This window comes from Barbus barbus (assembly GCF_936440315.1).
Source record: "Barbus barbus genome assembly, chromosome: 7".
Taxonomy (NCBI): Eukaryota; Metazoa; Chordata; class Actinopteri; order Cypriniformes; family Cyprinidae; genus Barbus; species Barbus barbus.
The window spans coordinates 37,210,391-37,272,630 of NC_136735.1; the positions used below are offsets into that span (position 1 = coordinate 37,210,391).

The window sequence follows — 62,240 nt, forward strand, 5'->3', positions numbered from 1 at the left end:
AGTTATGATTATAGTCCACAAAATCTTCGTGTGCCTACACAATCTTTCTGGACAATGTATGTGCAAAACGAAACTAAACTACACTTTAGGCAATCTACCAGAATGCATGGAGTATTTTATGGACTAGTTATTTGTTAAAGACAATGTATGCATATTTTACTTTCTTTAATGTGTTACTGTGGAAAAACAAACATGAGACAGTAGAGACTTTACATTTGTCGGGTGTTTCGCTGGTTCCGCTTATTTGCGTCATCACGCAACGCGCTGACGCAATGCCGCTACGCGCGAAATTTTGAGCGCTGCGGTCCAAACAAAACAGAGCAGTTCCCGTTTCACTCAAGAATAATCGACCGGGACGCTCAGAATGGCGGAGTTGAGCTGCTACTCTCCCAGCTTTAAAAAACCGTCCGATGTCCTGCGGATGAGACGGAAGCGCGTGCGGAGGACGGTGGACGGGGTTCGTCGGTTCTCACCGGGGCCGCTTCTGAACGCACCGGACCGAGCGAGCGGCGGCGGGAAGCGCAGGAATCCGTTCGCCAGCATCGAGAACACGGTCAACAGCCCCAAGAAGAGACCGCCATCACACAGCGGTGCCCTGGACGAGAAACTCCCGAACACCGGAACATTACTGAGAGAGGAACTGATCAACACCGAGCTACAGAAACAACACGAGAGAACGGTACATTACACTCAACTGTACTCCGTGTGTGTGTGTCTGTGTGTGTGTGTGTGTGTGTGTGTGTGTGTGTGTGTGTGTGTGTGTATCGTGTGTGTGACTGAGTGTGTATCGTGTGTGTGTGTGTGTGTGTGTGTGTGTGTGAGTGAGTGTGTGTATGTGTATGTGACTGACTGTGTTTGTATCGTGTGTGTGTGTGTGTGTGTGTGTGTGTGTATATATGTATACACACTATATTGCCAAAAGTATTGGGTCACCCCCTTCTAATGAACATGTTTGACTACTTCAGTAATTTCTGATTCTATGAGAACAAATCTTAATGTTTAAGCATATAATGATATTTACTCATAATAATAATAATAATAATAATAATGTTATCTTTAACTTAGTTTGGCATGTTTACAGGACGGATGTACATGTGGTAATTGTGTTGTGATCTGTCTGCAGACGCCTGCTTGTCTCCCTGAAGATGCTGGTTTGTTTGAGGAGGACCTGTTTGAGCCGGAGAGATCCGCTCCAGTGCTGAAGGTGTCTGTCACAGTTCCTCATGACTTCTGTTGTGGTTGATCTGTGTTGATGAGGTTCACTGACGTGTGTTTGTCTCTAGAGTCCAGAGGCGGTTTGTGACGCGGCTCCAGCTGAAGTGTGTCTGGAGTTCCCGGCCGATTGGTCTCTGAAAACACGTCTGTTGTTCACGTCTCCTCAGTCGTTCTCGTGGGCTGAGCATCTGAAGGCGCAGGAGGAGGCGCAGGGCTTGAGCTCTCACTGCAGGGCCGAGTTCTCCAGCTTACCTGCTCAAATACAGGTCAGGACACGGTTATAGGGAAGGATATGTTCTGTAGACTATCTCAAACTAGTAGTAGAAGTCAGCCTACTGATAAATGATTTACACTTCTATTTTTATTTTACATTTAAAAACATTGTATTTAGTTTTTATGATTTTTATATAACTTTTATTTATAAAACAAGGTCTATACTAGGGATTCAACAATACAGTTAGTCCACCGTTCAATACGTGCCACGGTTTACAGTTTTGTTCTGATCGCTTGGCACATCAGTGTTTTTTGCAACAAATTAACAACAAAAAACTCTGCATACTGGAAAAAGCATGGATTATTATATGTCTGATTAATATTTCTTTTGAGAGAGGTATTATTTTTTCTGATTTGTTCCCAAAATAGGATGGATTGGCCATTATTGAGCGCTATAAACACATGTAATGTGTTTCATTCATACCGTACGCCAGAGGGCGCCGTCGCGCAGAAAATCCACATATGTGTCACAGAAGTAATAGAACTGATGACGTTCCAGGAAATCCCTAATATGAATAAAAACATCGCTGTAACTGAGTAAAAAGAAAATATAACATTAAACGTTTTGAATGATGAAATGTAAGGACAATAAACACTCGCCTGCGAAAATACATGGTTGCTTTCTCAAATATAAGCAGGTAGGCGTCCTCATCTCAGCACGTGAACTTATGGACACACACACACACACAGAGTTTTATAGTTTTAGTGTGTAGTTTTTGTTGTTTGAGCATTTGCATTTTATTTTATATTATTAAATAAATAAAATATACTATTTTATCTCTAATATTGTTTTATTATCTTATTATTAATGATATTTTCATTATTTTAATACATAATGTAAGATATTTTTAAATACTTTCTATGAGTGCTTTCCTATGGCTTTAGTATTTGTATTTTTTTTATAATTATTGTAATATTTTAAATACAATTTTTATATAAATTAGCTAAATTGTTGATAGTTGTTTTTATATGTAATATAAAAATGTGTATTTTTGTTTTAAATTATTTTGTGTACAGTTTTATATAGTTTTAAGGTGACTATCTTTTTAGTATTTATTTGTTTAAAGCTTTATTTTTTTTAAATGTACATGTAACGTGTCCACGTTACATGTACTTGCTTTTATAATAACAATAAATTATGCATAATTGCATGCAAGTAACCTTAAACCAAACCCTAACCATGTACATGTAGTTAATTCATATTACTCAGTACTTAAATGTATAATTACACTGTACACCTTAAAATAAAGTGTAACCATATTTCATTATATAATTTTTAGAGCTTTTCCAGAAGTACATAGTTAATACATTCCAATAGGATGAGATCAGTCTGATGTATAAAGTGTGTGTTTAAGTAGTTGTGGTGTGTGTTTCAGGAGCCGCGGGGCTGTACGGAGCTGCGCTGGGAGTTTCATCAGTGTCTTCAGTACTGGCAGCACCCGTCGCTGCCCTGGCTCTCGCTCTTCCCGCGGATCGGTGCAGAACGCAAGTTCTCTGGCAAGTGCATACCGTGGGCGCAGGACTCAGCGCTGCAGCAGAGTCTGATGAGCGACTGGTACGAGAGAGGAATGAGTTTGTGTAGTTTCTGGCACATGCATGTAGGGATGGGTGATATTTTATCGATGCATAATATCTTAGGGATGCACAATATTATCGGACCGATATCTGAATCGGCCGCTAATGGCGTGAAATGTAAATATCGGCACTGGCCCGATATGAAAAATTTTGCCGATAAGAGGATTAACTCACATGTGCTCAGGGTGTGCTAGCGATTAGATCACGACGTCATCAATGTAAAATAAAATCATTAGTATGTTTTGATTTAAAGGTCAGAAGCTATAGCATGAATAAAATAAAAAAAATGCATGAAAAACATGACACTTGTAAATTAAATTTTATACAGATTTATTCATTAATGTGTAATTTATTTTAATTTTTTAATTCCCAGAAGGTTTTCAGAATTTTTACAACTCTTTTGCCTCATCTACAAATGTTAAATCTTAAAATAATATTTTAAGGTTACCACTGCATCATATATATATATATATATATATATATATATATATATATATATATATATATATATATATATATATATATATTAGTTGATTTATAATTATTTTCAAAGCTTTCAATGTACTGTCATCCTAAAATAACTTAGTTATTGTTTGTTTAATTCTAACAAAGTTTAAACTATCCAAAATTAAAAAATTTGTTTATAATTTCCACACAGGAGAGACTTAGTGTTGTTTCTAAACAAAAGGAAATATATCGGTATTGGCTATCGCCCAAAATTAGTTGAAAAATATTGGTATATCAGATATCGGCAAAATCCAATAGCGTGCATCCCTAGTTTGCGATATATCGGTAAAATTATCTCGAGATAATAACGATAAAACCTAGTTGTTGTCATATTTTTGTGTGCGACTGGAGAGACATTGCGGAAGGCGGACATGAATTGAGGAGGAGTTTATCGCTAAACGAGGTGCTCCTCCTACAGTCTGGAACTGATTTGCGTTGTACAGCGCGACAAAAAATCGGTCTGAGCCTTGAATAAATGTACTACAGTAGCACAGTTTTGCATGTGTATGAGCCTGTTGTCCAACAAAGATATAATTTATTGACATGCTTCTCCAAATTAAATTCATAAAATCGGTCAAGCGTTTGAAATAACTTTTTGTGATGAGACGTGGTTTCATATCACCGAATGAGGCAGAAATCATACTATTTTATAGTATTAAATACAGTGATAAAGGCTATGTTGATTAGCATTGCATTATAAATATACTTTATCCTTATAAAAATAACCAAGATTGCTTTAAGAACACAGATAAACCCTATATTGTCACAATCGAATGTTGTCTTAAAATTTCTCTATCTGCATTTTATTCAGCTATAACTGGATACCTTTGTCCATATTAGGGATTTCCTGGAGCAAGGGCGCCTTCCCGCTTCCAGTATGAATTAAACAGTCATTACATTACGTGTGTACTCAGTAATGCTCACAACACCAGAGTAAAAATAGTCAAATACTTTTCTCTAAAGAAACAGGATTTTTTTTTTGTCTCTTAGTGGATGCTTAAGATTCCCTGAATTATTGTCATTGATATCGTTATCAATAAATCGTTATCAATAATAACAATAAATACCAGAAACTATCGTCATATATTTTTAAGCCCATATCGTCTATCCCTACATGCATGAATGTTAAAAGGTTAGTTCACCTAAAAATGAAAATTCTGTCATTAATTACACACCATCATGTCGTTCCAAACCCGTAAGACCTTCGTTCGTCTTTGGAAAACAAATTAAGATGTTTTTGATGAATTCTAAGAGCTCTCTGACCCTTCATAGACAGCAACACTACTGAAATGTTCCCAGGTTCAGAAACATAGTAAGGACATCGGTAAAATAATCAGCGGTTTTACGATAATTTTACCGTAATTTTACGATGCTACGAGAATACTTTTTGTGTGCAAAGAAAACAATAACATAATTTATTCAACAATTCGTGTTTAATTTGTGTGAAATATCCCTTTAATGCTGGTCTGTGTGTTTTTGTTTCTGACTGAGGTTTTGTGTGTGTTGTAGGTCTGTGAGTCTGACGTCTCTCTACAATCTGCTGAAGGCTCGACTCTGTCCGTATTTCTATCTGTGCTCGTATCAGTTCACGGTGCTGTTCAGAGCGGCCGGTCTGAGCGGCGCCAAAGGCATCAGCGCACTGCTGTCCCCCACCACTAGAGGGCTGCGCGAGGCCATGAAAGCGGAAGGTAAGAGCTAGGGTTGGGTACCATTCACATTTTAACCGCTACAGTACCGGTATCTGTACCTGAAATTTGGTGCAGTTACCCAACGCTAACTTTTTTCGGTACTTTACTCTGTGTAATAACAAAAATTCTTTCAGTGGGGGAAAAAACGATGTTTCAACATTTTGAACTTTGTATACTGTGAAATACTGTATATATATTAGTGCTGTGAAATTATTAATCACATCCAAAATAAAAGTTTTGTTTACATAATATGTGTGTACTGTGTATATTTATGATGTGAATATATAGACACACACATACCGCATATATTTAGAAAATATCTAAATGTATTTACATGTGTATATTTATATTCATATAAATTATATCATATATAAATGTAATATTTTTCTTAAATATACATGCATGTTTATTTATATATACATAGTAAATATACACAGTACACGCACGTATATTATGTAAACAAACATTTTTGGATGTGATTAATCGTTTGACAGCACTAATATAAAATATTTTTATAATATTAATAATATATTATTTTTAAAGTAGGCTTATGCATAGTTATAATTTGAAGCAGAAATATTTAAAAACCTGAACCTTATTTGAAAATGTTTGATTGCACCCTTGGTTTTAATAAAACATGAATTAGTTTTTGAGTGATTTTAGCACAGTTAACAGTGTCCTTGTTAAGAAGAGTCAGTCACTGTAATGCACATCCTGGAGTGTTGTTATTGCTTTCTGAAGTCTTGAGCGGCTGTGGATCGGTGTGTTTGTGTTCAGGGATAGAGTTCTCTCTCCCTCTGCTGGCGGAGAAGAGGAAGAGCAGAGAGCGGAGTGAGAGCGGTCAGACTGAAGACGAGTCGTCAGCCAGCGGCGCGGGGTGAGTACAGGACCGCTCTCCGCTGATGGGATGCTGATCTGCTTTCAGTGCTCATCAATGCATTCATCATCTTTGATTTGACAGACTAAGCGAGCGCAGTGAAAACGAGGAGGATGATGAAGATGATGATGATGACGGTGGATTTTCCTGGCTGAAGGAGATGGGCGTCCAAGACAAGATCAAGAAACCAGATGCCATTTCTATCAAACTGTATCCTTTACAATCATGTGTTTATGCAGTGGTTTCTTTAATTACGAAATCTGATTATGTAATTGTTTTTTTAATGAAATATTTTCTTAATTTAATTAAAACAATTTTAGTTACAGATAATCATTTTTGTTGTTCTTTTTATTTGTTTTTATTTTTTTAAATGTGTATTTTTTTTTTATTAATTTCTATTTATTAATTTCATTTTCGTTTGATATTTTAGTACTTCGTTAAGTTGAACAAAATTTAGAAATTTGAATTCAAATAAGTTAGTTTAAATTATTTTAGTTAACATTTATATTTTATTGGATTGTACTGTTTTTAATTTAATAGACAAATGTTTTATTCAGAGGTGTGTTTAACTGATTTGTTTAAAAATGTATCACCTGAATGTATTTTAGAATTTTTGTCTAGTATAGATCTGAAACTGCCATAATATAATTTTAATTGTATACCTTGTGTAATTTATTCTGAGATCGCCATGAAAATAGCCTTGATTCTGGCATGGCGTTAAAAAGTGCATAAATAAAAAAAAATTGTAATGGTGTTAGTTTTAGTGAAGTATTATAACCCTACATGGCATCATGTGTTATATGTGAAACACCCTGTAGTTTATTAGCCCTGAAAGCTCAGTTCACCTGATCTCGTTCCTTAAGTCGCGCCGCAGTCGTAAGGAGCACAGAGAGGTGTGTTTGGACCACAGACCGGAGTCCGTGGTGTTGGTGGAGGGTTCGAACACCTTCACGCTGCTTAACTTCCTCATTAACTGTAAGAGTTTGGTGGCAGGAGCCGGTTCTCAGGCGGGGCTTCCTCCAACTCTACTGGCCCCTACAGCCTTCAGAGGGGCCACACTGCACACGCTCAAGGTACGAGGCCCCGTCTTTCACCCTCTAGATTTGTGTTGTCATATTCTTAGCATTCAAACGGGTTTATTTTTGCTTTTATCACTGAGGTAGACTGATGTTTTCGCACATTTAATTGCTGTTTTTATTATATTAAATTTTTTTTATTTTGATTTATTGTATTTTATACTTTGTTTTAGACTTTTGTGTTTTATTACATTTAATTTTTCCTTATTTTTAATTTGTTTATTGTTTTATATTTTGAAATTTACTTTATATTTTCTTGCATTGTATTTTTTCGTTTTAATTTTGTTTATTTTACTTTTATATTGTATTGTTTTCATTTTAAATTTTATTGCATTTTAGTTTTATATTTATTGCATTTTATTTTCCTTTTTGTTTTTAAATTTTATTTATTGCATTTTACTTTTATATTGTATTTTTATTTTAAAAATTATTGCATTTGATTTTCCTTTTTGCATTTTAATTTTATTTATTGTATTTAACTTTTGCATTTTATTGTATTCTACATTTATTTATATTTATTGCATTTTATTATTTTTTTAACACTTAATTTTATTTTATTATGATGTTGTTGTATTTATATTTAGTGTGTATATATATATATATTTTTTTTTTTTTTTTTTTTTTACCAGCATCAGTTTTTGTTATTGAGGCTATAACTGGACCCAGGTTACATCATGTTTTTTTTTTCTAATGAAAGCGATTCGTCTGTGTCTTCAGGCCCGGACTGTGAATGTGAAGACTCGGGTGAGAGCGGGCTATCAGGACGTGTGCAGTCTGGAGGTGACAGGACCCATCATGCCCCACACGCTCCACGCGCTGACACAGCTCCTCAAACCCGCTCAGAAAGGAGAGTTTTCTGTGGGTCTGTACACTCACGAGCCCACGGCCATCCTGAACGTGCCCCTCAGCCAGACCTCTGACCCTCAGCAGCTGGTGCGTTCAAACTCATGCACTGTTTTAGCTCTGTGAGCACGTGGAATTAGTTACATTTACACTGGAGAAAAAGTTGTAGGATTTACTTAAAACAATTTTTACTCAGAATTTGATTATGTAATTACAAAGAAAACGGTAAGTCACATATTAAATTAAATATGGAATTTTGAAGTAGAGAAACTGAATGTAATGCATGTAAAACATACACCAATGTTTGTTTTTTTTCCTCAAATAATTTTTTTCAGTGTGCAAATGCATTCAAATTCTAGTCCAGGAATTCCCAAACTTTTATTGTCAGGCATACCTCTTATTTTCTTGAAATACCCCTCAAATTTTAAGATATTTCAATTAAGCAACACATTTGCAAATTCACGCTTCTCTGATGTTGGCTATCAGTCACATGACGCACTAGTAAACAGATAAAATATTCATGGTTTTATTATGCGTGTTTTTATTATAAGTGGTTTTATAAATATAAGTGGATTTATTTATTATTCTTTAGGGCTGCATGACTGCCAAAAAATTAAATGGATTATTTTGCTACATTTTGAGTTGAACCGTTATTTTTATTATTTTAGTAGTAGTAGTTTTTTAAATTTAAAATTGTTTTAAAAATGCTGTGTTTAAAGAACATAATTTAACATTGTAAAAGAAAAAAGGTATTGTTTTCTATAGTTTTCATAATTTATAGTTTACTAAATAAATTATAATTTTAAATTAATACATTATATAAATACATATTTTAGTTTATATAATATTTTATAAATAATTGTATTAATATTGCTAGTTATAACTAATTATGAAAAATATTGAAATGTATTTTTGTTATAAATTAAAATGTACTGTATATGAAAATTAAGTTATAAGTTATAATAATAGTAATATTTCTGTCATTAATTATTCACTTTCAAGCCCTAAACACACAGCTTTTATTTTGGCGGAATACCGGTGAAATGCTGTAAACATCTGTCCACAAAACTGTTGGAAATAATGCAGATGTGTAAATAAAGTAAACCTAGTGCCCATTGCATTCCCAAACACCGGTTAAGCAGTTCATCTCGTCAGTATTGCATGTTATTTTGTTTTGTGTCTCATGTCTGTGTGGTCAGAAGCGCTCATGCTCTGATTTGGTCTTTGGTTTCCAGGAGTCTGTGGTACAGGATCTGGGCAGGTGTGGCCTCCAGCAGAGCTCCATTCAGCAGCTGGCCACGCCGAGCATGCTGGGAAAGAGTGCGCTCAGACAGCTGCACATGAGAGACTATTCGTACAGCTGGAAGTCCTGAGATCCAGCTCTGGGAAAACATTAATAGAGACTGAAATGGGGAATTTGTAATTAGTTTTATATAAACCTCTTGAACCTTTGAATATGATGCTATTCATTTCTATAGCTGTAAATGGTGCTGTTCATTTTTCTGTATGTTCTTAAAGTATTTTGTTGTACCTGATCATTAAAGCGTAAGGCATAATAGGGCTCAGTAAAAGCAAAGCCTGTGTAGATCTACTAATGTGGAGTAACCTCTTTAAGATACAAGTGATATCAAATTCTTTGAGGTTTTCTTTTTGTTTTTTGACAGAAAATGAAGTTTGATTACAAGAATAGATCTGATAATTGGCTCAAAAATCAAGGAAACACTAATTTTCATTCCTCATCGACATTTTCTCCTGTTTTAAGCATAAACTCAATTTTGTTTCATTTTTCAAGATGTTACTTTACATTTGCATCGCAAGTGAATTATCTTTAAGAATATTTATATATTTATATTAGAAAACAAAAACAGAGGACGATTGTAATTTTTGCAGCACATGCAACATGTAATGCCATTACTTATATTCATAAAGTCTTTCTGCTCTAATTTAAGGCCTTAATTTGTGGATGGGTGAATTAAGACCCCCACAAATCCTGATTATAAACTACATCATTGCTAAAATTGAAAATTAAGAATACACAGTATTTTTAGTTTTTTTTTGCAGTTTGTATGAATTTAACACTGAAACTGATGACCTAAATCAAGCTTTACATATTTTGTACAAAGCTACTCAACCTTCTTGTAAAGCGAACGTAAATGACCTTGTAACTGATGTCATTTTTCTAAACCGTACATATGAAGCTGACCGGACACAATAAAGAGCATCATTTTCCAGTGACAAGATTTTCCATTTATTCTGTTTCATCACAAAAACATGTTCTCTGCCAGCAACAGAACACAAGCCTTCAGAAATAAAAGATGATGTAACAGACTGGGGCTGGAAAATAAAAAACATTTATAAAGATAAAAATTTTACAGCATGCATGAAACATTTACAAGAGCAGACGCAAGTTTCAAACGATAATGCCGTTCAGTCAAATGCATCAAACACATACCTTCACGGTTCAAACCTAGTCAAATACGAAGATTAGTGTACATGCTTTCATTTCACTGTCGTGCAGACGCCATCGCTTTACCAAATCAAGGGCGACATGGTTGAAGAAAATGAACTAAAATTACAAAAGCACTACTAGATATGCATTATGGAGATGATATTGCTTTAACGGAAACACGAGAAGTGAAATGAATGGAGCGTGTCATGTGCTGGTGGCCGCAGTGAAGACGGGGCCCGTGTGAACGCCGTCTCCAGCCACCTCTCCCATCGCCTGCAGAGCCACCGTCGCTGCCATCGCCTTCGCATGTTTCTTATTCGGACTGGCCGTCTGAGGCTGATAATCACATCCGTTCACCATCACCTGATAAACACACACACACACACACACACACACACACACACACACACATCTTCAAAAACATTCTTCAGCATCTTCCCAAACCTGTGATAGGAAGCGTTTATAAAGCAGCTGTAGTCAATAAAAGATAAGCTTTAGGTGCTCCCGGTGGTTTTTCGCCAAAATAATTTATATTTGGTAAACATTATTGTAATATATAGTTATACTTTAAAAGGAAATTATAGTATTTTGTTTTATTTTACAATGCAATAGTATTACAGTAGTAATATATGACCCTGCAGCACAAAAGCAGTCATGAGTAACACAGGTATATCTGTAGCAATAGCCAACAATACATTGTATGGATCAAAATGATACATTTCCCTTTTATGACAAAAATCATTAGGATATTAAGATCATGTTCCATGAAGATAGTTTGTATTTTTTTAAAACTTCATTTTTGATTAGTAATATGCATTGCTAAGAACTTCATTTGAACAACTTTAAAAGGAGATTTTCCCAATATTTAGATTTTTTTGCTCCCTCAGATTCCAGATTTTCTAATAGTTGTATCTCAGACAAATATTGTCCTATCCTAACAAACCATACATCAATGGAGAGATTATTTATTCAGCTTCAGATGATGTAGAAATCTCAATTTCAAAAAATTGACCCTTATGACTGCTTTTGTGCTCCAGGGGGCGTATTACAGAAAGATCCTAACTTTAAAATCGTATCTTATCTGCTTAATAATTTCAGTTAGGACCACATTTAGGACAAAAGCTATTACAGAACAGCATTTCCTAAGTGTGTTACCTTATCTTAACTACAGATAGGAAAGCGTTATTACAGAAACCTCCTAACTTGACAAAAACCCCTAAAAACTGTCTTAACTTCAGGACAACCCCACAGCTGTCCTAACTTCAAAATTATTTGAAAGCTAACGGGAAAAAACGCTTACAACCATGCTGTCCGACAATGGTATTACATTTATTAATAGCTGAAAATGAAAAACGAGGATGTTTAATGGTAGAAAGTCTCTTGGAGGACCCTGAAGATGTTATATTCTGGTAATTACAGCCTGCCGCACAACATATTAGAGTTAGCACAGGAACTGCAACCAGCATCATAGAGACCAGCAAGAGTCACGGAGCATTACTGGCTGTAGTGCAAGTGAATAATGCCTTATGTTATTTAGCAAAAGGAGATTTTCAAAGTGAAGTAGCTTTAGTTTCCCTCATCAGCAGAAGTGTTGGTTGCTTGGTAACAGACCTGAGTGGATTGTCCAGCTTGATGATGCCATTTAAGATTTCCTAACTAGAGATCAGATACTATTTTGTAAGATATGATGAGAATCCCAAATCAAGTTAAGATTTGCTTCTGTAATAGGAATTTGTGAAAAATCCTAATTTAACATCATATCTTAAATTAAGACCTAAGATAAGAAACTTTCTGTAATACGCCCCCAGGGTCACATCTTATTTTAAGATTTTTATGTATTATTTCACTTCACAACAAATATTAAAAATTTAATACGATGATGACAGAGATTAACCCAAATATTTAACATATTAGTATTTTTATTACTTTAATAATAGTCATTTTATTTATTTAAAAAATATCGAATAATTATTTTATTTCATATAAAATGCATAGAATAATAATACATAGTTTAATAAAATTATTTTAATGATACATTTAACAATACAAATATTGAAATACGGGATTATTAAACACAATGGAAATGTCACCTGATTTCTCAGAGATTTTCAACTCATTTTATTGTTACTGAAAGTAGTTTGAGCTGGTAATCGTAAAGAGTAAACCAAGTGTGAACACTCAAATTAAACTAAACAGTTTAGCCCTGAAAGGATGAGCCACACTCAAAAAAGTCTTGAGAGTGAAAAGCTATTTTGCAGTTATTTTCTATGTAAATGCACTCCCTACAAAATCACCATAACCACTCTAGAATGATTAAATATTTCCAAAGTCATACAGTGGACATTGTAGTTTTTCCATATGGCAGAAAAACTAAATATCAGTGTCAGTTTTTTCCCAAATATTGTGCAGCTGTAGTTTCAATGATAATATTCCAATTCATTTAAAACTACTGGTTTTACATCATTTATAATGCAAAACACTATGAAATATTTAAAATAATGACTAACCTTGAAGAGGAAGTTCTTGCGGTGGTCTGGTCCGCTGTGGTGCACCATCACAAACTCAGGCTGTGGCCACTTCTTCTTATTGCACATCTCCATCAGAGCAGACACCGGATGCTTCCCTGCACAATAAACATCAGATCCAAATCCCCATAAACCCGCTGGAGTGTAGACTTGGGTAGGGTTAGGATTGTGAACTCAACATTTTTTTTTAATGGAACAGTTTATTGAACCTTTAGGCAAAATGTGAAAGTCTAAAGAAACAAGTTTTATGCTTGTTTTTGTTTGATCCATCAGGCTTTTATGGCTCGTATATTCTGATACAGTGAGAATATGGAGGAAAAACAGCTCAATTTTATTCTGAGACAAAAATATGAAATTTGGTGCAGATGCTGATATTTCTATGATGAAATTCTGATGCTTGTAATGCAAATCAATGATATCTTTCTAACAGTGCAGCAGATGTTGACATAAAATGATCTAAATATCACTCTATATCTCCAATAATACGTCTTAGTAAGATGAGATTGAAATGATCCAAACATATAATGCAATGCAATGCTGATTGAGAGATGAAGAAATAAAGATGTGAGATGTTTTGGAGGCTTGTGAAGATCATTCCTCCGCTGAGGAACAGAGAAAGTAAAGCTTCTGGAAACAAACGCTCCTCAAAAGATCCTGATGATCAGATTTGAGACGCACTGATTTTACTAGAAAACGATTGATGGAGAATCAAGTAAAGCTGAGCTGCTTCAGTCCAGTAAGAGTTCATCTGGAGATATGACCTTTACTTGATCAAAATCATAAAAATCAGTCAAGATTTGACAGAAAAAAGACACGAAGCTGAAGCTGGATGTTTCTACAATTACACTAAAAGAGCTTTTACTGGATTAAAAAGCTCTAAACTATCAATCAGACGACAGAGGACATGGAGGAGATCGTGTGAAACCGGTTTTAGAGCAAAGTTTTGATTATTTTGATCATTGATAGGCCGTGTGTATCAAATAAATTCATACTGTAGATTTTAATGTAAAGGTCCCAAAACAACAGATTTGGATCATCTAGTAACATTGTTCATCCAGAAACACACGTCTTGTGATCAAACACTCACCGAGAAGATCCTTCATCACAACAATGTTGCCAGATTTCTGGGTTTTTTCTCCTTCTGCTACAAGGCCTGTGTGGACAGACACATCAGCATCGTGATCTCAGTGATGATAATATGATTTGATGATTCCTGCAGGTCTTTTCGTACCCTTGCGGTCGGTTTTGAAGTCGATAACGATGGGCTCCACCGTTCCTTCCCTGTGCTTCCCCAAACCCTCCCCTGACCTCCATCCCATCTTCCTCATCAGTAGCTCCCCCATCCCGCCCGAGACCGGTGCCGCCCGCAGGAACTGGTCCTGAGTGGAACGGGACAGATCCAGACAGAGAGAAAGAGAGGCAAACCAAGAGAAACGGGAAGCAGTGAGAGAATGGCTCATTCGGTGAAGTCAGGTCACGTCACTTCAACTGGAGCTGTTTAAATTAATATTAGATATTAGATACAAAAGCCTTGTGAATTTCTGTTTGAACTATTTTAAGAATATGCTAAATGTTTAAATGCAGAGTTCTTTATTTCTCACCTGCTGCAGGTCTAAATGACTAAATTACAAATATAAATAAATATATATACACATACACTACCGGCCAAAAGTTTGGAATAATTAAGATTTGTCATGTTTTTAAACGAAGTCACTTCTGCTCACCAAGGCTTCATTTATTTGATCAAAAATGCACTAAAACGGCAATATATGTGGTATTGCAATTTAAAATCGCCGGTTTCTATCATCATATAGCATCATTACTCCAGTCTTCAGTGTCACATGATCTTCAGAAATTATTCTAATATACTGATTTACTGATCAACAAACATTTCTGATTATCATTGATAAAGTTTTTGCTGCTTACTATTTATGTGGAAACACATTTTTAGTATATGTAAGATTTTATTTTATTTTTTCATTACTTTTATTCAGCATGGATGCATTAAACTGATCAAAAGTGACATTAAAAGACATTTATAATGTTACAAAAGATTTCCATTTCATATAAATGCTGTTCATTTAAACTTTCCGTTCCTCAAAAAACCCTAAAAAAATAAAGTGCATCACGATTTCCACAAAAATATTTGTTTTTCAACATTGCTAATAATCAGAAATGTTTCTTGAGCAGCTAATCAGTATATTAGAATGATTTCTGAAGAATCATGTGACACTGAAGACTGGAGAAATGATGCTGGAAATACAAACAAGAATCCAAACATTTTAACAGATACTCACATAGGAAACAGGTTTTAAACAGTAATAATATTTCACAATTTTCCCCATATTTTCAATCAAATAAACAGCCTTGATGAGCAGAAGAGACTTCATTCAAAAACATCCAACATAATTCTGATCTTTTGAGTGGTAGTGTATATTCTCCGTCACTCAAGAGTAATAAGGTGCAAGCCTTCAGCAGGCGAAGCATGAACACCGTCCTGAACAGATCTCAGGCTCTGAGTCGGTTCAGTGCAAACAAACAGGAGGACAAGGCAGAAATGCATCAGTTCACACACAAATCCACATGAATAGAAGGAAGGGTGCTGGAGGACGTACGTACCTAGGCCCCCATCATCGGCCGAGCATCTGACGTGAATAGAAGGGGCCTGACTGTGACCATGGCAAAGAGGCAGCTACAAGGACTGACCCTGCAACAAGTTTCCATACAGAGGGGTGAGAGTTCACAGGTCAAACTGTGAGCCCCCACCCCTCGTCCATCCGTGTCCCCAACCCACCAACCCGAGCAATGAGCTTGAACCTCGCACCCACTGGATGCCAAATCCCACACATTCTTATGACTGCAGTTAGTGCATGACCAGGCCCTTTTGACACGCCGATCACATTTAGACTAAAAACCGGGAATCAAATGCATCTGAAAAGTTTGGATCCCGCTCTCAAGTCAAGAGTGAGCTCCAAACATATCCCAGGATTCGCTGAGACTGTCGTATCTAGGCAAACTTGGCCATTTCCGTAACACTCCCTGAGCTGTATTTGGTTTGGTGTCTCTGTATAGAGACCATGGTATCTTGCTAGTGTTTATTTAGCCTCCCGAGTCTAAATAAAAACTGGGATTATCGTGTCTTAATGTAAAGGTCTGCGTTATACAGCGGTCAGCATCTCAAGCCTTCCGGACAATACGTCTCTCTCTGCTAAATTAAAATGGGTTGTGTACATTTAACATGTTTAACACATTAAGGCAGTGATTTTCCTACGGTTAAGGGTTTTTAGAAGATGTTTCTAAAAACTCTGAGAATAACTATAACATACAACTTCAAGTGATTTATTGCTTTAATAATAATGACAGGAACATCTATATGATAAAACACTCATTTTCAATGAATAACTACACTGCTGTTCAATATCTGGGGTCAGTAACTATTACTTTTAATTAGCAAGAATGCGTGAAATTGATCAAAATTGACAGCAAAGACAAATATTTTCTATTTTTTATTTAAAGTTTTAGTAATTTTATGATGTGCTTTTGACATTTTTATTATTTATTTTCTATATTTCAATATAGTTTTATTTTCAGTTTAAGTATCTTTAGTATGTCAACACTTTAGTTCGTTTAATATTCATTTTACATTATTTAAATACTATTATACTATTTATGAATATTTTGAATGATTCTTTATTTTTATATATTTAGTCAAGTTTTAGTATCTGTTTTTGTCATTTTTAAATATTTCTACATATCTTTATTCAAATTTAGCTGTCAAGGCAATATTTCTATTGTAAATTATTTAAATCCTATTATAGTATTTATGAATATTTAGAATAACCTTTTTTTTTATTTTGTGTTTTCATGTTAATTTGTTAAATTTGAGTAATTTTGCTATCTGCTTCTGTAATTTTTTTTCATTTTTTAATACATCTAAATAACTTTTTTTATTTCAATTTGAGAAATTTTACAAACAAACTTAAATATATGCTGCTCTTTTCAACTTTCTATTCATCAAAAAATAAAATGTAAAAAATAAATAAAATGCATCACAAAAGTTGACAAGTACAAAAACTTTTCAACATTAATAATATTCAGAAATGTTTCTTGAGCAGTAAATCAGTATATTATTATGATTTCTGAAGATCATGTGACACTGAAGACTGGATAATGATGCTGAAAATACAGATTTGATCCCAGAAATCAATTACATTTTACAATATATTCACATAAAAAACAGCTATTTGAAATTGAAAATTTAATTTTTACTGTATTTTTGATCAAATAAATAGCCTTGGTGAGCAGAAGTGAAAACATAAAAAAAAAGAAAAAATCTTACTGACCCCATATTTTTAAACAATAGTGTACATTAATACAGATCATTAATCTAACTGTAGGCTGTAAACGTGTGGTCACAGGTGTGCAAACACTGGCTCATCCAATCAGATTTCGGATCCTGATGTGTACGTCTCTCCTCATTGGTCAATCAGAGGAGGGGGCGGAGAGACATCCTCTTCCTTCCTCCCCTCTCTCAAAAGACACTTTTAGAGGAGTACAGTGAGTTGCGCTGCCCATCCATCATTGCATCTGCCACGACAGAATTTCAGATATAAAACATCTGCATGACCGTGCACAAGTGGTGTACCTGTTCAACCACAACCTCGCCCAGAGAGACTAAAAAGATCAAATATTTGTAGTTTTATTTGCCGTTTCTTTCTTTCAGCTGACGTCAGTAAACACAGCTCTGAGCTGTCTTTTGGCAAGACCGTTTCCAAGGATACACTGACATCATCTTCAGTGCAAAATCAATGCTTATTACATGAAAAGCGGACTTTCTTTGTGTGACTGACTGGACTGCGCTCTGATCAACGACTCGGATGGGTACACCAATTGGCAAAGCAATAACAGATGACAATCTTATGTATATGTCTTTATAAGAGAGGATGATGGGTATTTTGAGCGTTTCAGGAACTATTTTACCCTCCATGTGTGACGTGAGCGTATGTCAGAAGAGTGTAAATTTAATTTAAGCACAAGAAGTCAAAAGGGTCTGACTGTGCTATGCCAACTTGCATGATTCTTGGGAATTTAACACACAAATATGATGCAAAACACAAACTGTCAAGCACAATATATGTCCAACATCATAGTACGAGTGGTGCCGTCGACTCATGGCTGTACCTTCTTAATCCAGGCCTGCGGGCCGCTGTTAGAGAGCTCATCGGATGAGAGCACTTGAGCGCCGGTGGAGCCTGTGAAGAGGCCGGGGATCGTGTTGGACTGGGCCCATGCATCAACCTGTGAACGACAATTAATAAATATAAAATCACTAAATATGGAAACAAAGTCTCAAACCTTCACATTTTCTGCTCTGATTGTGACGGAAATCTTTGAAAATGTGCCAAAACATATTTAATGGTGCTGAGGGCACTGCACTCCAGTGTTATTAATTTATTTCTATAGTATTTATTAATACTTTTTAAATGAGGTTTTATTTTTATATTTTCCATTTTCAATTCAGGTTTTAGTAATTCTGTTATGTGCTTTTGCTATTTTTTTTTTTTTTTTCAAAAGTGGGGTTTTGGACAATATTGGAATGAATCCTTTTTAATTTGTGATAATTTTGCACTGATAAGAGACAACACAAACTACGAAAACATTTTATTACATAAACAGTTTATACATAGAAAAAACATACATTTTCGATTCAGCAAAATATCCACCATTAGCAGCTATTACAGCTCTGCATAATCTGGGCGTCCGAGCGGTCAGTTTATTCAAACACTGACTCTATTGTTGAAGCTGCAGTATTAAGGTGTGCTGACCCAAACATCTTTTAAAAACCTGGGCCGAGCTTAAACCAGTAACCAGGCATCACAGCTGGCAAAGGGGCATGTCTGAGTTTGACATTTGAAAATTATTATTGGTGGTCTTCAATAATAATGTTAAGTTACTTTAATGTATTTGCACCAAGGATTTATGCTGATATCGTCCAAAACCACACTTTGCCAGGGGTGTTTCCAAACTTTTGGAGGGCAGTGTATTTCTATATAGCTTTATTTTATTCCATTTTTAGTCATTTTAGTACGTCAGCAATTACGTCATCTAATATTTGGTTAATATTATTTAAACTCTATTATGATATTCATTAATATTTTTGAATGCCTTTATTTTTTAATTTTCAGTTTTCATTTTAATTTCAGGTTAAGTTTTAATCATTTTATGTGCTTTTGTCATTTTTTTTTATAATTGTTTTTAAAATTTCTATATATTTTTATACAGATTTCAGTTTTAGTCATTTTTATAAGCCGCTTTAGATTAGTGTAAGTAGTACTTCAACAATCATATTTAGTAATATTTAATATAAGGTTTTCATCTAATAATTAAATTTTATACGATTTAAATATATTTATGAATATTTTGAAAAAGCCTTTATTTTTATTTGTCTGCCCAGCAGTAGCAAAATATGTAAAATTCAACATATAAGCTTCTTAAACCCAATGTCCTAGAGACGAAACGTACTTGCTCCTGAGCCCGATTCAGCATACACATGGCATCGATGTCGAAAGGGTTTTCCGCCAGTTTCTTCTGGGCGACCGCTCTCTCACTGACGGCCAAAGTGATGTCCACAGGCTAGAAACACAAGACAAGAGCTCAGACAAGCTGAACAAAATGCTTATTTGAGACCAATCTGATGCATTTTAGAAGCTGAACACTTACCTGAGAAGGTGCTTCAGGAAAGACACTTTCATTGTCCTTGCTGGTTTCCTCAGTCCCAGAAGTCGTCGATACAGATGGCTTTTCCATTTTCTTTTCGACTGGCACCCATTCTCCATACGCACCATCAGCCTCCTTCTTCCTGTGCTGGGAGCCGGAGGACACCGGGAACTCCTTAGCAAAGACCGCTTCGGTTCGGACGCCCGGCTTTATGGAGGTGTTCTGAAGGAAAAGAGCCCATATGAGACCCAAGTAGGGACACAGCAATATTAAAATTCTGGCCAATATCACAATTCCGTACTATATTGTCTAAATAAGTATAAAATAAGCATATTTTAATAAACTTAAAATATTAGATTAACTTAGATGAGCAAAGATATTATATAAAAAAACAAACAAAACAAAAACATGCACAATCAAATTGACATTTATAGATAAAACGTTTTGAAAACAAAAACTAAATCACTAAAACGGAATTTAGGCATCACAGCATTATAATATACAGTTTGCAAAAATATTAATTTTATAATCAGCTGGTGTTATTACAGTTTTTAAAGATTTACTTTAAATGAGCATCAGATTATGGCAAAAGTAATCAAAACATAAAATTATTGGTAAGCACAATTAAATATCCAATATTGACCAATAACACTAAATTTTTTAAAATCTGAGATAAAATTTATGTTTAATGTGAACCATAATTTTTTTTATATCATTCTGTCTAAATAAATAAAAATTCAAACACAAATTACCAACTAAAATAATAATAATAATAAAAAAAAATCAAATAAGATATAAATGCTATTTTTGGGGGGCGTTCTTGACTTAAGAGAGAGATGGAGAGAGGAGGACAGGATTGGGAAAGGTCCGCAAGCCGACAAATGCTAATAAATGTAAATAAAATTAAAATAAAAATACCTTACAAAAGTAAGAGTCCACCCCAAAAGGCTGCATAATTTGACAAAATTCATGTTCAAAGAAATATATTACAAATCTATACTATTTTGTCTAAACAAATAAAAGATAAAACAAACAAAGTACAATGTTTTTGTGTGTGAAATTTGTGAAATTAAATTGTTTTAAATGCTACAAGTTAATTTAGGCATCACAGCATACACTGTTTAATATGCAGAATAAAAAAAAAGTATAATTTGATATAAAAAATGGCAAAAGTGATCTAAATTTAAAGAGCATGTACAGTTAAAGACGCAGAATTGAAGCTTAGAAAAGTAAAACGCCACCTCAGCAAGCTGCATATTTATAACATAAACAGCGTATGCCGAGATGAATATGTTCTGAATTGTATTATGATTGAAGCACACACCTAAACTCAAGTCTTAAAAAACAGATACTCTTACACCAAGACTGAATGCAATTCCCTTATTCTCCTTAAGGGAAGCTCCAAATTGTCTTTCATCCTCTTCATCGTCTGACACGTGTGGTTTTGCGATGGCCATCTCTTCCTTACTCTCGGTGATCTTCTTGCATCTCTGAAGGATTAAATAAAGTGTCGATTCAATGCGGGTCAAGAAACACCAAAGTGCAAGAACCTGCACAACGCTTACCTCTGTTAGCTCTTTAATGCTGAAGCTGTTCGCCTGTTTCGTGACTTTCTTTTTGGCTTCTTCAATATTGGCGAGATTGGTTGCGGCTGAAGATGGCGGCTTGTTGATGATTGTCGGTAAAGGGGCCAGTTGTGGGAAGGAAGCCAAGACACCCATACTGGACAAAGCAGCGGTCATGGTGGCGGCAGTCATACTAGCCATAGCAGCGTTCATAGTCATGCTTGACATCACTGGCAATGGTAAAGACAAGGATGTGGGGTTTTGGGTTGACAAGGCCAGCTGAAGAATAGATCTGGGCCTGAGACTCTCTGGGATCGGCACGCCGGCCTTGGCACACATAGCCGCAGCATTAGCCTTAGCTATTTCCAGCAACTGCTCCTTATCTGGGAAAAGACAAAGAAAAAACAAGATTAAGAGAAGACCAATGCAATATACAGTACTGTGCAAAAGATGGAATAATTACGAGTTTTTTATGTTTCTGAAAGATGTTTCTTCTGCTCACCAAAGCTGCTTTGATCAAAAATGCAGTAAAATTTTTTTAATTTTTTTTACAATTTAAATAAACTGTTTTCCATGTGAATATATAGTAAAATGAAAATATTCAGCAGCACAACTGTTTTCAACATTGATAATCAGAAATGTTTTTGAGCAGCAAATCAGCATATTAGAATGATTTCTGAAGGATCATGTGACACTGAAGACTGCATAATAGGAATAAATTATAAATGACAAAATATTCACATCGAAAACAGTTATTTTAAACTGTAATATTTCACAAGTTTATTTATGATGCTTTTACTGATTTAATAAATGCAGTCTTGGTGAGCAGGAGAGACATCTTTCTAAAAACATTAAAAAAACAATCATAATTAGTGTAAAAGAAAAGAATATCGAAGTTTCTTCATACCAAGTTCTGTAAGACGTGGAGGCGTCTTGCTGGTGCTACGGCGAGTTCTGGATGCCGATCTTTTCTTACGGAGAATGAGGACCGGAGATCGACTGGGTTCTCTTTTCCATCGGTCCCGCTGATTTAGCGTCCGGCTTCCGAAACCTCTTCCCCAGCGCGAGCCGGATCGGGATCTCCTCGAACGAGAGCGTGATCTTTTTCTCGATTTCGACCGTCTGCTTCTGTCCGGACTTCGAGATTTCCTCCGACGGCCTTGCGATCGAGATCTCGACCTTTTCTTTTTAGGCGACTTTGATTTCGAGCGTTTGCTCCTCGTTCTAGACTTGCGCGATTTCCTTTCAGAGGGCGATCGAGACTTCGACAGGGATTTTCTCTTTTTCGATGGAGACTTTGATCTGGATCGCGCAGCAGCTTTGGATCTTGAGGATATTTTGTGACTGGGAGATTTGGATGGTGATGTTGAGTTCGTCTCGACTGAAGTTAAAGTTGGAGTTGCGTTGGTTTCTTTCTTCTCAGGGTTGGCAGCACACTCTGAATCTTTTGGAGTGGCGGTTGACAACGTTGAAGGTTCTTCAGATACATTGGTCACTTCCAAAGGCACCTCAGGTATAATGCACTTTTGGGAAGACTTGGTCTCAGATGGCACTGCCAAGAAGGGAACTGGTCGCCAAGATCCTGTGTTGAAACCAGGATTCGAGATGTTGGATGCCGTTTCTGATGGCTTGGTGTCAGAGTTCACAGCCACTGTTGGACTTTTTCCATTCTCAGTTGTGTCTTGAGGCACATTTGTTTGCATTTCAGAACTTTCACTTTTGTCCTCTGGATCTGTATCATTCTTAACAGATTCAGTTTCTGGTTTCAAATCAGACCTTGACTTCGAAACAGACCTTGACTTCGAAACAGACCTTGACTTCGAAGGTTTCGTTCTGCTTTGAGACTTACTCCTAGACCGGCGTTCACGCAGTGGTGAGCGAGACTTAGATTTTGATGTAGACATTCTGTTCCTCCTTAAGATTACAACAGACCTTGATCTAGCTCGCCTGGAGTGTGACCTGGATCTTGAACGTTTGCCTCTTCTCACAGAATGAGACCTGGACCGACTGTTGCGTATCTTAGACCTCGATCTACTTCTCTCTCTCCGTTGATGAGACTTCTTTTTGGAGCTATTTCTAGAGCGGGAGGTTGACTTTGATCGCCGTTGTCGTTTTGGGGATCTTGATCTGGTTCGTCTTCCTCTGGAGCTCTTCTTACCTTTAGATGTCCTGCTAGAACTTCTTTTCTTCTCCTTGGGCCTTTCATTTTCTGTGCTTTTCTCCATCTTGGGAATAATGTCAGGCAACTCCTGAGGCTTACCAACACCACATGAGTCTTTGAGCTCGGACTTTGAAGTCTGAGCTGCTGAAGAGGACTTTGTATTTTCACTTGAAGGTTTCGATTCGGACTCAGATTCAGAACCTGATGCTGAAGAGTTTTCGGATCGAGAGCCAGATCTTTTCACTTTGTCTGCATCTTTGCTTTTTTTCTTTTTCTTTCTCTTCTTTTTCTTTCCACTTTAACACAGGGGGAAAAACAGCAAATTAGAAAGAAAGACATTGTAACCAACCACAGAGTCCAAATAAAATTAAATTCTGACCCATTGAGATTAATCACTTTCATTTTTTATTCATTTGAAAGACCCTATTTTTTCCCCCCAACCATTCGACAGGTGCCTGATCCGATGGTATAAATAATCAAAAGTTAAGAATAAACACTTTTATCCAATAAATTGACACAAATTTTAACCCTACCTTCTAAAACACAAAGTAACGTCAATTCAAGGTGATTATACTAACATTATTAATAGTTTTTATCACACCTTTCTTGAGTCTCTTTGTCAGACTCTGTGTCTGAGCTGCTGTCTTTTCCTTCTTTGCGCTTCTTTTTCTTCTTTTTGCTTTTGTGTTTTTTGTGCTTTTTACTCTTCCTGTGTTTAGTGCTGGTGTCCTCTTTATCATGGTTATCTTGGAGGTCAGTATGCATGACTTTATCTGCCATGAAGACAAAGTTATTAACAACAGAATACATGTCAGAAAACACCCAGACGTAGATGTACTGACAACTAACCTGTTGGTGTGTTTATTTTTTCTTCCTTAGGTCCATATTCTATCATCTCCGTCACAGGTTCAGACTGTGGCTCATCTGTCACACTGAATGAAAACACTCATTCAAAACATGATTTTATGATTCATATAATGTGTTTGTAATAAATGTACAAATCAACAGAATTCAAAGGAATCTCTTACTCTCAGGAATATTAATAAACCACAACACTTAATTACTTAAAAGCATTTCCTAGTGATCTTTGACCTTTAAAAAATAAATAAATAAATAAAAACAATTCACATAATTCTTAGTTGTTCTTTATATTGATTATTTTGTGTCCAGCCGGTAACCATAATACCAACCAAATCAAGTCATTATTTATTTATATAAACCTATAGAAATTATTCACAGTATCCACTGAATTCAATGGTGTGTTTTCTCTACTATGGAAGTCAATGGCTACCGTCAACTGCTTGGTTATCAACATTCTTTAAAATATAATTGTGTGTTCAGCAGAAGAAAGAAACTTATACAGGTTGAGTAAATGATTGCTTTCTTCAATTTTGGGTGAACTATTCCTTTAAATCAGATTCACGTGTCAACAATTGTGCTTTCATACATAAAGAATAAACCATTTTAATCCACGTGTTATCTTTCTGAATTGTCACTAACCCATATGAAATGATTCTGGTGAAACCTGAGTTTACTATGGTAACCTTTAATACTATGTTTGGAAATGTTTCCTTCTAGTACATTCTATACCAACTGCGTTAACTAACAAAACTGCACCATGGTAATACAGCCACAACCATTCAGACACAACAATATCGGGAAATGTTTAAACAGCGTGTTCCAGAGCGGTGCAACTGAGCTTGTAAACATCGATCATTAGCGCTAATGTTTGCTAGCCGGCTAACAGATACTGATACAACGCGATCTTCTTCTTCTTTTGTTTAAACGCCGGGCAGGTGTCTATAACGCGATGTCGTAAGGCACAAGTAAAAGAGTAGACATTTTACCTGATTTCTTGAGTTTCATCTTCGATTTCTTTAATCTTATTCACTACAAAATCCCTGAAAATCTGCTCGATGTCTGTCGCCATCGCAGTAGAAGTGTTGTTGGGTCCGCCAGTATCCCAGAATGCCTCAGTAGCAGCTTCTTCTTCCGGTCGCCATGACAGCGACAAATTCAAAATGCAAAAATTATATTGACGACTAATAACAAATATAACTTTTATCCGCTTTGTGTTTTTTGTTTCCTCTCGCCTATCAAACATAATACCGAGCGACATCACGCGATTAACGTAAGAATAATGATGAAAAACTGTGTTATTATTTCTACTGTAAATTAATGTGGAATATATTTTCATCTTATTTTTATGAAATGGTACATAAGTTACCTAAGTTTTGATGTAAGATTTGAGAATTCACGTAAATCATAATCAGGTAAATATAACTTGCTTCAGTCCAGTAATATTACTAACAACGGAACAATTAATCTTATGTTTAATTTATGAAAATCAGTAAAGATTGGACATCAAGAAGACACGTGAAGCACGTGCATAAGGTGAATATTTGTATTATACTAAAATACTTTTTACTTGCTGAAGTCTAAACGACGACAGAAGGCATGAAGTAGATCAGAATGAGCTTAATTATGAATCACAACTGATTGAGTGCAACGGGGTTTTCAGTAACGTTTTGATCATTTAGAGGCCTTAGAAACTCCTATAGCACAAGGCTTTATAGGGTCAAACGTCTCTTGATTGCAGTGCATTGACAGCTTTCTGATTATAATGAGATTGTTTATCACGTCATGAAGATAAGTTGTTGATCGAGATTACGTCTGCTGTAAATTATCATATAATACAACTAAACAGATTGAATCTTATCTGCAGGCTGCATAGCAACAGTTGTGTCTTCTCCAAACAACACATAAATAACACGGGATATGTCTCGTAGGTCACTATTGATAAAAACATCAATTTAACAAGATTTTATTTTGCAGATATAATTGCATGACACTTTTATTGCATGAAACCTCATGGACAGTTACATATATGATGGCATCAGCTTAAGTAAAACACAAAGATCTTGAGATGGTCTTCATGTAGTCATTGGGTACGAACACAGCCAAACGTTGTCCACCAGCTCTCATCTGGAAAAATGGCCAAAAAAATCACTGTGCTTTCAGTATTTCCTGCATGGTGCAAGCATTTTTTTATATTTTAGAAGCATTACACAACTTAATAATAGCACAAAGTTCAACCATGTTCTAAATGATGATGACAATGAATAGTTATGTAACTTAATGACGTCTTATTAGCCAGTAAAGATAATGTTCACTGATAACGAAAAGCTCACCAATTCTGAACACGCCGGTGACTTTCATACACGTTTTAAGCTGTTGGGTCTCACAATGTTATGCATCCTGAGCTCCTGCAGGGTGTGCGGATGGTACTCAGTGCCTTGTCTGAACTCATCCACTGTAAAACACAGTATTTTAAAGATAGTTAATGAGATTTCTTCAATGCTTGAATTGAAACTTTGTGTTGCGCAGAAGAAAAAAAAAAAGATAATATTTAAAATGCACTCCTAAAAATAAGGTGGCATTGTTGGGTTCTTGAAGAACATCCATTGAATCTTTCCATTGCACAAAATGGTTCTTAAGATTTAGGAACTACAAATTCAAAATGGCTCTTCATTGCTGCAAAAACCTCTTTTATTTTTAAAAGTGTAGTAAGAAATAATTTCAATTTTGAGAAAAAGTCACAATGTTCCGAAGTGCAAAATTGCAACCCCTCTGATTCTATTTGCCTTCTTTGCACCAAGCGGGATTCGGACCAGTGTTTCCTGCATGGGAGGTGGGCGAGCTAACATAGACGCTAAAGACCAGTCTCTTGTGTCATTTGGTATTATGCCTCTTGAGATCAGGGGGGTGAGGGTTACCCACACAGCTCTTATCAGCTGACCTCTGTTACATAATAACTTTCAAGTCTTAAGTCATGGTTGATATCATGTTTTGAAGCACTCACATGGCGCTGTGTTCCTCTGCAGCTCTGTTAGATACGGCAGCATTTGTCCAGTTCTGGGATCCACCAGAGTGGCGTGGGAATTCTGGGTTCCCTTCCTCATCTCATAAACTGGAGGATTGTAATCTGTGGAGAAAAAAAAAAAACTAGTTAAATATGCCCAAAATCTACTAGGTGCATTGATATTTAAAAATGACTTGCAGACATACAGCCAGAAACTCTTCTGTTCATTTCGCCAACTTCTTGCTTGAGCATCCCAGTGTCCATGTCCATCAGGAAGCGCCTGGAAGGTTCTGTTCCTTGCCTCTTCTCAATAGGTGCTGGATTGTAGACTGTGGAGAAAATAACACACAATTGAAGGTACCCAGAATCTACTCTATTTAATTTGATTGTTATACTAGTGTTTGTTCATGCAGTTTTATTTTCAAGTTGATCTTATTTACAAAGAGGTTTTGAAAAAGCAAAGCAGCACTAAAATCTATAATGCAAATTATTTTGCAGACTTACAGCCAGAAACTCTTCTGTTCATTTCGCTGAGTTCCTCCTTGGGCATCCCAGTGTTTGTGTCAATCAGGATGCGTCTGGAAGGTTCTGTTCCTTGCCTACGGATCTCAACAGGAACTGCTTTGTGGTTCTCCTCATGTTTAGAAGAGTCCATCTTATTTTGGTGCTCTTTGAGTGGACCAACATTCACATTCATCAGGAGGTTTCTGGAAGGTTCAGTGTCTTGTTTGTGCAGCACACTCAATCTGAGCTCCTGTAGGATGTACGGCTGGTACTCAGTGCCTTGTCTGAACTCATCCACTGTCAATGAAAAAAACACAGAAAGCAGAAAAAAACAACTTTGTAAAATTTAAGATGGTAAGAAGAAACGATGTGTCAATTCATATTTTTGAGGAATCTTTATAATATCCCAAAAAACAAGTAGTGTAATAACTTTCAAGTCTTAAGTCATGGTTGATATCATGTTTTGAAGCACTCACATGGCGCTGTGCTCCTCTGCAGCTCTGATAGATACGGCAGCAGTTGTCCAGATCTGGGATCCACCAGAGTGGCGTGGGAATTCTGGGTTCCCTTCCTCATCTCATAAGCTGGAGGATTGTAGACTGTGGAGGAAACAAAAACTGATTAAGTATAGGCTGAAAATCTACTAGGTGCATTGACATTTTAAAAGTGACTTTGGAGACATACATCCAGAAACTCTTCTGTTCATTTCGCCAACTTCGTGCTTGGGCATCCCAGTGTCCATGTCCATCAGGAAACGTCTGGAAGGTTCTGTACCCTGCCTCTTCTCAATAGGTGCTGGATTGTAAACTGTGGAGAAAATACTAGTGTCAGAATATTCTCTGTGCATTGTAGTTGTTAAAATCCACTTTTTTTGCAGACTTACAGCCAGAAACTCTTCTGTTCATTTCACTGAGTTCCTCCTTGGGCATCCCAGTGTTCATGTCTATCAGGATGCGTCTGGAAGGTTCTGTTCCCTGCCTGCGGATCTCAACAGGAACTGCTTTGTGGTTCTCCTTATGTTCAGAAGAGTCTTGGCTTCTTATGTCCTCATGCTCAGAAACCACTGCCCATTTGGCTGCTAATGAAGGTGTAAGAAAACATTAGTCCAGACTGGTAAAGGACTGCTGGGAACGCTATATTCCCTGGTAAAAAGACCAGTTTAATTAAGTTTTTTTTTTTGGTGTTTTATGTTGGTTAGTGCTGGTTTGTCATTTCTGTAGCTTAACAATCAATGAACAATCTCCATTATAAATTGAGACTTACAGCCCCCTACTCTCCTGTCCATCTCATTCCTGTGTTCTTTGAGTAGACCGGCATTCATGTTCATCAAGTGGTTTCTGGAAGGTTCAGTGTCTTGTTTGTGCAGTACACTCAATCTGAGCTCCTGTAGGATATACGGCTGGTACTCAGTGCCTTGTCTGAACTCACCCACTGTAGAAGGAAAAAAAACAAAACAGGGAAAAACATAGTATTTAAAAGGATAGTTTACTCAAACAGTTAAGGTTCTCCAGTGCTTGAAAATTCAGCTGAATAGCTATTTTGTTGAACACAAGAAACAAAACCCTTTTGGAAAGTTTAAGATGGTAAGAATTTATGACAGAATTTAAATTTTTGAGGAATCCCTATCCCTAAGTGCTAGTAGTGCAGATATTTTTAATAACTTTCAAGTCTTAAGTCATGGTTGATATCATGTTTTGAAGCACTCACATGGCGCTGTGCTCCTCTGCAGCTCTGTTAGATACGGCAGCAGTTGTCCAGATCTGGGATCCACCAGAGTGGCGTGGGAATTCTGGGTTCCCTTCCTCATCTCATAAGCTGGAGGATTGTAATCTGTGGAGAAAAAAAAAAAAAAAAAGTTAAATATGCCCAAAATCTACTAGGTGCATTGATATTTAAAAAAATGACTTGCAGACATACAGCCAGAAACTCTTCTGTTCATTTCGCCAACTTCTTGCTTGAGCATCCCAGTGTCCATGTCCATCAGGAAGCGCCTGGAAGGTTCTGTTCCTTGCCTCTTCTCAATAGGTGCTGGATTGTAGACTGTGGAGAAAATAACACACAATTGAAGGTACCCAGAATCTACTCTATTTAATTTGATTGTTATACTAGTGTTTGTTCATGCAGTTTTATTTTCAAGTTGATCTTATTTACAAAGAGGTTTTGAAAAAGCAAAGCAGCACTAAAATCTATAATGCAAATTATTTTGCAGACTTACAGCCAGAAACTCTTCTGTTCATTTCGCTGAGTTCCTCCTTGGGCATCCCAGTGTTTGTGTCAATCAGGATGCGCCTGGAAGGTTCTGTTCCTTGCCTACGGATCTCAACAGGAACTGCTTTGTGGTTCTCCTCATGTTTAGAAGAGTCCATCTTATTTTGGTGCTCTTTGAGTGGACCAACATTCACATTCATCAGGAGGTTTCTGGAAGGTTCAGTGTCTTTTTTGTGCAGCATACTCAATCTGAGCTCCTGTAGGATGTACGGCTGGTACTCAGTGCCTTGTCTGAACTCATCCACTGTAAATGAAAAAAACACAGAAAGCAGAAAAAAACAACTTTGTAAAATTTAAGATGGTAAGAAGAAACGATGTGTCAATTCATATTTTTGAGGAATCTTTATAATATCCCAAAAAACAAGTAGTGTAATAACTTTCAAGTCTTAAGTCATGGTTGATATCATGTTTTGAAGCACTCACATGGCGCTGTGCTCCTCTGCAGCTCTGTTAGATACGGCAGCAGTTGTCCAGATCTGGGATCCACCAGAGTGGCGTGGGAATTCTGGGTTCCCTTCCTCATCTCATAAGCTGGAGGATTGTAGACTGTGGAGGAAACAAAAACTGATTAAGTATAGGCTGAAAATCTATTATGTGCATTGACATTTTAAAAGTGACTTTGGAGACATACAGCCAGAAACTCTTCTGTTCATTTCGCCAACTTCGTGCTTGGGCATCCCAGTGTCCATGTCCATCAGGAAGCGTCTGGAAGGTTCTGTTCCCTGCCTACGGATCTCAACAGGAACTGCTTTGTGGTTCTCCTTATGTTCAGAAGAGTCTTGGCTTCTTATGTCCTCATGCTCAGAAACCACTGCCCATTTGGCTGCTAATGGAGGTGTAAGAAAACATTAGTCCAGACTGGTAAAGGATTGCTGAGAAAGCCAAATTCCCTGGTAAATAGACCAGTTTGGCTGGTTTATGTTGATTAGCGCTGGTTTATTGCTACTCTAACTGATAGACCAATGGACAATCTCCACAAAAAGATGAGACATACACTTTGCTTTTACTGAGAAAAAGAGACTAATCTCATGTTTTTCTTCTAGATTCTCAAAAAAGTTTCAAACTGTGCTCAGATTCACCAAAATACCAAAGTTTGCAATCAAAGCCAGAGAACTCAATATGAACTCAAACATTTTTTCTTCAAAGTCCTAATGAACTATGCAATCCACTAATTTATAACTCCATACTCTTATTGTAGGCCAATTGCATCAGTTAGTGTTAGGTATTATTCTGCTTTTGAAAGGCTATGAAAAAACATAACTTGTATTATAAAAAGGGATGAAGTTTCACTTTTTCTAATGCAACTTGATGGAGACCGTTAGATGGGTTTGCAACAAACCCCTTAAGTTTAAAAACCCTTAGAAGACTCTATGATTACAACTAAGCTTAAGGTGTTTGTTGCAAGGTGTTTTGGTTTAAAATCTATAATGTGCAATGATATTTAGGAAATAACTTAGCAGACATACATCCTGAAACTCTTGTGTTCATTTCAGCAACTCCATGCTTGAGCTTCCCAGTGTTCAGGTCCAACAGGAAACGTCTGGAAGGTTCTGTTCCCTGCCTGCAGAACTCAGCGGGAAGTGGTAATTGCTTCTTGGGTTTCACATCAGTGTCCGTGTGCTTCAGAACTGAGTTATCCCTGTGTTCATCTAGGACCATTTGTGGCCCAATTTGGTTTAATTTACCATTTGAGAATCGTTGCAGTGGTCTTGCATGGAGACCTGCAAACACATCATGAACATCAAACCTGCAGCTAATTTCTTCTACATTAAACATGCCAAATGTCCTTTCATATAATCTCAATTAACCCAATAGCACACCTGTACTTAACAAGCCATAAAAACTGATTTATGACTTATCTCTATCTCAGTTGCTGAGCAGGTAATCACATATTTTATCAAGCAGATAAAATGTGTTAATGTGGTAAAGTTCAGAAGAACATTTGTTCCCAAACCTTTTCACTAAACAGTTTCCACAAAATGCCATACTACATCTACCCTATTGTTACTATAATACAATTGTGGTAAATTTAAAGAAGCTATTATAATGTGATTTAAAAAATATATATTTTTGAAACCTTCTTAGACTGTTTGAAAGTGATTCCATATTAATTCAGAATGCTGTTTTTCCGTTTAACGTCACTATATCAATTTTAATTATATGCTGGAATTGCTTTTAGAAAGCAGACAGATAATTCAAACATATTATTAGAATGTCAGTAAATAAGATAAAAATACGGAAATATATTCTGAAACTTTCTAAAACTGCAAGTGATTTCAAACCCATATTAAGTTATGATTTTAAAAGAGTAACAAAAAGTATTATTATTTTGACCAAAAAGATGACCATGGAAAGATTTAATATGTAAGGACACATTTGTTAACATCACCTTACCAGTTTTTTATTTTTATTTTAAATAGTTACATGCTAGAATCGTGTTAGAATATTAAAAAAAATGTGATTAATGTCAGTAAGATGATAAATTTAGATAAATCTCACCAGCCACGGCCAACAGGAGCAGCAATACCCTGAACATCCTGTGAAAAATATGGAAAGATGTTAAATGCTATATCACTTCTGTTCTGAGAAAAATAGATCAATAGTTTCTTCAGCGCTGTGAGAATGACTTATGCTGTCTGTTTGACTCACCTCACACAACAAGGATCGTATGCACTCTGGAGTCGACTTTAATAACCCGGAGACTCTATAATAACCTGGTTCAGAGGTTGACATACACCTTTAATCCTCTCTCTTTATCTTTTCATCTGCCTTTGTCTCTTAGACACTGATAAAACATCTGCTCTTTGATCCTGATATTCTGACACACGACCCAGTTCAGCAGATATTAGCGTCGGTACATTCATGACCTGAATCACTTTATTGCACAGAGATGTTGATATCATTTACCAGAGGAAAAAAGCATTGCTCAGAAGTTTCACTAAATGAAGTTCTCGTGTATTGATTTAATGTTTTTCTTACAGTTCCTCGGGAGACAGTCATTAGTTGTCATCCAGTAAATGTTTAGAGTTGGAAAATGAATGTGGAGCAGAAGAGAAATGGTTGAGTTCAAGTTGAGGTCTCTGACTTTGTTGGCAAATCTGAGTACAGTTTGAGACATTATTGAGATCTGAAATTCTAGAGGAGTCACATGCAAGTCTTTTTCTCAGGAAAAACATCTGTGAATTAGGAGACTTAAGCAAAAGTCAAAATTTGCTCTCCTACACGGAGTAAAAAAAATAAAGAAAAACTTGGTGTAGAGACAACTTCCACTCAGTAAATGTGGGTTCATCCTAAAATGATTTTTAAAATTTTTGTTCCAAATCTGTATGACTTTCTTTCTTCTGATGAACACAAAAGAAGATGCTTTGAAGAATGTTGGTAACCAAACAGATGCTGGTAGCTATTGACTTCCATAGTACGAACATTTTGTGTGAAATTGTAATATTGTAATATTTTCTTGTAAACATACTCCAGTAATCTGTTTTATTAACGTTGAAAAATATTTTTTACATAATTCAGTTTATTTTTATTTATTTTTTAATTTCTAGGACAAAAAAATCAAGATGTTAAAGTGATCTTGTGTGGATATTTATGGATTGTCTGTTAATAATTATCATGCGTTTCAAAGTCTTTGCCAGAAGTGCAAATTGTCTTCACAGTTCCTTGTATAGTTTTGAAGGAAGTCAAGCCTATTCTGAGACTTGAGAAAACATTTAATTGGGTTTGCTTTCTAATAGATTCAGGCAGAGATAAAGAGATAATATGTGATTTGTGTTTTCCTGTTCAGAAGTTACCTGTCATGTTGTTTTTTAGGGTTTTTCTTACTATGAAGAGTCCACCATCAAGTATCTTATATTCTGGTCTTTGTATATATGGTTTTGAACACAAAGAATATCTAAATGAACAGTTTAGTATTGTTTGACAATTTTTTAAAGCATCATTTTTAAAATACAGTTAGTCAGTAAATGTTTCCCCACATCTACAAATGTTTTAGATGATAAAAGGAGGCATAAACACACTGATAAGAAATGTTTGACGTGCAGGAACAGATGTTGATGGAGGATGAAAGTATGAGTTCTCAGTGATGTATTACATCGTAAGTCCTTTCTTGTGCACACACTTCCACCCGCACAAGCAGACAAACACAGAGAGACAGACGTGCTTGAATAATGTGAACAACAGACTTTGACACGAGTTGTGATGTACTGAGAGAGAAAGAGCACATGTTTGCCTTTGACACACACACAGAGTCACATAGTTGTTTTACTATTTCTTCAGTGATTGCTGCACTGCAAATCTCATTTTTCCATTACGTATCTTTACCCTTTAAGTTGTAATAATACACAATTGCCAAATTATGAGGGTGAATCTCACAAAGTCTGTCATTAATATGCATTGGTCATATTTCAGCCCAGAATCAAAAGAACGAAAATGAAGCCTATATTCTACGTATTTCCGTAATAATGAAGAAACTATGAAAAACAAACAAACAAAAACTAATTATTTATTTATGATATATTACTAAATTATATTGACTTAATTTTCTTTAAGCAATGTTGACTCTGATTTTATCGAATACGTTTGTTTTAAATTATATTTCCATTTTTAAAACATTTTTAAATATATAATTATAATTTTAAATAATTTTATATATTAATATGGAATTATATTTTAAATATGGAAGATATTTTTAAATATTTAAAAATATATTCCATATTTAAAATATAATTTCATATTAATATATACAATTATTTTTAGAGTTTGATTTCTCATTTCTAGGAGAAACAATCAAGATATTAAAGTGATCCTCAGTGAATTCTTATGGATTGTCTTGCATTATTGTTGACGGTTAATGATTCTCATGTGCTTGAATGTCTTTTCCAGAAGTGAAAATTGTCTTTATAGTTCCTTGTATTGTTTTTAAGGACGAAAAGTCTATTCTAAGACTTGAGAAAATATTTCATCAGGTTTGTTTTCTAATATATATATACACACATGACCTTGACTTTGATTTTATGCAATAACTTTATTTTACATCGTATTGTATGTTCTTTGTGACATGTATTAACACATGTAACACATTAACACAACGTAAGAATCGTTGTTAAATGTAAGTGTATTTTACACTGATCTCTAATTGTTTACTCTTGACAGTGTTTTAAACAGCTGTTGTTTACAGTGTGCATACTTTGACTCGTGAGGATTGAATGTAGAAAACACTTAAACTCCTTTACTGGAATAAACTGAACTGGAGCGTGTCTATATTTTCTCTCTTTTGAGGCGACGGCCCACACACAAACTGCCTTCACTGGCCTAAATCTACACTGCCTACCCTTCTGTCACACAGCGAGAATAAGACGACTCGTCAGGAGCGCTACGACTGTGTGTGTGTGTGTGTGTGTGAGTGTGTAGAGATTTGTAATACAGCTGATTCAGCCTCAGAGCATCCATCATTTCATGACAGATTGTGGCAGCGCATCTCAACAGGCTTGTGTGTGACCTTGTGCTGTTTTCACCAGCAGAGGGAAGTCTTAGCATTTGGTTTCACATTAATGGCCAGAAATGAGTTGGGTTGCTTGTGATGACTGAAAGTGATCCATATTTACTCCACATATTATAAAGAATGATGCCACCAAATTTATTTCTAAATGTATTCATAGTAAAACTCGCACATTTGCATTTGAGGCCCAAATGAGGCTCATTGAAAGTGTTTACTCCCTGTTGAAATAACAGAAGGTGGCAAAGACCACAAATGTCCCAAAAGCGTCTAAAACCATCAAAACAGACCAGACGTCACAGCTTGGCCTTGACCAGCTAACCACCTCAGGCTGTTCTTTCAGCAGGGCTGGCATGATATCAGCAGATTTCAGCCTTTTTAATGGGGTTTGCAATCAGTTTGTCACTCAATATGATCTTAAAGCTTTCTAATTCAACAAAATGTTCAGAATCACACAAAATGAGATCGGGTTGGATTTTCGCTATAGTTGTGGTGTGGACTTATTTTAACATTTGAAACATTGTCATGATCTCTTCTGAAGCTTTAGAAGAGACGTGAGTCTTTTTCTCTCAAGAAACCATTTCAAGAATGGTTCAAGATGACCAGTTCAGGTTTTAGCGATTTTGTACAATCTTATATGTTTTCTTACAAAAATCTGCTTACGCCGCACTACGTCGGGGACCTTCGTGTGTATGTTTTTTCTTAAAATTGCATGTTTCTGTTCTAATCAGACTTTGCAAATTCCTACGAGATCACCGCTTTGTAAAATAGTTACGTTTACTCATGAGATCAAGTTAGACTGTTTTCTTTTTGCGGTTTGAGACATTGTCCAGATCTCTTCTGAAGCTTTAGTAAAGACGCAGCTCTTTTTCTCGCAAGAAACAAAAGAAAAGGCGATTTTGTACGACCTTCTTTGTACATTTTCGTACAAAAATCTGAAGTTCAGTGGTGGATCTTCATGCTTATGTTTTTTCATCACGTTTCCATTCAAATCACACTATACGAATTTATACGATATCGCCACCTTGTAAAATAGGCCTACGTTTTTATCCACCTATTTTATGCGCATGTCAGAATAAATTCCTCAATGCACATCAAAAAAGTCATGTGACTTTGTGCACTGGATCAGCATAACAGCATACCGTTCTCAGTGCACAGGATCTGAAATATTGTTTTGGTCATATTTTTTTGTTCAGTCATCAAAGTGATTCGGTATAATTACGTCCCAGAGCTCTTACACGACTGTGCTCCCAAACAGCAGCCATCCCCCTTAAAAGCAAGATAACATGACCACGTTTTATTTCGTCTACACGCTCTGAGGTGCAAGTCATTTATTACAGATGAACACAGTGGCTTCTCCTACTGCAGAAAATTACCTTTTTCTAAGTGTTATTTGTCTGCAGTTTATCAGGAAGTGACGACTTTGTTATTTCATTTCGCTGGATGGAAACAGTGCATCATTTGTTAATGTTTTATGCGATATTCCAATTCTGTGCATGAGTTAAATTCGCAGCTTTGGATGGAAGCATAGCTATGGCACATGGTATCTAAAAACCGAGGTAATTTTTTGAAGGGGCCAATTTATCAACATGGAAAGTACAAGGCATGTAAAGGGTAAATCTGTTTCCTCAATCTATTCTCAGTCGTGGAATAAGATAACAGACATTTGACCTTCCTTACACTCTCCCAACATTCCCCACAAGACGCACACAAACGCTGGCCTACAATTCATTCAGTCATTTCTATTATCTCTATGCAGTGCCGGTCGGGTCATATCAGTCTACGAGGCGAGGGCTTCAGGGAAAACGAGAGAGAGATTTGCCCATCTAGTGGGAATTCGGTCGGCTGACTCAGTCAGCTCAGACTCTCTCCAAACTGAACCCGCAAGGCCTCGGTTCAGATTGTATCCCGAGTCGTGATGATAAAGGTCGTAGGTCTTTGAAAGCTCCCCGCTGTGAGACAGCAGGTCCTCAAAACACAGATGGATGAACTGAGGATCGGCTCGTTGGCATCGGCGTGGATGTTTCCCACCTCGGGGAAACGGAGGAAGGGTCTGCGTGTGCTTTGGGTCGATTCACAAGCGCTTCAGGATGAGATACAGCGCTGAGAGGCTGGCCATCTGAAAAGAGCTGGAGAAAGAGTAGACTAGTGGAGCAAATAGTCAGATAAGTGAAAAGTAGCTAAGGAAAAAGAAAGCTAATGAACAAAATGGATCGCTTGATTTAATCAATTTAAAGTATTTTTGTGAGCGATTCTTCATAATCTCTCTACAAAAATAAAATAGAAATGCAGTTTCTAAACAAATTTCCTTTTCCACTGACATCATCAGTTCCTCTTATTTATCCAACCGCCGTCATACAGACAATTTTAATCATCCAATCAAATCATTGATTAAAAAAAGTCCTGACCCATATTATTTCATTATTTTTTTAAATAAGAAGTGACAGAAGTGAAATGGTGAATGCAGACATGTCATGAAATATTACAAATACTATTACATTTATATGCTTGAAATTTGAGTTGTTCAAATGTAATTTTGTTTCTCTTTGTGATTTATTTTATTTTGTTTAGATTTGTATAATTAAAGTTAATTTAAAGTCAAAATTAAGTAAAAAATGGGTTGTGAAATGTTCATATTTTGGTTTTGGGCGTCCCCAACAACAGGTGGACATGCATGCAAGATCAAAAAACATTGTCTTATAATATGCATTTATTTTTACCTCATTTGCTCAACGACTCCCAAGCGATTCGCTCAACGTTTTATTTTTGCAGGCCCCTCCTTTGCGTGACGCTAATCTGCGGCGATTGATCGATTTCATTTAAAGCAGTGTTTGTCAGCTTTTAACGCCCCAAAAGCGACACCTAGTGGCAAAGAATGAATTCGCATTTTCATTCAGACCAACGCGAAAATCAAGTTTCCCAGGTCTGCGTGTGCAACAAGTGGGCGGGCAATATGCTGATGTTTCATGTTGACTTCAAGTCAGTATTACACACTGCATGAAAGATCATTTTCAAAAATCCATAATAGAGGCACTTTAATGTAAATCTGTCTTTAGATGCAGTTACTGAAACCTCCTTCATCCAGTTAATTTATAATGAATAAAATAAAAGTCCCATCCTCCTTTTTTCGTTGAATATCATTTTTTAATCAGAAATATGATGGAAGTGGAACGGTTTGTGAATGCAGTGTCATGTTAACTTTACTATACTTTAACATGAAATATACTGTTAATATTATTAAATATCTAGACTTGATGTTTAAGTGGTTCAAATGTCATTTTGTTTCTCTTTGCTGTTAATTTAATACATTTTGTTAATATTTGTATAATTAAAATCAATTTAAAGTCAACAAGAATTCATATTCCTGGTCTTATCTCTCTTTAAAATGAAATAAAATCCAGTTACTGAAACAATTTTCATTTTCTGCTGATGTCATCAATCCCTGATACATCAAATACCTTTATATAGACATTTTTAAACATATGATTAATTAATCATGGATAAAATTAAGTTCAAGTAAACTATACTTTAACATGTTATATTTAGAATATAAATATGATTACATTTAAAAACTGTTTAATATAGATTTATACACTGAAAAAAAATGATACTAATTCTTTTAAGGTAAGTGGTCATAAACAATTTATTTTAGCTATACATTTAATTTAAAAAAAATATGTTGAAAGTTAGTCAACTAAATTTGTTTATTTAATTGTAGCTAAAATAAATTGATTGCAACGATTTACCTTTAAAATGAGTAAATTCAATTAATAATTTTTTTCAGTGTATATATTATTTAAAATCAATTTAAAGTCAACATAAAGTCAAACATTTTTTTAATTCCATTTTAATTCACCATGGATAAAATCCTTTCCTACACTTGGTTGAATATCCTGTTATTAAACAAACAAACAAAAAACAACAATAAAATAAAAACCAGAATTGATTTGTTAATGCAGTTTAATGTTCACTATATACTGTATTCACACTGTAACATGCCATATTTAAAAATACTATTAATATCATTACATGTACAGGCTTTTGTTTCTCTTTGCTGTTTATTTTAAATATTTTACTTTGTATATTTTGTGAGTTTTTGATGCTTTTTTAGTAGTTGGTGAACGAGTTTGTTTTTATTGTCCACAAGTGGAAATTTGTCGTATGCCATAAACGAAACATCTATACAACAACAAAATAGAATAACTCAACCTGAAGAACTGAAAATCATCACAGATCAGTGTATATTCATCACCATCACAACATTATTTCATAGCATTGAAGCTGTATGTCATGCATTAACAGCAGTGCATAATTACAGTTATTATTACATGTTTTCCAGACAGTTCTCTGACCTTGACCCAGGTCTGTCTCTTGACGGATATTGGCAGATGTTATCGGATTTCTTCTGTAAAGATTTATTTCATGGCTCTGTTCCTATGGCACCGACACATGCACAATATTCCCGCCAAGAAGTGGATGCTTTCATGGGTAAACCAGCCACACCTGAGATGCTGAAGAAAATATGAGTGGTGTTTGCATACTCAATACCATCATGCAACAGAGTTTTGGGTGGTTGTGAAGGTGACGTTCTTGGTGGTTGGTAGATGAATTATTAGGCATTGGTAAATGAGTCCATGAATGTCTAAAGACATCATTACAAGAGCTCTGAGAACAGGAGACGTAAGTGATTTGAGCAGCTTCTCCTGTCTGATTTACATTCTAAACACGCTCAGGGTCGAGCTGCCGGTGCATTGATCTCAGTTTGTTTCTTATGCTATATGACAGAAACAAACACACACACACACACACACACACACTCCAGCTCATTTCCATTATTACTGACATCCGTCATTGACTCCACTGAGCAAACGCCATTATTAACATTTTGGAAATGTGTTTGAAAGCTTGTGAATTCTGGCTATAAACTTCTCCATCTGTGCAGTGAGCTGGCATATGCTCTTTCTTTCTCTTTCTCTTTCTCTTTCTCTTTCTTTTACTTTTTTTTTTTTTGAAGAAGAAAATATAAGTGGTACTTGCAAATGCAACTGTCATTTTCCAAGGTGTTTGAGTAGTTTTAACACATTGCTAGAGAGTTGCTAGGGTGTTGTAGGTGGTTGCTAGGTGGTTGCTAGGGTGTTCTGATTTTATTCTGGCCTGTTTTATGGTTCAGCAAGTCAAAATGTCACATTTGATCACTTGTAATTTTCATTTTAATTTCAGTTTAAGTTTTACTAAGTTTGTTATGTGCTTTTGCCAGTTTTATAACTTTTCACTTTTTATATAAAATGGATAATATTATATTCATTTCATAAATTACAATTTAGGGTTAGTGTTCATTTAATTTTAGGAGTGCGGGGTCACAAAGTAAAGTGAATTTTTTAATATTTCCACACATGCTAGCATAACCAAATTTACAATATTTACTAGTTACCATATCAACATTATATAGAGAAAAAAAGTGTGCCAAAATTCAAAAAAAATTTGAAGATACCGCTGAACATTTATTTTACCTCAAAACTCAATTATATTTCTGGCTTAAGTAAAATTTCATCAGTTTTTATTACTAATTTAAAACAAGACAAATCTGGTATTATTTTAATCTCCAGTCTGTTATTTATCAGTTTAGAAACGATGAGAAACAGGTGAATAAAGACTGACAATCAATGTTTAATGATCAGAAATTATTATGGGCCGTCCCAGGCATGGTTGCAATATGTTCATTGTCAAACACAAAAATCAGATTAATTTTAATTCTTAAAAAACGCCATTATGTTATTTAAAATAAATAATTATTTTATCCACAAAATATTTTAGTTTGTCTTGTATATTTTTTTCATAAGATCAGATAATATTTTAAGCTGTCAAATGGTCATGTTACAATGTACCCCACCTACGGGGCATGTTGTCACATTTCACTTCCAATTTTTGAGGGTAAATAAAGAAAAAGGTCTACACTGTAATTATGAAACAAAGCGTCATATTTGTACTAGACAAGTGTGAAATTACTGTGGATAAAAAATGATACTCTGAACCCCATGTGAATTTACACAATTTGAGAAAGTCTAAAAGTGTTACTTTGTACCCCACTCTCCCCTAATTTTAGTAACTTATCTTTTGATAATATGATTTTATCAATTTCAGTTAGTTGTCAAGGCAACATTTCTAGTTTATATTTCATATAGTTTTGTATTCAAATATTTATATTTTATTTGAGCTTGTCACAATCTTTAATAATTCTAGTCTTTTATATTCTGGCTATAGTGTTTTTGTTTGTTTGTTTGTTTTTGAGTAATTTTAGTACCTCAGCTTAAACTGGTTTTTCTCATACTTGCCAAAACATTATTCCTAATATTCATTTATTTTATTATTATTATTATTATATATTTTTTTATTTTAAGGGTTTTTAATCTAATGTAATATTTATATTATATTTCAGCTTTATTTGAATTAACAAAAGCGAATTTTACTAGCTTTAGTTTTAATATTTCCAGGTTCACCCTTACTATAATATTTACAAGTTTCAGCCAAAATACGATAGTGACTAAAGTCGTTACAATAAAACTACTGTACCTTTGTATAAGCAAGACAAAAGAAATCAAACTAAATCACAGACATATTCCAGAAGCTGCTTTCTCTGATCCACCAAATTAATACTTGATGATTTTACATAAAATAACTGCAACATTTAGTTGGAAACAACGGTTACCATGGTAATTTTTCTAAGGGCAATGGTAAATCAGTCGGACATATTAATTGTGTGCTAACTGTCATCACCATGTCATTCTGTCCCCATCACGGCCTTGTGACCGGCGCTTCACCCCGAGACATTCGAGAGATGTCTTCCTCTCATTAGCCAAGCATAAGCCGCTTTGAATAAAAAAAAAGTCTGCAGAATACTAATTAACCGCAACATTTCACACATTATTTATTAGTGCATTTGACCTCAGAGCTACAAATTGTGCTGGAAATGTATAAACTAACGCAAAGCCAGCAGAAAGATTTATTCTGTGTGTGCAGTGCCAGTGAAAGCACGCGACCCCTTTTTCATATTTCATTGCTGTATGGAAGCATAATGTTTTTGCTTCATATCAACAGAAAATACTCTGTGAAGTCAAAAGCAAAGTGGCATTTACCTCCAGAGTTAATGCATTTGAAAGTGTTTTTGTTCCGCTCGCAGGCAAAACTGCCGAAGTTTCATCAAGCTCCATTATGAATAGTAATATCTGTCATTGCACAGCTGCTTGAGTGGATTAGGCTTTGACTAACTCAATTTACCATATTAAACTTTTGGTTTTTACAAACCCAGGTTCCAGAATTAACTGCCAGTGGCGGAAATATAGCCATACATATTTATTACTCACCTAGAAACTGTATTTTTTTCATTTAAAAATCAATATGTTTTTATTTAGTTGTTTATCCTATGCGTAATCACGACAAACTGTGTCTGTGAAACCGGTAGCATCATAACAAAATTGTGTTCCTTCTTTATTTGCATGGCCTTAGCACACCATTTGCATCTTTTTGATTTGATTCACTTACGTCAGACATTTGTGAGCATTTATTGTATTTCTAAAAATGCTTTCCTCCTGCTGGTTTTATTTACTCATCACAGCAGTTTTTACTCGCATTTGGCGCTGACCGAGTTAATTTAGGATCCTGCCCACACTTGTGCAGCTTCTGCGGAGCGTTTTACGTCACGGGTTTGTTTGAAGCCAAGCTGAATGTTCTTGAGGACTGAATCTCATATTCCTGAATCTTTTTTGTGCTTTAGCTCTATATTTCCACTTGTTTTGAGTTTTCTTTGACCTACCAAATCATGACAACTATCATGCTTCAGTTACATTTCTATTAGATTTAGCCCTAATTATTGAGGAAATGATTAAAGTTTTAATCCGATTCAACTATAAAAGCTTTTCAACAAATAGTTTTTCTTCTCCTGCCAATTCTGTATTAGCCACACTTATAAACACTGTATAAAGTGAATATGGAGGTTGCTATTTTAAGGAGATGTGATATTACTCATTCATCAAGGGTGCATTAAATTGATTTCAATTGATCATTTCAATTTTTTTTTTTAGATTATATGACTCAATGTTATACAGTGTAGTGTGCATACCATAGCTGCCTTAACTCTCCATTGCCTGAAATATTAACCAGTATTTCTGAAGAATCTTGTCTGAGTTCTGCTCAGAATGATTGTTGGTCACTAGACCTCATGAATTTCTTGTCATCTGAGTCCAGTCACCCTACAAGACGTGTCACACCCCATCAGACTCACTCAGTTTGTCACTTGGCCGGTCACCACATCCTCCCAGTGCTGAAGCTAATGAGCCGAACACTGTACTCAGTGCATGGAGTTTGTCAACTGCGAGCGTAATGTACCAGCTCCTCCTGATTTAGGATCTGCTCTCCCATCCCAAAGTTTTCCCTAAGCCATTATACCAGAAACTTTAAAACTGTCCTCAGATCAGAGATAAGCACTGACTAATGTACCAGCATGGCAGCCGGTTTCCTCTGCGCTGCCAGGAAAGTGGCACAGGCTCCATGCTATGACCATCATCTGTGGGAAACCTGGAAAATGGGACATCGTTTCATGGTCTGGCAGTTTTACTGTTATTTTTCCATTCGGTAAAATGTATGAAAAAACACGAGGATATCACCGAATGGAAACTTTAATAATCTGTTGACTGTGAAATTGGTGGAGCATTTTTGCCTATGTTTGCATGCTTGCGTAAAGTGTATTTCTGGCCTGAATATTAAAGTTCAGTGTGTACAACATGTTCCAGACATGAAGGATTCCTCCAATCACGTGTCTTGCTGCTGTATGGCAATGCCTTAGCTACCAACGAAAACACCACAGCAACCAGCTGAAACACTCCAGAAACTACATAGCAACGCCCTATCAACTGCCCAGAAAAAACAAGAAATTGCTTAGCAATGCCCTAACAAAAATCCAAAACACCCAGAGACTGCATAGTAACACATTAGCAACCATCCAAAACTACGGTGGCCGAGAGAGCTCAACGAGCTGCAACTTCAGAAAACACATGCAAATAGAAAAAGCATCAGCAAATCAAGAAAACATCTTCATCAGTTTGACAGCAGGTGGTGCAAATGCTCACAACACAACCAAATAAAGAAACACATTGCAAATTCTCACAACACAACCAGATAAATTTTATTTGCAGTGCGTTATCAACTGTATAGCAATCTCCTAAAAGCATCTCATTGCACTAGCAACCACTCAAAACACCCTAGCAACTGCATAGCAATGCTCCAGCAGCCATGTAAAACACCTCAGCAGCCGCATAGAAGCAAACATACAGAATGTTATGGAGATTCATAGAGTGGTGGCGACGTGGCGTCTTTTGAACTGGAGCAATAAGAAGCAACCTAACAAACTACTTAGCAACCATGCTGTCTAGTTGTCTCTGTATTCACATGATATTGAATTAATTAATTAGTACTTATAAATACGCTTCCAGAGTTTTCATTTATGCTTCTAAAGTTTTCATTTACGATTCTGAAGTTACAAAAATTACATTCATTTTAATTAGCACAAAGTTAATCCCATAGAAGCATATTCAGGCTTAGAGGGCACAGCTAAAACAATTAAAATAAAATAAAATAAAAAACTTTCAGATGTGCAGCCATTCTGGATTACTTGGAAAAAAAAAAGTAATCTGATTACGTAACTTGCATTACTTGTAATATTAATTTAAATTATATTTTTTTACACACACATCAAAACATAAAGTAATCCAAAGGTTTTCTGGCTTTAGCTGCTCAGTTCTGTGTAGATTTGCACAAGAAGCTTCTTGACCAGTCAGAGCTCTTTTTTGGTGTCAGTCTCTGGACATTTAACGTGGGAATAAGTCTATTCAGAGGTTAGTGAAATGCCAGTCAGTGTTCAGTCTCTGGGCTCGGACTCTCCGTACCCTTCAGATGTGAATCGGCGAGTCCCGCGTCTCTCTATGAAGCAGTGACATTGGCTGGTCAACGTTTCAGCTCTGAAGAGAAAAAGAGCAAGACTGGAATCTCACCTTCAAGGACCCAGAGGAAAATTACATTTAAATTTGAGATTGGTGACCCTCTTCTACTTCGGAGCATTGTGGAAATGAAATTAATGGCCCATGGGTACGACTCCAGGGTCTGAGGAGAGAGAACGAGAGAGATGAATCAAAAAAAGAAGAGGAAAGAAATGAAGACTTTTTTTGCTGTGAAGCAAACGTATAGGTGACTTTCCGGGAATGGAGAGGTATGAAGGCCTAGAACGTTCAAAAACACAGTAAAGGGAAGTAATTGAGATGGAAAGGAAGTCAGAGATAGAGCGAGCGACAGAAGGAAATGTAGGCTGGCTGGATATTTGCTCTTTTTCCCCTCTAGCTGTAATTAACACTGGCTGGCTCACTCCATAAATCAACACCTGTCCGGCTTTCACAACAGGTTCACCGCGGCTTCCCTCCAGAGGGCCATCAGAACGCCACCTCCACCTGAGTGTGAATGCACTCCTGTAGAGTTTTATACTCAGCTTTTATACTTTTAGGTTGCTTTGGTGAGATAAAAATATAGCACATATTTAAGTGAAAATAAGGCCCCAAAATGTCATGTAGCTATAGACTACCATAAGCCATAAGCCTGGTCCATAAACCTGGTCCAGATTGCCGATAAGAACTGCCGACTTGGAAGTTGCGTTGTGCCAACCAATCAGTTTGAACCTAGTGAATTAAACTAATGGATGGCCAGTGAGACTGTTGGTGGTTTGTGTGTGTGCACATGATATTGAATTAATTGAACAAAAGTACAGACATGTGGGCAATGAATGCAAATCAAAAATGAGGTACAGAAAAAATAAGCTTTTTCAGCTTAGAAGAACAACATAGCAATGCCCTAACAAGCACGCAAATCACCCTAGCATTCCATCTAAAGCCCTCCAGCAATATTTTAGCAACACCTTAGCAACCACCCAACATATAGTGACAAACAAAACATCTCAAAACAAACAAACAAACAAAAACCTTGCAACTGCAATGGCCCAAACCACTCCAGTAATGACATACCAATGCCCTAACAACCACCCAAAACACCCTAGCAAATACATAACAACGCCTTAGCAACCACCCACAACATCATAGTGGCTGTTTAGCAATGCCCGAACAAGCACTCAAAAAAACAACAACTAGCAACTATGTAGCAACCGACCAAAAAAAACAAACAAACACTCCAGCAATGACGTAACAACACCCTAGCAGTCACCCAAAACACCCTAGCAAATGCATAGCAATGCCCTAGCAACCACCCATACTACCATTGTGATTGCTTGGACTCAAAACAAAACAAAAAACTGGCAACTACAACTGACCAAAAAAATAAAAAAACACTCCAGCAATGACATAACAATGCCCTAGCAACCAGCCATAACACCCTAGCAGATGCATAGCAACCACCCAAAATGTTAGTGATTGCATAGCAAAGGCACTCAAAAAAAACCCCTATCAACTGTATAGCAATCTCCTAAAAGCATCTCATTGCACTAGCAACCACTCAAAACACCCTAGCAACTGCATAGCAATGCTCCAGCAGCCATGTAAAACACCTCAGCAGCCGCATAGAAGCAAACATACAGAATGTTATGGAGATTCATAGAGTGGTGGCGACGTGGCGTCTTTTGAACTGGAGCAATAAGAAGCAACAAACTACTTAGCAACCATGCTGTCTAGTTGTCTCTGTATTCACATGATATTGAATTAATTAAACAAAATAACAGGTGTGTAATCATTGCATGCAAAATGAATGCAATGTTAGGAGTACAAACATGTCCTTTTTTTTCTTTTTGGCAGTCCAGCAGCTCTTTTGCTGCTGTGAATTTAATAATTATCACTAGTAAGATGTCTGCCCTGCATGATATCACACACCAAAACATGAGGGAGGCGCTCATGTATGTGTGTGTGTGTGTGTGTGTGTGTGAATATCTGATGTATGAGATTGAGAAGTGTGCTGAGCTGTTGAGGTTAGCAGCTCTGATCAGATCACAGATGTGTGAAGCATGACTGCATTTTGTTGTCGGAGTCCCACTCAGATTACAAACCCTTTGTCTCAGATGTGTGATTAAGTTACTGATCTTTAATAGAGTTGAGATATGATTGATTGATTAACACTTTCTTGGTTTTTGAAAGCAATTACACAGTTTGCACAGAGTGGAACTCTGGCAACCCAGATTGCCCAATGAAATTAGATAGGAAGAAAGACCTTACCCAGGAAGCACACAGCATCATAAGACATTGATATTTGGTTAAATTATATTTTATATTTAGTTGTGTATAAAAAAGTTGTTGTATTTTGATGTGTAAAAAACATGAGTACCTCATGAGTAATATGTGGCTTCTTCATCATCGTGCTAGATGACCTCATTTAAATTATGGTGAGCTTTCCATAGACTGGACTGAAAACAGATTTCAGTCTTTTGCATGTAATGCAAAAATCACTGATCTCTCCAGTGCAGCGTGTTTCTTCAATGGGATCAAAGTTCTTGTTAGAAAGGACTGAGGCAGTAAGCTAGCTGTTATTATGGCTGTTAGAAAATACATTTAGAGAGGTTCATGCTTACAACAAACAGAAAAAAATCTGCCGATGTAGGACTTACCCTCAAAATGATTCCTATTAGTGCCTTACTGTTTATTAGTTTAAAGTTAACAGCATTAAATTACAGCTTTAAAGGGACAGTTCACCCAAAAATGAAATCTATCTATTGATTCGTCCATCCGTCTGTCCGTCTATCCGTCTATCTATCGATTCGTCCGTCTGTCTATCCGTCTATCGATCCATCTGCTATCTGTCTGTCTGTCCATTTATCCATCCATCCATCTGTCTGTCTGTCTATCTATCTGTCTGTCTTTCTGTCTATCTATCTATCTATCTATCTATCTATCTATCTATCTATCTATCTATCTATCTATCTATCTATCTATCTATCTATCTATCTATCTATCTGTCTGTCTGTCTGTCTGTCTGTCTGTCTGTCTGTCTGTCTGTCTGTCTGTCTTTCTGTCTGTCTGTCTGTCTGTCCATCCGTCTGTCTGTCTTTCTGTCTGTCTGTCTGTCCATCCGTCTGTCTTTCTATCTGTCTACCCATCTGTGTATATAATTCTATCTGTCTGTCTGTCTGTCCATCCATGCTTCCATCCATCCTATCTGTCCTATCCGACTATAAACATTATGTTCCCCTGATCATGCAGAATATATAATCCATTAAGGTTGTTAAGAAATAATAGATGAAAAAGTGAACATAAACATTCATGTGATGCACATGGTGGCATCAGGATTCAGATCAGGGTCAGTGTTTGCTGCATAAACACATGAAAGGTGCCGGCGTTCTGCGCTGTGGTCAGTGACTGTTGCTTCCAGAGATTATGATGGAGCTCCTGCCCCGTGTCCAGATAAGCTTTAAATACCCTCAATCAAAACCTACTTTAAACCATATTTTGGCTGTCGCTCAAGCAGAATCGATCGCACTCACACTCCAAAGCCTTCCTTCCCGCGGCTGCTCTCACACGCCGGCGTTTGGTACATGATGGGACTTGACAGGCCTCTCTTTCGCTCACGTTCTTCCGCTCAGAAGCATTGATTAGTGAAGATCGCTCTCATGCTCGGTGTCAGTCTCACACTCTCACGGCATGGAAATCTGACGGGGACGGCTGCCAATCTCAGGAGGATGTGGAGAAACAGGTTGGCTCTTGAGAGGAAATGAGGGTGAAAGTAATTCTTCACGGGCTGAAACACTACAGCCTCCTCATTCTAGGAACACCTTTCTCTTCTAAACACTTGTTTTCCCCACAATAATGAACTCTTGTGTTGGGCTAAATTCTGTGAAATGGTAGCTGACCAAGCTACTCATAATTTAGAAACCCTATGAGATAGTTCACCCAGTGCATTTTCTTTTCTGTGTTGACATGTTGCCTTTTAAAAAAGAGAAATGTGCTGAGACATATAGATCTCCTGAAACACATACAGCAAACATTTTAGTTTTTTTCTGGCCAAAATATATGGAAAATATAAGTTGTAAACAGTGACGCTCAATGAAACATATTTTTAAAACTGAAATTATATTTAGTTTCAACCTTCACATGCCAAAATGTATTTCAGGGACAAGAAAATACATTTCCAGTCTAACAGTAGTCTAAATTTAGGCTAAATGTAGATGGAATAGCCGAGATCAGAACTTCAAAACTAGATTTAAAATGATTTAATAATGTTTAATAATAGTTTATTAAAATAGTATATAGTCTTTTTTTTCCGTTGTTAATTTCCTTGCTGAATTTTTCAAATGTTCGCATGTGGTTAAGACAAGAAGAAAAATAAGTTATTTTTCAAATGTGACTTATGTGTATGTATTTTCTTGGATTGAAATATATGAAGGGCAAAATGTATTTCAGAAAAGTATTTTTCAAAAGTTTTCAAAACTATAAACTGAAAACTTTTGAAATCCACTAATTACACTGAAACAATGAGGAGCCAATATGTTTTAAAATAAATAATCAGATTTTTTACAACAATTCCGGTCCTCAGATTTCACTGACTGCGCACTGATATTAACAATCCAACAGCACTGGACCATTTCACTGTTTTTATCACTCTGCTTGTCTGTGCTTGTTCCAGACAAACTGTCAATCTGTGAAATGAATGGTGAGGATTTTTCAAGTTACTCTAGAAGGTGGCAACAAGTGACCTTTATGAGTCATTCATTCAACCCATTTGTTCAAAGCACTACTTCATTCTGGAATAACTCATGAGTGAGTCGTTGAATCATTCATTCAACTGATTCGTTCAACCATGCCGGTTCAGGGATGAAACATCATTATGCATCGCTCACAACTGTTTATTTAATTTGCCCTTGTAACAAAAAAATTACTATATTAAACTATTATTTAAATATTATTATACAACTAGTATTCAATATACACGATATTGATATTGTTTTTATACACAATTTAAAAAGTTAATATTGAGTGTGGCTAACATTGCAAATGAACTATCCTGTGAGCATATTTCAGAACTGGGTTACCAATTTAATGCAAATAATGCACCTTAAGTTCGCTTCGTGTGTTTGTTTTCAGGTACCTGCGGAGAAGAAGTAATTTTGGAAAAATGCAGTAAATAGTAGGCTAGAGAACTGTAAGTACCATTATAACTGTACTGACTGACAAAATGAGTTTCAGCAGATGTGTGTTTGGTGTCGTTGTGTTATTGTTGCACATGCGCAGTAGCGCGCTGGAGTCCGTGTGGAGCCGCAGAACCAGGCTATAAATCATCTGTCAGCGGATGACAGTTCTAAACGAGCACTCTCATTGGACGAGACAAGTACATCACTTTGTGTGTTAGTTACTTGAGGCTCTGCCACGCCATCTGCGCACATTAAACTCAGCAGAAGTTGATGTGTGTGCATGTTTGTGCATTCATAATGGAGAAAAAGACTGTGAATTTATGCCATTAAGAGAGAAATGAATTGCTCATTATCTATGGCTGATAAACTCCTGACTGCTTGTTGTTACAGCCTTCCTCTTCATTCACTTTCTCTCACTTTTATAGTTTCCTTAAAACCAGTGTGTCGGCTGTGTTCAGACTGGAGGCAGAGAATATACTGGACACTGACTACTGTTTCTGAAAAATAGTATGTGGAAAAGTCTGCATTAAACAATTTAGGCTACTTTTCACATTTCACCCCAAAAATAGTAATAATAAAAAAAATTATAGTTTGCATAAAGAAAATGAAGCCATATTTAAAATGTTTTCCATTTTATATGATTATCAGGTATACGATTTTTTTCATTTTACATTTCCTCTTTATTCAGTTTTTTTTTTTAATCAAAAGCATAAATTAAATGCAGTATAATAAAAGGATGATAACCAAGATGTAAACAATATATAAAAAAAATCACATTGCAATTATTATTATTATTATTATTATTTTCTCTCTATTTTATTTATTAATTAATTTATTTAGCATTTTTTACAGTAATAAAGAATTTTACCTTATTGTTTGTCACAAAAATAATGTCACATTGCAAGAAAAACAGGCTTACTGGTGCAAAATAATTTTTTTATATATTTATTACATAAATATTTTATATTTTCTTTATGCAAAATATTATTTCTTATTCCAGTCTTTGAAATTTTGCGTTGAAATATGACCTGGACTTGTTCTTGAAAAGTGAAATACTGTACACATTTTAGCAAATATAGCAGGTCATTCAAATATTCAATGCATATATGCACAGCAGGAATAATAATAATTATAATATATAATGAATATTAATAAATTTAAAGCTGCAAGAATAAAATAAGTTTTGCCCCCTCCTTGTGTGTGTGTGTGTGTGTGTGTGTGTGTGTGTGTGTGTCAGTGACGTCAGTCAGTCCTGAAGACTCTTCAGAATCACGTTTAGTCTGTCTGTGGGAGATGGATTCATATATTTTTATGCTCGGGCAGGTTTTCACTTCAAACGGAGGTTGGCAGAGGTGAGAGCAGCAGGTTTGGGTTTATATACAGACCTGTGTCACAAAGATTTTCTCACATAAGAGTGCGGTTGCCAGGGTGTTGCTATCCAGTTTCTAATGAGTTCTGTTCATAGACTGGTTGCTGTCAGGGTGTTCCTAACTGGCCCACATTAAAAGTCTATGATATATTCTGAGTCAATGAAGGTTTTTTCACCTGTTTATTCTGGCATATGTGAATATGAGGTGAATTGCATTAGAATTGTTAAAATAGCCTTGAGTCGTGCCAGGATTCTGCATGCTGCCTTTAGAGGGCACTAAAAATACAACAGAGCAGTGAATCTCAAACGCTTCTGCTTCAGATTTGGCATTCACATCCAGCAACACTGTACTGATGATTTTAGATATATTTATATATATATCATATATTTTTCTGAATCTCAGAAGCTTATAATCACTATATGCACAATTATATGGTTAGCTAAATTTTATTATTTACACAATAAAAGTGTATTTTGCATAATAAAGTAAGACTGTATTGTATTTTAAAAAATAAATAAAATTATGTTATTTACACCAGAGTTATTTTAGTATCATTGATATACTATTACAGTTTTTTGTGCAATATTTAACTTTTTTTTTCACTTAATTTTAGTTACATTTTTACAAATTTTGTTGTGTAGTTTTGACATTTGTATTAGTTTCACTTTTTTATGTTGTCTACACTGTTTGTATTTGATAAAATGTGAATGAGAAATGTTGGCTTTAATAAGTTGAATTAGATATATATATATAATTTTAGTTTAGTTATTGTTTAAGTAATTTAGTTTTAGTGTAGTTTTTCCCCAGGGTCTGTGATCCAATTTCAGGTCATAACTCAGCAGAAGTGAGAGTTGTAGAGGGTCATATAAGAGTCACAGTCTGATTCTAGATGCTGTGGATCCTGCTGTACTTTGCTCTTGTGACCTTGAACAGCGAGCATAACGTCTGTCTGCTCCATCGTGTCTGTTTCTCTGTTCATATAAGAATCTGCTCTCAGAATGGAGTTAAACAAAACAGAATTCTTTGTATCAAATGTTCACAAAAAGCCATGAAAGAAGGTTTTCTCTTCCTCTCCAGAAGATCCGTTTCCATTACAGCGCGACAGTAAGTGAACATGACACTCCAACAGCTCAAGGTTACAGTAATGACTTTGAAAGATCTGTAACTGAACTCACAAAGACTTACACTCTTCTTTTGATATAGAATTATCAAACGAGGTTGTAGAAAAGCCTCCTTCTTCCTTTTACACAATTCTTTTTTTGCAGAATCAAATAAATCCATCTGATATTTCATTATAAGTATGTCCCTCTGAAAGTGTAATTATGACCTTCTTAACATTTGTTTTCTACACAGAAAATGCATGCTGTTGCATTGTTCTACACATCCACGTCAAATGATGTTAATAACGGGCAGTAAATGATAATGGCCATATGAACAGCTGCATGCATAAAGTGCATGTTTTTAATGTATTGATTATGCTGAAAGACTCAGAAATACATATAGCAGTGTCTTTGAAGTCTGTTGTATGTAGTAAATACCATGTAATAAATTGTCCTGAATACCACAGTGCAGTCTAAGAAATAAAGACCTTCCCATCTAATATGTGTAAAATATTATTTGGAAAATATTTAATTTTTATTCTGCTCATTATAGTACTTTTAAAAGTTAAAGTTAGATTTTTTTTCCCAATTTTTTTAATTATTAATTTATTTGAATCTGTTTTTATTTATTTTAATAGTTAAGTAGTAAATAGCTATTTTTATTTATTTATTTTTGCATTGGTCCCCAGTCCCCAATTTGAAAACCTTGACTTTAGACTATTTATGATCGCCAAGCAACTTGACATATTAATATAGAATAATTTGTGTGTTTTTTGTGATTATTTAACTGTTTATTAATACATTTATATTAATCTAATTTTTATTGATTTTTTCATCAAATTCTATTATTTCTATTATGTACTGAGTACCACACTGCAGTCTTAGAAACTAAAGAGTACATATAGTCATCAATATATTATTACTGCAGAAATCAGCACAACATGTATTTTCCCCTGCAGTTCATATTCACATCAGCTTCATAGTTTCCATCCTGACTGTCATGAAAGCTCATAAGTGACTGCTCTTCTACACAAATGGTGCTCTGGATGAGAAGACGCATTTAACTGGATTAACATGTTACTATGTAAATAAACTTGAGACAATAAAAAAAAAAGAATATGCTAAAAAACAAAATAGTAAAAAATATTTTGATTTTTAAATATTTTTATTTATCCTACCTTGTCTGCCTTCGTAGATTAGTTTTTCATTGAGCTAGTTGCAATGCATCATGGGATTACATTCATATCTCTGTCAAGGCCTTATGAGAAAATCAAAAGTTAGGAGAAAGCTCCTTTATTTATGATAAATATCTGAGCATCCTTGAAAAAAGTAAAGCGTTTAATTTTTAGTTTACAGAGTTTAATTTTCTTACCCTGCTCTACCAAATAGGTTTTTTTTTCTTAAGAGCAAGAAAAAATAAGGGGAAGAAGATAAATAAGCAAGTCTTATGACCTTGACACTTCATAACATTCTGTGAACAAAAACTCGCTCATCATTAATGTGAGGATGCTTAGTTTGAGTTAACCTAAGAGCTTTTTCTTAAAGTTTTGTAACTCATTTAGGGTCACGGACATGCCTCTGATGTGTCTATGTTATTATACACAAACATTATATTATGATTATGAAAGCACACTCATAAAAACTGTTTTTCCACATTTGTTTTGTTTAAAATGTAGAAAGTTAAGTAGTTACAATACTGTTTATAATAATTAGGTGAAAACATTTTTTTTTAAATAGTTATGTACAGTTATAAAAACAATTTGTTCTCTTATTTAAATATATCAAATATATGTATTTTTGCATTGATGTTAAAAGCTTACTTTAGGTTGGTTTTTTATTTTATTTTAGATTTTTAGTAAGTTGTATTGAATCCAATTGGGGTCAATATTACTTCATGAAAATCCCAGAATTTGAATCTGATACAAGGGTTAATTAAATATTTTACAATCCATATCTCAAGCACAAAATTTATATTATGATTGTGATTATGAAAGCACACTGAAATATTTGCTTTTCCCCACTTCTTTTGTGTGTAACAAAAACAAAAAAACAAAAACACCTACTAATTAAACAATATTAATTCATTTATTTGAGAAGTATTCATGTTAAAACTTTACTTTAGCTTTTGTTTTTCACTGTGTGATTGAATCCAATTAGGGTCCATTTGACCTCATAAAATGTCCAGAATTTGAATCTAATACAAGGGTTAATGAAATGTGACCCTGGACCACAAAACCAGTCTTAAGTGTCAATTTTTCCAAAATTTAGATGTATACGTCATCTGAAAGCTGAATAAATAATCTTTCCATTGATGTATGGTTTGTTATGATCGGACAATATTTGTCTGAGATACAACTATTTGAAAATCTGGAATCTGAGGGAGCAAAAAAATCTAAATATTGAGAAAATCGCCTTTAAAATTGTTCAAATGAAGTTCTTAATGCATATTACTAATCAAAAATTATGTTTTGATATATTTATGGCAGAAAATTTACAAAATATCTTCATGGAACATGATCTTAATATCCTAATGATTTTTGGCATAAAAGAAAAATGTATAATTTTGACCCATATGTATTGTTGTCTATTGCTACAAATATACCTGTGCTACTCATGACTGGTTTTGTGCTCCAGGGTCACTAATATTGTACGATCAATATCTGCTTTATTCTTGAAAACCAAGATTGAGGTTTCTGTCATTTCAGTCAGCGGTGACGGTGACCTGCTCCAATCCACGTCAGTCTTCAGAAGATAACATCTTTAGAGGCCCGTCTGCGTGAAGCTCTGCCAGAAACAATAGACGAGAGGAGAGTATTATCGGCATCCTCAATAACAGCGTCTTTGTTCCTCCTCTGCCCGAGCAAAGCCACAGCGCACCGTATGATCATGAAAGACGGCCGTCAGATGCAGCTCGCTTTGAGTGCTGGGTCAGGACAACACCAACCGCTCCGGATCTCACACAAAGATGCTTTTCAAGAGAGAGAGACGAGCCACTCAGGTGAACACTGACTCGTGCGTATTACAAGAGTGACACCAGATAAAAGCCACCGAGCCTAAAAACACTCATGAACTCTATGCATAAGCTAGATAAACTAGATTAGATTTACAAAAGAAAACGTGATGTGTGCATGTGCCAAACCAACCAGCATGAAGCTATGGTGCTCTTATTTGTTTTGAGCGTGTTGCTATGTGGGTGCCAGGGCGTTGCTATGTGGTTGCTAGGGTGTCACTTATTTTGTTTTTTTAAATAGGTGATTACTGGCCCGAGTCAAAATAGCTATGATATTCTGGGGTGGCATTGCTATGAAGTTACTAAGTTGCTAGGGTGTTAATAATTGTTTTTAAATAAGTGTTACTGGCCCAAGTCAATATGTCTCTATGATATTATGGGATGCCATTGTTTTTTAGTTGATAAGGTGTTCTACTTTTTAGGTGCTCATTGGCCCAAGTCAAAATACAGTAGCTGTGATATTACGGGGTGGCGTTGCTATGAAGTTACTAAGGTGTTATTGGTGGTTGCTAGGTTGTTACTAATTGTTTTTAACTAGGTGATCACTCAAGTCAAAACGTCTTTATGATATCATGGGATGCTGTTGCTTTTCAGTTGATGTTCTGTGTGGTTGCTAGGGTGTTACGAAGTGTTACTGGCCCAAGTCAAAATAGCTATGATATTCTGCGGTGGCATTGCTATGAAGTTACTAAGGTGTTCTCGGTGGTTGCTAGGGTGTTAATAATTTATTTCAAGTAGGTGTTACTGGCCCAAGTCAATATGTGTATATGATATTATGGGATGCTGTTGCTTTTCAGTTGATAAGGTGTTCCGTGTGGTTCCTAGGGTGTTACTAATTGTTTTAGGTGCTTACTGGCCCAAGTCAAATAGCTATGATATTATGGGATGCCATTGCTGTGCTAGAGTGTTTCTAAGCATTGCTATGCAGTTGCTATTGTGTTTTGAATGGTTTCTAGGGTGTTACTAAGTTTTTTTAAGTAGGTGCTTATTGGTCAGTCAAAATGGCTAAGATATTATGGGGTGGTGTCGTTATGCAATTGCTAAGACGTTCTGAGTGGTTACTAGGGTGTTTTTAAGCATTGCTATGCACTTGCTAATGTGTTTTGAGTGGTTGCTAGCGTGTTACTAAATATTTAAATAGGTGCTTACTGGCCCAAGTCAAAATAGCTATGATATTATGGGGTGGTGTTGCTATGCAGTTACTAAGGTGTTCGGAGTGGTTGCTAGGGTGTTGCTGAGTGTTTTTAAGTAGTTGCTTACTGGTCCAATTAAAAATAGCTATGATATTATTAGGTGGTGTTGTTATGCAGTTGCTAAGGCATTGTCAGGTGGTTGATATGGCTAGTCTAGACATGGCTCCGAACTCTCTTTCAATAAGTTTAAGTGAAGTTGAATCATTTGTTTTAGGGTTTGGTCAAATCAAAAACATTAAATATGAGCAATAATAATAGTTTTGCTTCCCTTAGCAAATGACTAACTGTGGTCGTACTTCATATGTGTCTCAGATACACTGTAAGAGCCTTTTATATCACTTGATCTCCTGCTGTTAGTTCAGAAACAAACTTTGTTGAAGTGCTGTGAGCTGACATTGACTCTGATTGGCTCCATCATTTCCTCACCGGGCAGATATTCAGACACACAAACGCTGCTGATGAAGAGATCTCATCAGACATCTGAACGCTCGTGATGAAGATGCCACTGAGAAATGCCTCGCTGTCACCGACGTCGTATTCAAATCATTAATCTTAAAACTGAGCAGCGAGAACTCTTTAGACAAAACCACCCCAAAAAGCCCCATTGAAATCCAAATATGATCTTATTTATGATACTATGATGTAATTTCTCAAATGTGATCATCTTTTCTATAAGATTTAATAGGCATGTATATGATTTCTTGTATAAAGACCCATCAATACTGTGAAAAATGTATAGTTTAAATTAGTGCTGTCAAACGATTAATCGCAATTAATCACATCCAAAATAAAAATTTACATAATATATGTGAGTGTACTGTGTATATTTATTATGTATATATAAAAACACACACATGCATGTATATATTTAAGAAAAATATAAGTTTATACATTTAAAATGCATTTAATAATATCAATTATGTGAATACATAGAAAGACAAGGAAATATTTTCAAAATATATACATATATAAAAATATATATATATATATAAATATATATATATAAAATAATATGTATATATAAATACACACACATACAGTGTGTGTATTTATATATACATAATAAATAAAAAACTTTCATTTTGGATGTGATTAATTGCGATTAATCGTTTGACAGCACTAGCATAAATATATCTAAAATATTATTTGAAAAATATTTAGTTACATTATTCTACCCATTATAGTAATGTCTTGTTAGTTGTATTATTTATTTACACATTTATCTATTATTATTGTATTTTATGCATTTATATATATAAAAAATTATGCTTTATTTTTTTACTTTTTTTAATTCACTTTTTTATCAAATTTTAATTATTAATTCATTGTATTATGTGTTTGTTAATACATTTATTTTTACATTTTTCACAGTTTTTCTTTCAGCGTTTCCATCAGTCAAATAAGTAAATGACTGCAAGTCAAGAAGGTTTATGACAATTACTGCTTATAACCAAAGGACCTTTATATGGCCATCTCTGACCGTAGTGTCTGGCCAGTGATTAATCTGTCGTCTTCTGATAACATCAAGGCTTCACATCGATATTACGTTTCTCCATCTCCCAAACCTGAAACGTGTAAATACAGTTCGTTAGGCAAACCTGACGCTGTCAGCACAGGAAGGTCATGATGTCGACGGTGTGACATTACACATCTCTGCAATAATTTGAGCACTTAAGAAAATCAGACGCACAATTAGCAGCTTTGCACCATCAGATCCGTTACCAATATCATCATCCGCTTGCCGTTAGTACTGGGCTTCAAGAGAAAACTCAATCACGCTCTTGGACCGCAAATGAATCAAAGGTGACATCGCTTGACATCATTATCCTGGTGGAAGAGCATGTGATCTTCTGAGGGTGCTGAGCTCCAATGGCGTCTAATTACAAATGGTTGGGTCCGAAGGCTTCGCTTTATGTCCCAAGTGAAAGATTGCACCACTTTAATTGGATATTAAAGCTCTGGGAAACAAATTATAATAGGCATTGTTCCTCTAAAAATAATGGTTTTAATGCATCTTAAGTATCAGCGGTTCATATCCAACATCATCTCATGAGAGCTGAACTCATGGATATTGAGTTTGCTTGCTGTTAATCACCTACAACAAAACACCTCTCTGAATAGCCCATTTTTATTTTTACAGCTGGTTTTTGTTTTAAGGTAAACTCACATTTACCGTTTCATGTGCGAAATCCAGTCATTTATTTCTTTTTAATAATTTCTGTAGTTAAAATTACCTTTAAATGAAGTCAATGTTCCTTAATATCATATTTATTTTGTAGTCTACTTTATTCTGACTAAAACTGTGTAAGTTTAGTAGATGAAAACATCATTTTAGTCAATGAAAATAACTTGTGAGTTGACATTAATGTCTAAAAATATGTAACAGATCAAGTTTTACGATGCTTATTCCAAACATATGTTAGGATATTTTCCAATTGATGTTAGTTGTTCATTTTCAATTCAGGTACCCAGCACCATGTATTATTTACATATTTTAATCAATATTTTTAGATTGACTTACAAAACGAGAGATGCAATCATTCCCATAAGATTTCATTCTTGAGGGTTCTCTCGCCTCACAGAAATAATCGCCGTCAGTGGTGAGCCGTACGAGGTGCTTTGACCCAGTTGGATGGTGGCAATTTTCATGAAAAAGCCCCGCTGATAACAGTGTCATTTCAGCGCCCTGCTGTGTGACGGTCATCTTTATGTTCTGTCCCTCTCCTGCTCCTCCAGACTGTTGGGTTCCCGGCACCTGTTACACTGATATAAAAGGAATTCAATTTAGTTGTATTTGTAAAGCGCGTTTCACAGAACGTACTGTTCCAAAGCAGCTTTACCATGAATATTGCCCTACATTTGCTTTTAGAGACGCCAGTGAAATCTGCAAGAGCTGATGCTTTTCCAACCGAGGGAGAGGTGCAAAAACATTTATTAAAAGTTAAAAGCTGTTGTGATGATTCAGCATGAATAGACTGAGAAAAACCAACCGTGCATTTTGTTGCTGATGGTCATCATAAACAAGAACAGAATCACTGTCCATAAAGGAATAGTTCAGCCAAAATTGAAAATTAGCTGGAAATGCGCTTACCCTCAGGCCACCCGAGATTCAGATTTGGAGAAATGTAGCATTGCATCAGTGTCTCAGCAAGGGATGCTCTGCAGTGAATGGGTGCCGTCAGAATGAGAGTCCAAATAAAAACATCCATAATCCATAATAACGCTTCCTCCAGTGAAAAAGTGCATCTCCTGTTGTTTCTCACATCAAAATCCAGCCACATATTTGTTTAGAGCTGTTTTGGCATCTGTGCAAATTTATCTCCTGATTCAGACCAGATCACTTTTTCACTGGAAGAAGCCTTATTATGGATTATAGACTCATATTTTAGTTAAAAAATGAATGCCTTGATGGATTTGTTTCAGCTTTAGTCTTCTCCAGATGTTAACTGATGGACTGGAGTGGTGTGGATTATTGTGATGTTTTTATCAGACTCTCATTCTGACGGCACCCATTCACTGCAGAGCATCCATTGCTGAGACACTGATGCAGAGACACATTTCTACAAACCTGATGAAGAAACACACTCATCTACATCTTGGATGGCCTGAGGATGAGTTATTTTCAGCAAATGTTCATTTTTTTTTGTAAACTATTCCTTTAAGGCCAAAATACAAAGATTACCTGCATGTGCAAAACATTTCTTTAAATTAAGACTCTTACTGTTATTTGTGAGTTTAGCTATTAGCCAGCAGTGTGCTTTAAGTTCTTGTAAAGGGCTGAAACTTTAAATGTGCCATTTGTAGTATATAACAATGCAGAGAGGCGATTATAGGTCACCAAACAATGAATTCTGGAGGTCACAGATGAGACAAAAACAAAAGCTGCGACGCTTTAATTGCCTTCAAGATAAAAGGCATCATTTGAGACGATTGCTAAAACACAGACTGGCTCTTCTGGCACAGGTCAAATCCCTTTCATGAGCTATCTTCACAGCCAGGCGAAGGTGTTTTTAACCCACAGGTAAGAGGGGAATTAGCATATTTCAAAAAGCATTATGCAACGTTTTCTGGAATTCAATACAGCCGCGTATTAATGCGAATATTTTCTCATCTAGGAACCACTGAGTTCCTGTAAAATATTGGGTTATTCAGACAAAACAAAACCCGCTCTCCAGCGGCGCGAGGGAAGTGTGGCTCTTTTTATTTGTTTTTCATTTGCAGATTTTTCTCCTCTGAACTTTTTTCCGTGGCTTTGAGGTGTAAATGCAGCGGTTAAATCATCTGAAGTATATGCTGCTATCATTTGTAATTGGATGTTGTCAAAATAAGTCATTTGAAAGCGCCTCGCACGGCTGCGTGAGCTGCTGTACTTTCAACACTGCTGTGAAAAATTGTTTTGTTTTCCTTATTTCAGCTGCCTATATCTTTATTGTGCAAACACTTGACACATTTGCATAAGACGCCTTGTGTGTCACGGCGATGAAATATTAATGTATATGTCCGGAGTTCAGCCATAAGAAATCAAAACTTTCTTCTACAAAACTTGAGCTTTGCAATATGCCAGACACATGTGAGATTACTGGGGTCTCAATTGTAATTTCATGCATTTATTTTGGGGGTTTTGCATCACTTTTTTACTTCAGATCTATTTAAATTGATATGCTTGTGATTTGGATATCTTTATTTTGTTTTGGCCATCTGTTTTGGGGGTATTTTTATAATATAGCCTGTTATTCTATCTCTCCTGTCTGGTTAGGTTTACATTTATCCATGAATCATTTATTCATCCCGCTGCCCTCATGCTT

The 62,240-nt window shown here is 35.7% G+C and overlaps 3 protein-coding genes across 3 annotated transcripts; 1 reads left to right on the plus strand and 2 right to left on the minus strand.

The window, feature by feature from the left end:
• The first annotated feature begins 236 nt into the window (after window positions 1–236).
• donson (DNA replication fork stabilization factor DONSON) lies at window positions 237–10,288 on the plus strand. Its single transcript, XM_079422343.1, has 10 exons — window positions 237–679; window positions 1,124–1,204; window positions 1,284–1,481; window positions 2,865–3,043; window positions 5,080–5,258; window positions 6,036–6,135; window positions 6,220–6,345; window positions 7,010–7,208; window positions 7,929–8,144; window positions 9,290–10,288. The coding sequence occupies exons 1-10, from the start codon at window positions 365–367 to the stop codon at window positions 9,425–9,427; spliced, it is 1,731 nt and encodes a 576-aa protein (XP_079278469.1). The 5' UTR covers window positions 237–364; the 3' UTR covers window positions 9,428–10,288.
• LOC306873222 (uncharacterized protein) lies at window positions 10,283–25,440 on the minus strand. Its single transcript, XM_079422342.1, has 13 exons — window positions 25,319–25,440; window positions 24,321–24,403; window positions 24,073–24,244; window positions 22,218–23,767; window positions 21,311–21,693; window positions 21,104–21,235; window positions 19,749–19,967; window positions 19,551–19,661; window positions 18,210–18,326; window positions 14,260–14,407; window positions 14,116–14,181; window positions 13,011–13,126; window positions 10,283–10,866 (listed from the first exon to the last, which is right to left on the minus strand). Exons 1-13 carry the CDS (start codon window positions 25,399–25,401, stop codon window positions 10,708–10,710), a joined length of 3,339 nt encoding a protein of 1,112 aa, XP_079278468.1. The 5' UTR covers window positions 25,402–25,440; the 3' UTR covers window positions 10,283–10,707.
• An 818-nt stretch (window positions 25,441–26,258) lies between these two features.
• On the minus strand, window positions 26,259–31,764 carry LOC306872746 (uncharacterized protein; the record flags this gene model as incomplete). The annotated part of the gene is made up of 13 exons (XM_079421506.1): window positions 26,259–26,456; window positions 26,663–26,784; window positions 27,334–27,456; window positions 27,540–27,662; window positions 27,838–28,134; window positions 28,314–28,436; window positions 28,522–28,644; window positions 28,721–28,915; window positions 29,101–29,268; window positions 29,545–29,667; window positions 29,755–29,877; window positions 30,737–30,931; window positions 31,572–31,764. The coding sequence occupies 12 exons, from the start codon at window positions 31,762–31,764 to the stop codon at window positions 26,687–26,689; spliced, it is 1,884 nt and encodes a 627-aa protein (XP_079277632.1). The 3' UTR covers window positions 26,259–26,456; window positions 26,663–26,686.
• Window positions 31,765–62,240: the final 30,476 nt, after the last annotated feature.

What these genes read in the sequence shown, in the direction of transcription:
- donson (XM_079422343.1), top strand. Translation starts at nt 365, where the DNA reads ATGGCGGAGTTGAGCTGCTACTCTCCCAGCTTTAAAAAACCGTCCGAT. An exon ending in CGAGGCCATGAAAGCGGAAG is followed by an intron (nt 5,259 to 6,035) that starts GTAAGAGCTAGG and finishes GTTTGTGTTCAG; the next exon opens with GGATAGAGTTCTCTCTCCCT. An exon ending in GATGCCATTTCTATCAAACT is followed by an intron (nt 6,346 to 7,009) that starts GTATCCTTTACA and finishes GTCGCGCCGCAG; the next exon opens with TCGTAAGGAGCACAGAGAGG.
- LOC306873222 (XM_079422342.1), bottom strand. Translation starts at nt 25,401, where the DNA reads ATGGCGACAGACATCGAGCAGATTTTCAGGGATTTTGTAGTGAATAAG. An exon ending in AAAAATAAACACACCAACAG is followed by an intron (nt 24,245 to 24,320) that starts GTTAGTTGTCAG and finishes TCTTCATGGCAG; the next exon opens with ATAAAGTCATGCATACTGAC. An exon ending in GACAAAGAGACTCAAGAAAG is followed by an intron (nt 23,768 to 24,072) that starts GTGTGATAAAAA and finishes CCTGTGTTAAAG; the next exon opens with TGGAAAGAAAAAGAAGAGAA.